Source organism: Carcharodon carcharias, chromosome 14 (assembly GCF_017639515.1).
Source record: "Carcharodon carcharias isolate sCarCar2 chromosome 14, sCarCar2.pri, whole genome shotgun sequence".
Taxonomy (NCBI): domain Eukaryota; kingdom Metazoa; phylum Chordata; class Chondrichthyes; order Lamniformes; family Lamnidae; genus Carcharodon; species Carcharodon carcharias.
Window position 1 is genome coordinate 45,341,331 of NC_054480.1, and position 72,089 is coordinate 45,413,419.

Sequence of the window (72,089 nt, forward strand, 5' to 3'; positions counted from 1 at the left end):
AGTTCATAGGTTTAGGTGGTCTGGAGGCCTTATAACCCTTCCATTTCATGTCCTCACTACTGTTAGCGGAGTGATAGGCTCTGCCACTGTAGGTAAACTTTGTTGAATCGGAGATTGTTCTGCATCTGGGTGTCTTATCATTCTCTTTTTCTGTTCTATGGCATTGAATTGCTCTTTGTCGATTCCTCAATTGTAGTGATAGATGAAGGTTAGTTTATGCCGCTCTTTACGAGGTGAACAAATTCTGGCCTTTGTGCGGCTCGCTGTGACGCACACTGGGATGGAAGATCGCTTTTTCTGTGTGACTTGGCAATAAGCTCAGCTTTGTATTTGGCTGTGTGGTGTGCTGTTGTCAATGGATGGCTGATATTCAGTTCCAGCATCCTTTGTGGCACTGTCATGCTGGCTGGGGATTAGAGTTTATCTCTCCAACTGGCATCAGAGCCAGAGGGTGAGGCTCTTCTTGTTACTGGTTCCTTTCTTGACTGTCATCTACTTGAGGTGTCATGGTAACCATCTGAGTGGTTGGCTGGCCTGACCAATGAGGGGCTTCTGGCACCTTGTACCAAAAGTGGACAACCCTGCTCTGCAAGAAAAGAAGACAATTCAGGGCTGAAGTGCCAGTTGAGAGAATCTTTCTTGTTGGCACTCTCAGGAATTTGCAGATCTGTTTAATTTATAATAGTGGTTGCTTGGCCACCTTCTTCTTTTTGAGGAGATTCAGGGCTGCACAGTCAGGCCGTGAAATCCGTCTTCCGTCTTTATCCTTTTTTTAATCCAATTTTTTTTAAAAAAATCATTATTTAATTTTTTAAAATTTAATTAATTAATTTATTTTTATTCATTCAATTTTTAAATATTTTTAGTATATATTTATATCTTATATATATTTTTAAATTTTTTTTATTCTCCCCCCCCCACAAACAGGGCCATCTGTCACTTGTTTCTATATTTTACTTTCAGAGCGCTGATCCTTGTTCTGCTATTAACGCATTCTGCTATCTTACCTTTATGCCTCTATCTGCTCCTTCTTTAATCTTTAACACTACCATTAACACTCCCATTGTCTTGTGTCCATGACATCTTTGTCAATCTCTCAGTTCCCACCTGTCCCTGACCTTCTATTTTGCTTCACCTTAAACAGTATAAAATCCACATTTCTACTTCTTTTTAGCTCTGAAGAAGAGTCATAAGGACTCAAAATGTTAACTCTGTTTCTCTCTTCAGAGATGCTGCCAGACCTGCTGAGTTTTTCCAGCATTTTATGTTTTCACTACGCAGGCATCTCTGCTCAAGAGAGAAAAAGACTGGTTACAGATGACATACATCAGCTTGAAGATTTGTTTGTTGATGACCAGAAGTCGCATTCTTCCAGGCCCTTCAAGTGGCATGTCCATTGTTCATAGCTGGTCTCTCAACCATGATTCTTTGTCTGATGGGACTGTAACACTGGCTCCCATGTCCAACTTAGTTTGTGAGATACCCATTGACCTAGATGTTCACATTCCAGAACCAAAATCCGGAATCACTGACCTCACCCAAGAAGCATGGTTGTGTGTCCTCTTGGTGTGCTGTCTGGACCTCATGAATCCTCTTAGGATCTTCTGCATGTCTTGATGTTTTGGTTTTGCATTGCTTCACAAAGTGCCCTATTCGGTTACTTTGAAAGCATTGAGCTGAAATTGTAGGATATTGATCACGCCTGTCGGGGGCACTTGTTCCACAGCACTGGTATGGTCGCTCTACTGGTCAGGTAGGATATTGCTTCCCTTGGCCTGGGGTGTCCCTTTTCCTGTGCTGTTTTACAGTGGCTTTTACTTTGTACCAGGGTTTGCTTTCTCCCCTTAATATGGATCTGTGCTGAAAACAGATTTCAGATTGCCTGACAATTGGATAGCTTTATCAAGGGTTAGATTTTCCTTCACTTGAGGCATGTCTGACAGTGCATCGTCCATCATTCCTACAACTATTCTATCCCTGATAGCTCAGATTTCAGGTCACCTTAATCACAGCCTTCAGCCTTTCTATACAGCTCATTAGCAATGAAATCAGCAAGCTCTCCTGGCTGCTGGACACATATATTAAATTTAGCCCTTTCAAGGATTTTGTTACTTCTGAAGTTAAAATAAGCGTTGAATGATTTTAAAATATCTTTAAATTTTACAGATGATTCATTGATTCATTGCATAGCTATTATGTCGTCAGCTATCGGGCCTACTGAATAAAGCAGTGTGTTTACGGTTGTTTATTCATTGATGAGGTGTCTGCATTGCTGGCTAGGCCAGCATTTATTGCCCATCCCTAATTGCCCTTAAGGTGGTGGTGATCTACCTTCTTGAACTGTTGCAGCCCATGTGGTGTTGGTACACTTGACCCAATGACAGTGAAGGAATGGTGATATATTTCCAAGTCAGCGTGGTGAGTGGCTTGGAGAGGAAATTCCAGTTGGTGGTGTTCCCATGTATCTGCTGCCCTTGTTCAGATTCTGTATTTTATTTAGGCCTGAAGCAATCATGTATCAAAGGAATCTCTTTCTCCAAAGTCCCCAATTTTGTGATTGGGCAGGTCCTTGGATAAGTCCAAATGGATCTGGAAGAGTAGATCTCTGATCCATATTTAAAATTTTTAAATTGTAGGTGCAGCTTTAACAGATTTCTGAAAATCCAAGGTGGCGGCACCATATCATCTTTACAAAGGGTTTTCATGCACTTGCCAGTTTTGGCAGCTCCAGCAGTAATGGGGTTCACAATCTCAGTGTTCAAATTTCTTCAACAATGGTGGCCTGGATCGGCTGATTAGAGTCTTCCCTAATTTAGCACAATGTTCTTGGGCCTTAGAAGCTTTGAATCCCAGCTTATGCTCAATCTTTAAAGCTACCTATTTAGTCATCATTAATTTTTAATTAGGTTTTTTCTTTTTTTGGAGTGAGCTTGGCCATCACATGTTCAGGCACTGCCTTGGAATTGGTTTTCTCGGACTGCAATTTAAATGGTGATTTCTGACCACAGTAGTACTTAACTTTTATTAGGACTTGTGTAGTCTAGGAATCTTTCATTTTTAGCCCTCCCTTGCCATGTTTCCAGACTCTGCACACACTGGGTATTGCAGCTGGACTTCCATAGGATTCAACCTTCTGCTGCAGAAAAGAATTTGATTTCTGCCTTCAGCTTCCATGCCTCTCTATGTAGCTTTTCACTGGCAACTTCAATCTGCACCATTGCCTCTTGAGCCTTTTTTCAGGTCAGAATGCTTCTTTGATTTTTCCTTCAATTTCTGGGATTTTAATTTTCTTCTGCAGTGTCTGTGAGATTTTGAGTTGTTCCATTCACTGGCCGGGATTTTCCATTCCCCCGGTGTTGAGTGGACAATGTGTTTCGATTGGTTTCACGACAGCATGAAACCAGTTTGCTATTGTCCGCTCAGCTCGCCGTATTTCCTGCCATCAGGCGTCAGGAACCTCATTGTGATACATAACATATTATAAGGCCAGCCTGCCAGGCACACCCTGCAACCCCCCCCCCGTTAGATCGTCTGCCCACATCTGAGGGAAAACACACTGATGTGTTTCATAACAACACGTAAGCGATGTGCACCTGGCGGGCTTTACTTCAGTTGGGATTCCAAGGTTTGTTTGCCTACCTTGCTTCAGTCCGGACTCGCAGTCATCAGCGCCAGGCTTCACAGACAGCACCACATCACTTTTAGTGGGAGCTCACGGGTAGGTCTCTACCTACCAGATCAGCCATATGTGGGTGGCTTTTCGATGGCTGCAGGGGAAGGTCTTGCTTGGGAAAGGGGGGAAGTGGCCTCAGGCAAGAGAAGAGGCTGCAGGAAGAGAGCTGTACTGGGGAAGGAGGGTACCCAGGGTGTGTGTGGGGGGCACATGTTGATCTGGGCAAGTGGCCTCAAGATAGTGAGGGCTAAGGAGGCAGTCACCAGAGGAGATGAGCCAGATGGAGATGTGAGGGTATGTTTGTGAGAATGGGTGGTGATGTCCCTTGAGCTGGCAATGAGTGAGTTGCCAGTGAATGTGCAATGGGCTTGAGGGTGTGAGTTTAGAGTGATGAGATGGTTGCTGTACACTGGCTGCATGGATGAGATCATTCATCCTCTATCTGCATTGGATGGTCAACCTCATCTGTGCAGCATTGGCATTGATCACCACTGCCACCCCCTGCCATGCTGGATTGGTGATGCCACTGCCCATCCTGTAGCCAGAGTGGGGGTTGATGGTATCACAGCGGGTCTCCACCACGTCCAAATGGCATTCCAGTGACATGTCATTAAACCTGGGGACTTCAGTCTTTTTGCCTTTCGTGGCTATCTTCCCTGCCATAGTTGTGGGCCGGAAGCACTGAGATGTGTGAAAGTGGCTGGGCTTTAGATATGGCGCCCAGCATGATGAAGCAGCAAGGTGATGGGTTGGAGGGTGAATGAGAGCCTGCCCATCATGGAAATGGAGTGTTTCCCAGGAATGCATAAGTAATGTGGTGGGTTTGGGACAATACAGTGTGAAAACCTGCTGTCATGGCCAGCGGGTAACTTCTACACACGGCTCAGTCCTACACTACACTGACCCCTGGGTGCAGGTCATGATTTCTCTTACATCACTGTGTGGGCCGTACTGTACTCAGTCCCATGTTAACTGTTTATGTGCCAGATCCTCATATTGCAGAAAGAGGGAAGAAATAAAGGGTTTTTATTTATATAACTCTTTCATTTTTCTCATGAAAATAACAAAGGAAGTGCTATTCTACAATTTTGAAAGTTGCATGATGCAATGCTAATGGAGTTGTTGGCTAATCACAGCAATCAATCTCTATCAATTAACCAAAAATGACACCAGAAAACAGTGGGGGAACCAAAGGTCCAAAGTCACTATTTTGCTCCCAAGCATATTGCTCTTACATGTCATGTCTCAAATTACTCCTCTAGCTGTATATCATAATGTTATTTTCTGAAAAAAATCTATTTAATATCCATTTGACTGAATCAATATTAGCTGCTTCCACCATCCCCACCTTCAAGTATGTTGTGTCCTCTGGGCCTACTATGTTCCAGGGCACTCCACCAATGATTTACTTTTGTATGTAATCACTGTTATTTTTTTTGACAAACCAGCAAGCCAATTTGCACAGAACAAGGTTCCACAAACACCAAGGAAATAAATGACAAGGGTTGGTAGTGTTGACTGAGAGAGAAATGTTGGCCACAATGTCATTTGAACTTCCTTTCTTCTTTAAAAGTGACAAGATCTTTTACATCCATCTGAACAGGCAGAAGAGGAGATTTAACATCGCACCTGGAAGGCTGCAGCTCGACAATACCTCTCTCCCTCCCTCAGTACCACATTGAAGTACCAACCTAGATTATGTCATTGTCACATTTCAGGATGTTTTCTTTAACAGCAAAAGATTTCAGAGAATAAAGTGATTTTTATATGCTTTTTTAAAAAAGTGTGATGTGTTTACATTAATTTGTTTTTAAAGGCATTGAGTAAAAAGCAGTTAAAATACTATCTACTAGACAAGCTACTAAGATGTCAAGCAAAATGATGTGGCAAGTGTAGCATATTCAGTATTTTTGTAATTTTACACAAGTTGTACAGATTGAGTCCAATCATAAACTGTTGCTCTGTAAGTTAATTGGTGGTGAAATAAAGCAACTTAATTTTCACCTGATCTTGTCTACTTACCAGATAATATTTCAATTCCCCCTTCAAAAAGATTGCAGAGGCATGTGAAAATACACAAATATCCAGTTCAGGTGATTATGGATTCTACTTTGATAATCATAGATTATGTTTGTTATGATCCTCCGAGACCAATAACTTAAAAAAAAGATATTTGCAAAAAACACAAAGAAACTAATGAATAAGATTTTACTTTTTGAAACTTTTACTGTAACAAACAAATCAAAATCAACAAATTTCAAACATTAATTACCAAAAAAATTACTTCAAACAGAAAAATAAGTTTTTCTTTAAACCAACACCACAAATACCACTGGCACCCATGTAGTATCAAGGGCAGTCCCAAAGTTTCTCCTAGCTCTCCAACAGAGTTTCACCTCTCCTCACCATGATTCTTCCAAGGGCCTTTTGCCAACCGCTCAACTCTCTCCGAGTTTCTAGAAATGATTATCACTAGACAAGCATAATTTGACAAGCCTTCTCTTCCATTGGTCAGTCCTGAAAGCACAGGTCCCTAGGGAATCCTTTGTCTGAACCCTTGAATAAACCCTGTTAAACAGCTTAGTTGGCTCTGTTAAAACTACCCTTTTAAAGATTGTTTCTTCTGCTACCAGAGATATTTCTATCAAATAGAAGCTGTTCCTTGGAGAGGTTCACTTCTTCTGCTACATAGTGATCTTTCTATGTATCTTTGTTTCCTGCACACAACCCCAATTGTAACTCAATATTCAGCTACTTGTCTAGTTACATTTGCCTGTGTAAAATTCCACCCAGTGTGTGTGAGTGAGTGTGTGTGTGAGAGAGAGAATGTGTGTGAGAGAGTATGTATTTGTGAGAGTGAGAAAGAGAGTGTGTGTGTGTGTGTATGTGTGTGTGTGTGAGAGAGGGTGTGTGTGTGAGAGAGAGTGTCTAAGGGGCGGGGGGGGCAAAGGCCTGCCATTGAATATAGTGCACAAGCAGATGGGGTGGGGGGTAGGATGAACAAGGGGTGTGGCCACACATTAGAAAAATCTGTTTAAAGTGACCATTCCTCTGCAACTCAGACAGTTCAGGTGCAGCCACATTGATATGATTCAATTTGGGCTTCGAGCTTATCCACCGCTCAAGCAATGTAGAGGCATCAAAGTGCCACCAAGTGCTCCATAGCTTTTCATTTGCTGAGTGTGCAGCTGGTGTGCGGTCACCAGAAACACATCCTGCAGGTGTGCACACAGTTTCCATGGAGTGTTCACGACTCCTACATCCTCAGTCGCTCACACAGCCGTGAAGTCTTCCAGGGTCCACAGAAGATGCAGGGATGGCTAGTCGGGGACAAGGGCTACCTGCAGAGGCCATGGCTGATGACACCCATGCGGCAGCCTCAGACTGCAGCAGAGCAAAGGTATAATGAGGCATGTTTCCTAGGAGTACATAACTAACATGGCGGGTTTGGGACGATACGGTGCGAAAATCTGCCATCATAGCCAGGGGGTAAAATGTCCTTTTACCCATCCACTGCCGCACTTAGTGCAAATCCGGATGATTCCGCTGTGTGGGTGTGTGTGAGAGGGAGAGAAAGTGTGTGTGCATGAGACAGGTAATGAGTGTGAGAGAGACAGTGTGTGTGTGCGTGTCTGTGCATGTGATTGTGTATGTGACAGAGATAAAGTGTGTGTGTGAGAGGGATAGTGAGTGTGAGATAGTGTGTTTTTGTGTGTGCGTGTGTGTGTGAGAGAGAGAGAGAGAAAGTGTGTGTGCATGAGAGGGATGGTGAGTGTAAGAGAGAATGTGTGTTTGTGTATGGGAGAGAGAGAGTGTGTGTAGGAGAGAAAGAGAGAGAGAATGGATGGAATTTTACAACCCCTCCCATCGATGGGACCTTCCATTCCAGCTGAAGCCATTGGAGTTTTGAACAGCCTGCTGCATTTTAAGGCCCCGCCCCTTCATGATGGGGCCGCCATCAGCTACGAGGCCAGTTAAGGTCATTGAAAAGGCGATTAAGGTACATTTTACTTTGACCATGCGATTTCGCACTCGGTACTTGGCATGAGAAAAACGAGCAGGCGGGCAGCCTACATTTTGCAAAACCTCATCCAAGGGTGGGATAAAAAAGGTCAGCAGCATTGCCAGTGTGAGTGGTGAGGCATTTTGGAGATAATTTGCTGTTGGTTGCTTATTGGTACTTGGCCACTTCACCACTGTTCAGAGCTTCATTGTTATCATTCCCAGACTTAATTTCAGGACTTATTGGTGTCTTCAAGGCCCCCGGAGGGTTCAGACCATGTGGATCCTTCCAGATATCAGACAGCCTTCCATTACCCTGGTAATGGGGATTGTGGTCTCCACTGGAAGCACCTCCTCTGAGGAGGAAGAGAGGGGCAGAAGGGAGAGGAGGCTAAGTGTCCCAGTGCAGCTTCCAGGTGAGGGACCTGTGGGAGGAGAGGTGCAGGCACAAGGGATGCAGGGCCAGCAGGAAGTCCAAGGCGGAAGGGGCTGCAGAAGACGCCACTATCCTAGTGCCAGGGTTTACAGGCGGTAATGTGGTTACCTCAATATGTCTGAGGTGCAATGCTGAAGGGGGTTCCGCCTCTCCAGGGAAAGCATGACCTCCATTTGTCAGATGATAAAACCTGAGATCAGCTCCGACGGTGTGGGTGGGCACCCCATGGCTCTGAAGTTCACAGCAGCCCTCAACCTCTATGCCTCTGGATCTTTCTGGGGTCAGGGGGGTATCTGTGTGGAATCCCAATCAGCTGTCCACAGCTGCATCAAGTTGGTGACAGAAGCTCTGTTCAGGCGGGTACTGACCTTTATTCTTTACCATTTGGACAAGGCCAGGCAGGCTGAGCGAACCAGAAGCTTTGGGGTGGTTGTTGGGTTCTCCCATGGCCAGGGTGCCATCGACTGCACACATGTGGCCATCAAGGTGCCAGTGAGTCAGCCAGATGCCTTTGTCAACAGGAAGGGATTACACTCCATGAATGTGTAGATAGCGTGTGACCACAGGATGCAGATTCTGCAAGTCTGTGCAAGGTATCCAGACAGCTCCCATGATGATTGCATGCTGAGACACTCCCAGGCCGAGGCTCTTCAATGCTCCAGCCTGACTGGATGGATGGCTGCTGGGTGACAAGGGCTATCCATTGAAGACGTGGCTTATGAATCCTCTGCACCACCCAAGATCAGAGGCAGCGTTACAATAGGAGTCATGTCTCCACAAGAGTGGTGATAGAGAGAACCATAGGTCTTCTCAAGATGCACTCCTGATGCCTGGACCGTTCAGGGGGAGTACTACAATAGCCCCCAGAGTGGCTGTCACTGATAGTGGTTGCATGCAGTGCTCTCCATAACCTGGCACTGGTAAGGGGGTCCCACTGGAGGAAGAGGATCTTGACGCAGCTCCACAGGCAGAGGATGAATCCAGTAGTGAGTCAGAAGAGGAGGACAGTGAGGAGAACACTGAGGGTGTGGAGGCAGAACTCAGTAACCCCCAGGGAGGTAGGGATGCCTTGATTCAACCCTCCTTCAGCTAGGCTACCAAAGATCTGCTTCCACTTCATGCCAGGGCTGCTGCCTCCATCCTGGATTTCTAAAATGACCCTTTCATTTGCACCCAAAGTCCACTTAATGCCTGTGCAATAAAGTATCCAGCCATTCTCGTCCAGCATTACATACTGGCGTACCCTACACAAGAAAGAAAAGACGTGAAGCAGATTCAGGTCATCAGGACCAAAGCAAAGTTAATGTTATTGTCACATTGAAAGCATAATGACATTACTATTACTGGTGTTGATGTCCACACCAGCAGGCATATAAACCAAATATAAATGAACAGAGAATCGCCCATGAACTGTCCGTCTTGTGCTCATGGTGTCTTTAACTTACTTTTCCAAGTGCTACATCTTGGTGCTCCCCGCCTCGCTGGCATCGGCATTGGAGACAGCCTGCTGACTCTGCTGTCTTGTTGGCCTTGATGACCTTGGCGGTCGTCTTCTGGCTAGTGGAGCCTGTGCTGGTCCTGCCTGAGTGGAAGTGGCCAGTGCCATGGCTGGCATCTCCTCAGTCATCACAACCTCATCAGACGCAAAGGTCACTGGCGGAGGGGCAGAGGAGCTACTGCCATCATCCAGGGCACCCTGAGAGGAGCCCGCAGAGGCAATAAGCAGCTCGTGTGCTAACATAAGGTTGCTCTGGACCTCCCTGCTCACCATTGATGGATGAGCACCTAGCTGGGATACTGGGTGCCTCATCCACCACCACATTGGTACTGACTATGTGAGGTCATTGCCTGTGTGAGGGCTTGCAGGTCTGAGAACTACCTGAGGAACCCCTGATTCTGTTATTGGAGCTGCCTTTCTATTAGATTCGCCCACTCTCTCAATGGAGGAGACAGTGCGCTCAGCCATGAAGGTCAATGCAGTGCTCACACTACGCATGGATTCCTCCACAATGGAGACCATGGCACACAGATCCTAATGGATCTCCACCAGATCCTCTCGCACATCCCACTGGACATCCAGCATTTGCCGCCTAATGGATGACTCCAGAGGCTCATCATCTGCCTTTGACTCAGCATCATCCTGGTCCCCAGCAGTCCAACTGCCAGTGCCCTGGGCACTCCCTTCCTTTGCCTGCTCCTCAAGTGAGTGTGAAATGCCCTCACCAAAGTGCACCCACATTCTAGCCACCAATCTAATGCCCACCGAGGTGCTGGTATCTGTGCTGGTGCCTGGTTCAGACAGTGGTTGTGACGCAGGTGCAAATGAAGCCCAGTGCTCCTCTGGTATCAGGGGTGGGCCTTCATTTTCCAGAGAACGAGTGCGTGCTGGCGATTCTAAAAGGGAGAACAAGGACATGTCATTAGTTAAAGTCATCATACTGTCACTGTGCCTGGCACCCTTGTGAGACAATGGAGACCTGCATCATGGTGTCATCGTCTTACAATGATCAATGGGCTCCCATCAATGAAGAGACTACACTAGAATGGTTGCACAATTCCAAACACTCACCTCAATGCACTGTGTTCCTACCTTCATCTGGCCTCTTCACAGCCGGTTGCATTTGAAGTGTGCCAGATCTTAAACTCAAGGGCTTAAGCTCGACCCTGGTCAGCAGCAGTTAATACCGAATTGATGGCAATGTCAGAGTGAGGGATATGCCAGGCCAGGAGGTTACATGTTGTGGTTGAATGCAATTCTGCCACTGCTGATGACCCACATCACTTCACAGATATCCAGATTTGAATTGCTAGAGCTGTTCTGTGATGAATCTGGAGCAGGGGCAGCACCAGGCATACCTGAAAATATGGTGCCAAATAGTGAAGCTACAATACAAGACTGCATGCATGCTAAACAGTGGAAACAGTATCCTGGTATGATAGAGCTAAGTGATCCCAAAACGTAACAGAAGGTGGTAGTAACACACACATCATGGTGAATTTCCTCAATGTGAAGATGGGGCTTCATCTCCACAAAGGCTTTGCAGTGGTTGCACCTATCAATACTGGCACTGACAAATGCATCTACAACATGCAGATTGGTGAGGACAAGATCAAGTAGATTTTTCCATTTTGTTGATTCTCTCACATAAGAAATGGAATGAACTGCCTGAGAATGTGGTGGAAACTGGTTCAATTGAGGAATTCAAGTGAATATTGGATTATTATCTGGAAAGGAAAAATGTGCCGGGCTAAGGGGAGAAGGCAAGGGAGTGGCACCAGGTGAATTGTTCCTTTGGCGAGCCAGCAGAGGTATAAAGGGCTAAATAGCTTCCTCCTGTGCTGTAACCCTCCCATGATTCTATAAATCAATATGGTCATGGTTGCTCTTCAACCTCAACTTCACTTTCCTGCCTGCTCCCCATGTCTTGATTCCCTGAGAGACCAAAATTTTGCTTATCTCAGCCTTAAATATAATCAATGATGGAGCATCAACAGCCCTCTGGGACAGAGCATTCCAAAGATTCACAACCCTCTGAGTGTTGAAATTTCTCCTCCTCTCAGTCCTAAATGATCAGTCCCTAACCCTGAGGCTCTGGTCCTGTATTCTAACTTCCCCAGACAGGGGAAACAGCCTCTCAGTATTTATCTTGTCAAGCCCCTTCATAATCTTGCATGTTTCAATGAGATCACCTCACATTTTTCTAAGCCCCAGAAAGTATAGACACAATTTATGCAGTCTCTCATCAGAGGACAACTCTTTCATTCCAGAGTCAAATCTAGTGAATATTCGCTGTACCATTTCCAATGCTAGTATATTGCTCCTTAAATATAGAGACCAAAACTGCACACAGCACTCCAGGTGTGCAGGCCCAGTCTGATAGATATGTCCTTCTGGACTCGGCCAGCTTGGTCAATACTGGTGCTATCAATTGATTCCCGGTGATCGACATTGAAGTGCCTCACCCGGAGTGCATTATGTGCCCTTGCTGCCCTCAGTGCTTCTTCCAAGTGGTGCTCAACATGGAAAGAGTATTGATTCACTAGCTGAGGGAGCACCCTAGGTGGTAATCAGCAGGAGGTTTCTTTGCCCCTGTTTGATCTGATGCCATGAGGCTTCATGGGGTCCAAAGTTAATGTTGAGGGCTCCCAGGGCCACTCCCTCCCAACTGTATACCATTATGCTGAGACCCCTGGTGAGTCTGTTCTGTCGTTGGTACAGGACATATCCAGGAATGGTGGTGGAAGAATCTGGGACCTTGGCTGTAAGGTATAATTTGGTGATTATGTCACACTGTTTCTAGCCTGGTCTATGGGACAGTTTTTCCAATTTTGATGCAAGTCCCCAGAAGTTGGTGAGGAGGACTTTGCAATGTCGATTAGGCAGGGGGTACCTTTGTCATTTCTGACACCTAGGTCAATACCAGGTGCTTGATCCAGTTTTCTTATTTGACTTGTCTATAGTGGTTTGATACAATTGGGTGGCTTGCTTGGCCTTTTCAGGGGGAAGTTCAAAGTGAATCATATTATTGTGGTTCTGGAGTCAGAGATTCCCTTCCCTGAATGACATTGGTGAACCAGATGGGTTTTTATAACAATTTGAGAGTTTCATTATTATCATTAATGAGACCAGCATTTTATTCCACATTTATTAGTGAATTGAATTTAAATTCCACCAGCTGTCATGATAGGATTTAAACTCATGTCTTTGGAGCTGAGCCAAATCTGGGCCTCTGGATTACTAGTCCAGTATCATTACCATTATGATACCATCAGCTCATATTTCCTTTGCATCAGCATACACATTAAAATCAAAGGCTACACCAAATTATTCTAGTTATTTATTTTCTATTTTTCCAAATTTAACAAGTTACCCAACCTCTAAAAAAAAACTAATGAGTGCAATTACAACAATCCAACATACAACTTTAAATAAGGTAACAAGCTTCTGCTATAATGAATAAAAATCATGAATCTAGTTCAATAATGTTCAATCATGTGAATCTCCTAAAGCTGATTATTCACCAGTGATAGACACCTCTTGATATATTAATAAATAGAGCAGGAGGAGAATTTGTGGTATGCTGTGCATGCAACTGGAAGACCCAGATTCAAATTAGCTTTATATTGCTATACTCATAGCTAAGTCATCTCAGATGAAGGAATAAAATTGGTCAATTACAAAAAAGGAAAGTGAATGAACCAAGATCAAGTAATAAAACAAGACATTCTTTGGGCTTTCAGAGTTAACACATGCTACCCCAGTTCTCCAGTAATTACTATAAATCGTCATGATTTTGACGATTGTGCTGAAATCTGGTGTTCAAAACATGTGCCTCTTGGAAAATAGTGGGTGCCCAACTCCTGATTTTCTGTCATTCAATGGATAAAAAATCTAGGTGGCAATGATTTTCTAAGATGTATTCTCCGAGAGTGTTGCATCATGGAGTCACCCTGAAGGTTACTCATACAAGTGACATTGTAAGTACTGATATATTTTGCAGAGCATATGGAACATACAGTAAGCTCCTCTGTGACCCTGATACAGAAAGTCTTCTATGAATCTATAAAGGGTATTGAAGTTATCCCTCCTAATTGTCCTATTTTGATCTATCACTAAACAATCAAACCCTAATACAATATTTTAAAATATATACAAACAAAACCACCATTCACTTTGAAAAAAGAAATTGGAAAACCCAATTGAAAAGTTTGCTTCTATTTTGGGAAGTTTCTTTTAGATACCAAAGGCGATTTTGATTTTTAAAAACAAATCACACTGACTGTTTCATCTGCTATTCCTATCAACACTTGAGGTCATCAAGTTCAAGCTGACTAATTTAAAGCAAATCAATCAGCTACAGCTCAAAGGAGGTCCCATTCACCGCATGGCATTAATAAATGCAGGTCTAACTGAAATATTAAAAATCCACATTTTTAGAAAACAGAGATTTATAGGAAAATTGTATTTTATATTTTATGCAAGGGCAATAAAATACGATATCTACAATCAGGTAAATGAAATTGGTCTTCAGAAGAGATCAATGCATTTTCAATACAGCAGGAGGATTGGTATAGGATTTAATGTGGCATGATCAATAGTTTTGTAGAAAGCAGCAAATTAAATTCCAACTACACTCACTATACTGGCAATTGTCGCTTTGGGAGTCATATACTTCTCCCACTCTTTGAGTTCAGATAACCAGTCCCCACAGGACTTGGTATGCTACACATTATTCCCCAGGCAAGATGGTAGTAGGTGATTTATTCTGCTCCTTAACCATGTTCTAAGATCTGTGTGACACAGCCCTGACCACTTGTTCACTAATTCTGTCTCACCCCACTACCAATCAAGTCTCTGCACATCGCCTGCCCAGAAAACCCAAGCGATATCAGAAGTTCGATCACACAGAGAAATGATTCCGTCACAGTGAGTTCTTGCACTGATACATTAAAGAAAACAGTCACTGAAATTTTCCTTTTGGGGACAATGCTTTAGCAGTAAATAATTGATATATAGACTTACTTTAAAAATCAGTGACAAACTCACATAAACAATAATTCTGTCTGCAAAAAGAAGGCTCAAACGGGTGTGGATCAATCAATTAAACATGGTTCTATGGGAGTACACATTTTACAACAATGTTTTTTGGAAATCACAGAGGTGCTATTAATTTTTACAATCATTTGAACAGTGGGAACTGCTTTGGAAGACCTCTGAGTTGATTTTTCTTCAAGTCATTGGGGAAGAAATCCATCCACATTATTTGTGAAATTTTGTACATGTTCTGCTCATGAATCTTTAAAGGTTTATCACAATGAGCACAACTGGAGAGAAGCCTGTTTCCCTCAGTTTATTTAAAATCTACATTTTTGGAGCAAGGCTTTTGAGATCAGGTAACCGTTTAAGCAAAGCGTGGTGATCTATCCCAATACTTGCTACAAGTCCACCATTATTGGAGGGAAAGTCACTGTAATCGATGGCATCTCCTTCAATTGTTGTCATCTGACCTCCCAAAGCTTTCAGTATGGCATCACCAGCACAAATGTCCCACTTCTTAATGAAGGTCACATGGATGTACACATCTGCACTATCAGGTTGCGTGTCTTCTCCAGTATCCAAAAGTGAAAGTACTTTGTATCCTGTTGTGTATTGAAGCAAAAAGTATACATGGTCAAAATAAAATCCCCAATGGAATTTCACCTGAAGAATAAAAAGGTCTGATTAGCTTACGAACGGTCAGTTCAGTGTCACGTGATGCCGAAAAAAGCACATTGTTTGACCTAGAACCAATAGAGCAAGTAAATGTCAGATTATAATTAAAGAGCATTAGAATTCAAAAACACCAGTGAAGCCTGGCCAGAAAAGGCAGAGGTAAGGGAATGTATTAATTTTTGTAAGGATTCCTTGGAATCTAGGTGGAGCATAAGTGGACCTTCTCCGACTGGCAGCTGTATAACGATTTCCAAGCACTAACTTTGTACAAGAGGCCATTCTTGTATCCCTAGCGACATCCAATTCCCATCCCAATGCTTGCTTCCGCCCACTGGGTTTGACGTCCTTCTCATCAGCTTCAGAGGGGAAAGAAAATCTGCAGTATTAAAATGAAGCCCCTGTAGTTAACATGGCTCAGGTCTTACACTGACAAGGCTCACCCACCCTGCACCCAAAGCTGCCACTGGTTAAAACTGGGACTTTTATTCCTGGCCCAAGCAAATTGCTCAGTTGCACACCGTATGTAAATAATAACTACCATGGTAGTTATTTCCATTTGAATATAATCCACTGCAAAATCATGATACTTTATTTTAAATTCACTTATGGGATGTGGGCATTGCTGGAAACACTGACACACGAACATACGATTCAGGAGGAGTAGGCCATTTGGCCCCTTGAGCTTGCTCCACCATTTGATAGGATCATGGCTGATCTGACTGTGGCCTCAACTCTACTGTTTACCCCCTATACCCTTGGACCCCATTGTCAATCAAGAATCTATCTAACTCAACCTTAAAAATATTCAATAACCCAGCCTCCACTGCTCTCTGGGAAGATAATTCCACAGACTAATGGCCCTCTGAAAGAAAAAAGTTCTCATCTCCATCTTAAATGAGACACCCCTTATTTTTAAACTGTGCCTCCTAGTTCTAGTCTCTCCAACAAGGGAAAACATCCTCTCAAGATCTACCATGTCAAGCCCCCTCGGGGGGGGGGTGCAGGATCTTTAGTTCGGCAGGGAACGGACCCTCGGCTGCGATTTAGTGTCAGCTGGCCAATAATGTCCAACCAGCACGGAGAGCATGCTGAGAAGCTCAGCGCTGCAGGGGTGGGGGTGGGAGGAGGGCTAGTGCTGTGGTCAGCGTGGGCGTGGGGGAGTGCGGAATGAAAGCTCCCTGAAAGCAGAGGTTTGCCTCAGGGAGCTGAAGAATTTAAAAGCAATAAAAAACGATTTTAAAATCCCGAAAAAAATAACCCCGCATCAGAATCAGTCGTCTGAACATATGCAAAATGAAAATTCTGTCCACACATTTTTATTTTTTGATTTATTAACGAAAACCTCATATTGTCCTTGGATGAGGTTTCCTGAAAAATGTAAAGGCTACCTGTCCGATTCGCACGCCCGCCAACTGTAACGTTGGACGGGCAATGAAAAATCTCCGTTAATTACAAGTTTAATGGCCTTAATAGGCCTCTTAATTGTCGGCTGGCGCCCTTCCGACTCTCACGTGTGCTTGCCGACCGAAATATCATGTGAGTACACGATGACATCGGGACGCTCGCCTGATGCCATCACGCATTATTTCATGTTCGAGCGGGATGGGCACGTGCTCACACGCCGTGTGAAAAATTCTGTCCAGGATCTTAAATTTTTCAATAAGATCATCTCTCATTTCTCTAAACTCTAATGTATAAAGGCCCAACCTGTCCAACGTAAGATAACCTCTTCACCCCAGGAAACAGTTGAGTGAACCTTCTCTGAACTGCTTTTAATGCAATTATTTCCTTTCTTAAGGAAGGAGACCGAAACTGTACACAGTAATCCAATGTACAATTGTAGCAGAACTTTCCTGCTTTTATATTCCATTCCCCTTTCAATAAACAACAACATTCCATTTGTCTTCTTAATCACTTGCTGTACATGCATACTTTTTGATTCATGTACCACGACACCCAAATCCCTCTGTATTTGCAGAGTTCTGCAATTTCTTTCCATTTAAATAAGATTCTGCAGTTTTATTCTTCCTGACCTTGATTGCCCATCCCTAACTGCTTTTGAGAAAGTGGTAGTGAGTTGTCTTCTTGAACCACTGTGTGTGGTGTAGGTGCACCCACACCGCTCTTAGTGAGGGAATTCCAGGATTTTGACCCAGTGAAGGAACAATGATATATTTCCAAGCGGAATGATGTGTGACTTGGAGGGGAATTTTCACGGAGCGATGGTGCCTTTATCCTTCTAGGTGATAGAGATCACGGTTTGGAAAGTCCTGTCAATGAAGCCTTGGCGAGTTGCTGTACTTGTAGATGATACATACTCCAGTCATGTTGCTAATATGAATCAAAAACAACACATGATGCTTCAAATATTAATGACATAAGTGATGAATCTGTACAGCAGGGAATTATGGCACAGGTGTGGAGCTGTAATTGTACGCAAAGGGAGTGCTCAATCCCCATATGGGACATACCAAACATAAGCAAAATAAAGCGCTTTCCACAAAGAAAGTGGCAAATTGACACATGAATCAGCCTCATATTGTTCAGTTCCTATCTATCAGGTCCACTACACCTCTGGCAGAGGCTTGGCAAAGCAAAATCTGCAAGACATTTCTCTTGATGATGAAACAGTGCTGAGAGAAATAGAACATCTAAATCCATGACACTGACATGTAGTTCCATTTATTTATCCCCTATGTAACCGCAGCCATGGTATTAATATTTTAAAAATAAGTAGCATACGTCTTGAAAATCTTTGCTGCACTCGAGCATCATGGTCAGAATTTTTAGACGGAGTCTGGGCGCACATCCGACCCGATTGGACACAAAATCACGTGAGATGACATCGGGCAAGTGTCCCGATGTCATCTCGCGCTCGCGCAAAATTTCGGTTGGTGGGTGCGTGCAAAAGTCGAAAGCGACAATTAAGAGGCCAATTAGTCTAATTAAAGTTGCAATTGCCTATGATTTCTCGTGGCCTGTCCAACCTTATGGCTGGCGGGCGGGTGAATTGGCCAGGCAGACTTTGCATTTTTCATGAAACCTCATAAAAGGGCGGGGTGAGGTTTCTGTTATTAAATTTAAAAATAATCTATGGTCAGCATTTTCATCATGTATATGTTCAGGTGACTGACCTGTGATGCTTGGACATTTTTTCTTCTGATTTTAAAAACTTTATTTAATTGTTTTGAAGTCTTCAGCTCCCTGAGGCAGCTCTCTGCCTCCAGGGAGCTTTCATTCCTCGCTTGTCTGTGCTTACATTATTGTGCTTATATCAACCCCTGGCCTTCTCCCACACCCCACCCCAGCAGCACTGAGCTTCTCAGCATGCACTTCTCGCTGGCTGGTCATTAGTTGGCCAGCCAGCATGAAATTGCGGTCAGTGGTCCATTCCCTGGCCGATTCCAGGCCCGCCTGCCAACCTAAAAATTCTGCCCCTTAATGCACACCACAATGGTTTTCAAAGCGCAGAGTGGATCATACTTGGCTTTCAAATTTGAGCAAAGAACTAGCCAGCCATTTTCAGTATGATCTGCTAATAGATAGCACTAAAGGAATATTTCCCCATGCTGTGTGCTGCTTGTTAAAAGCCAAATATTAATACCTGTGCAGGGTGGGAGATAATCAAAAAGATATCATTTAACTGGGTCAGTCAAGTAACTAATGCAGGAGGTTTCTGCCCCAGACCAAAGGTGCAGCAGTTATTGACAGAGTCTAACAGCAGGGGGAAAGACAGTCTGGCATCACAAAGGACACAATTACAGCAGCAGGCTTCAACTAACCCAGGCCACATATACTAATTTCGTTACTGGGAACATCAGGATACCAACGAATGAAGACACTCAGACTCAGGGAGATGATGATTAACATCAAACATTGGATTGAAAACAACCTATAGGGTCAGTTTACCATTGCACTGCAACAAATTCATGACTACCCTCAGCTTTTATGCCACAGGGTCCTTCCAGACATGCAAACGTGACTCTCTTTCAGAGCTAAGCTTCTTTAAAAACTTTGCTCCGTTAAGCTGGTAATTAAAGCCTAATATTGCAGGTTTATTTGCTTAAACGTCCCTATCTAACAGCAGAACATATAACCAAAGTTTCATGGTGTTGGTTGCACCATTGGGAACATTAGCATGGCGGTTATGTTACTGGATTATTAATCCAGAGTTCAAATCCCACCACAGCAGCTGGGGAATTTAAATTTGATTCAACAAGTAAATCTGGAATAAAAAGCTAGTGTCCGTAGTGTGGTAGCCATGTAAAAAGTGAATTGATGCAATAGGCCATCTGGTTCACCACTGTCCTTTAGGGAAAGAATCAGCTCTTCTCATGCGATCTGGCTGTATGTGACTCCAGACCCACAACAATGTGGTTAAATCTTAACTGCCCTCTGAAATGTCCGAGCAAGCCAATCAGTTGTATGAAACGCTCATCACGTGGACTGCAGCTGTATAAGAAGATGGCTCACCACCTTCTCAAGGGCAATTAGAGATGGGTAATAAATGTTATTTTTCCAGTGACGTCCACATTCCATGAATGAATTGAAAAAAGCATTGTATAAAAAAAAATCAGTGATTGTTTGCGTCTGCTCATTTGTGTGTTCATCATTAATCCTCTGGGAGGCATTACAAGGAACAGCTATTATTCCGTGTATGTACAAACATTGTGAACTGCACATGAAGTTATAACTCTAAGAGGCGATCAAACATGCAACAGGTCTTTGATGGAAAAGGCTGTGTCCTGAGGGAAATAGGCTATGGTGCAACAATGACCAATGATCCCTATGTAGGCCAGACCAGGTAAGGAAGGCAGATTTCTTTCCCTAAAGGACAAGAGTAAACCAGATGGGTTTTTACAACAATCAATAACAGTTTCACAAGCTCCCGTTTGCGGCGGGTGTCATAGCGGGCAGGAGCAGAAAACATCAGGAGATCACAAAAATCGGTTTCTCGTCGTCGTAAAACAAGTTTGCAATTGTCTGCCCCACTCGTCAATGGTGGGCCATGTTTCCCACTGCCGCATGTTGGGGACCTAAGTTCTATACTTCAGCATCTCAATAAGCCCTGCTCACCAGAATCATTCCCCCATGCTGGATCCTGAGCTCACGTCAGTGTGATTGCATGTTGACGTGTTTCACAATGATGCTTCTGGTGACCGGCATTTTGCTCAGGACCTTGAGATTTGTATGCCTACCTCGCTTCAGCACTCGTGGTCATAAGTGCCAAGCTTCACAGGCAGCACCACATCATTTTACGGGGGCTCCCAGGCAGGTCTCCACCTACCAGACTAGCGGGAAGGTGGGGGTGGCTTTTCAATGGCTGCAGGGCTAGGGCTTTCTTGGGGAAGGGGTGTATTGCAGGGTGTATGTGGGGACACATGTTGTTCTGTGCAAATGGCCTCAAGATGGTGAGGGCTGAGGAGGCAGTCTCCAAAGGAGATAAGGCCAGATGGAGAGGTGAGAGTGTGTGTGAGAAAGTGAGTGATGATTTCTCTTGAGTTGGCAGTGAGTGAGATGCCAGTGAATGTATGATGGCCTTATGAGTTTTTCTTTATTCATTCACAGGAGGTGGGTGTCACTGGCTCGGCCAGTATTTATTCCCCATCCCTAAGTCCCTTGAAAAGGTGGTGGTGTGCTGCCTTCTTGAACCGCTGCAGTCCATGTAGTGTAGGCACACCCACAGTGCTGTTAGAGAGGGAGTTCCAGGATTTTGACCCAGCGACAGTGAAGGAAGGGCGATATATTTCCAAATCAGGATGGTGAGTGGCTTGGAGGGGAACTTCCAGGTGGTCCCATGTGTCAGCTGCCCTTGTCCTTCCAGAAGGTAGTGACCATGTGCTTGGAAGGTTCTGTCTAAGCAGGCTTGGTGAGTTCCTGCAGTGTATCTTGTAGATGGTACACACTGCTGCTACTGTGCATCGGTGGTGGAGGGAGTGAATGTTTGTCAATGGGGTGCCAATCAAATAGGCTGCTTTGTCCTATATGGTGTCAAGCTTGTTGGAACTGCACTCACCCTGGCTAGTGGAGAGTTTTCCATCACATTCCTGACTTGTGCAATGTAGACGGTGGACAGGATTTGGGGAGTCAGGAAGTGAATTGCTCACCACAGGATTCCTATGCTCTGACCTGCTCTTGTAGCTACAGTATTTACATGGCTAGTCCAGTTCAGTTTCTGGTCAGTGGTAACCCCCAGGAGGTTGATAGTGGGGGATTCTGCGATGGTGATGCCAATGATTGCCGAGGGGCGATGGTTAGGTTCTCTCTTGTTGGAGATGGTCATTGCCTGGCACTTTTGTGGCGAGAATGTTACTTGCCACTTGTCAACCCAAGTTTGGATATTGTCCATGTCTTGCTGCATTTGAACATGGACTGCTTCATTGATGGAGGAATCGTGCTGAACATTGTGCAAAAATCAGTGAACACCCCGACTTATCACCTTATGATGGAAGGAAGATCACTGATGAAGCAGTTGAAGATGTTTAGGCCTAGAACACTAGCCTGAGGAACTCCTGCACTGAAGTCCTCGAACTGAAATAATTGACCTCCGACAACCACAACCATCTTCCTTTGTGCTAGGCATGACTCCAATCAGCATAGACATTTCCCCCTGATTCCCAGTGACGCCAGTTTTGCTAGCGGTCCTTGATGCCATATTCGTCAAATGCTGCCTTGATGTCAAGGGCAGTCACTCTCACCTCACCTTGGGAGCTCAGCTCTTCTGTCCATGTTTGAACCAAGGCTGTAATGAGGTCAGGAGCTGAGTGGCCCTGGGGTAACCCAAACTGAGCGCCAGTGAGCAGACCATTGCTAAGCAAGTGCCACTTGATAGCACTGTTCGTGAATCCTTCCAGCACTTTACTGAGTGTGTGAGTTTAGAGTGATGAGATGGTTGCCTTACCCTGGCAGCACTGATTAGATCATTTATCCTCTTTCTGCATTGGATGGCCAACTTCTTCTGTGCAGCATTGGCACTGACCAAAACTGTCACCACCTCCCAAGCCGGAGTGGTGAAATTGCTGGACCTCTTGCAGCCAGAAGGGGGGTAGAGGACATCACAGCGGGCCTCCAAAAGGCATTCTAGTGATGGGTCACTGAACTCTTCTTGGCTTTCAGGGCCATGTCTTCACTGGAGCAGTCCTGGGCTGCAAGCATTGAGAACTGTGTGGCCGGCTGCAGTTTAGATATGGCAGCTGGAATGAGGAAATGTTGAGGTAATGGCGTGGCAGGTGATTCAGAGGCCGCCCGGCAGCGACACGGCATGTTTCATGTGGCTGCATAAGTAATGAGGCGGGAGGTAGACAATAAGGTGCAAGGATGTCTTTTTTCACGCTTGCCACCGCACTTAGTGCAATTCAGGGAAAATTCCAGCCTTGGGCATCATTACTGAAACTAGTTTATAAGTTGAATTTAAATTCTACCAGCTGCTGTGGTGGGATTTGACCCCATGTCAGAAAGCATTCGCCTGGGCTTCTGGATGACTAGTCTAGTGACATTACCACGACAACATCATCTCCCCTGGGTTAGGATAGGCTTACACTATCCCGCAGAGAAGGTGCGCAAAATGAGAAGCTTTGCTGTTGTCTTTGTTGATAGGCAGCTAAGGGCAGGATAACCTTGCACAGCAGGAGACCACCAGCTTTTGCAGACAGACAGAATGGTGAGTAAGGAGTTTGTCGCCCACGTCATTCAAATGAGCTCCGCTGTTTGGTTGCTGTGGCTTGAGCTATTTTCATGCGTCGGCCTCACTAGAATGCAGCTGGAAGGCTGTGGGTGCCAAACACACACTTCATTGAAGCTCACGAGCCCATCATGGAGGAACTCAAGCCCAGGCCTGCAGTAAGTTATGGGTATATTTGCAGAGCAGGAGGAGTGCTGCTGCTTCTCCTGGAACACAAATAATAAGTCAGAAAAAAAAAGAGGTTTGGAGCCTTTTAGTGGAGTGGCCATAAATAGTCCCTTTAAGGACAACTATATAGGCCACTCACTGGGCGAAATTTTACTGCAGCGGGATTTTACGTTCCCGCTGAAGCCAACGAGATTTAGAATGTCTCGCCGCATTTTACAGCCTCATCCCTGCTGAAACGGGACTGTAAAATTCTGCCCTCTGTCTGACACATTGTAATTTTGAAGTATTCTGCACTCCAGTCAGGGTTCTGACACTGGGGGTCCCAATTTGCATATTTAGACAGCCTCACACCTGAAGCAGGCAGACAAGCTCTGCATGGTTACAGGCTCGTGTGAGAGCTCCATCAAGGTGGTCAAGTGCCCCACCCTCCCTGGTTTTCCTCCAGCCTGCCAATATTTTCAGGTAATAAATGGGCAGGTGGCAATTAAAAATTGTTTCCATTTCATTCCATTGAGCATATTCAGAATTGTGGAGTTGTTTGATTTTTATGTATATTTGTTGCAAAGAGCTCGTTAGGTTCTTTACTTGTAGACAACTGGCTTTTGAAATTCATGAGTACAAAAAGGGACTGCCAAACAGAAATGCTGTTTTGCGCAGCAGTGTGTATGGTTTATATGTTTAACAGGTTTATCACTGTATTTCTCCTTTATCTTCTGTCGGTTATTGATTTTCATTACTACTCTGTATTCCTCACACTGATGGAATATCATTGGTAGCTTTAAGCATAAGACTGCAGCTTTGGTGGACACTTTGTCTTCAATGCATGCTACCATATTGTGATGGGTGAGATGACCCATAGAAAATCGGCCTGCACTACATTCTCACTACCTTCAAGACATTTAATGGCAAAAAACCGTGCTGTTAAAAAGAATGTAAAATTTGTCATTCTATAAAAACGGAACTCAACAACTGGATTTCCAACTTCTTCACTACTTGTGCGAATTCAGTAGATAAGCAAATGCTTGGGATGTGTTACGGATGTGTTGTGGCTGATTTACCACCTCCCATCCTCCACCAATCTGACAAAAGAAATTCCACATTCCTAACCTGCACTTTACCCCTGTTTTATTTGTAGGTTGGAAATAACACAGAAAAAATATATTTAGCCCATTTTTTGACAGAAGGGACAAATGTGCCCCAGTGAAGCTAGCTAGAGCAGGATATGGTTCCAATTGCATCATTAATGAACATTATGAGTACACATTAGATGCAGTTACATCACCATTCAGCAATTCAAAGGCAGCATCAGGTTTTAAAGCTTGTATTGACAAAGATTCCAAGCCATGCTATCATGAAGACAAGAAGGATTGGATTTTCCTCCACAATCTCATCCCAAAATAGGAAGGACAGTGGTGGAAAATTAGGTCTTAAAATCCCTACTTGGACCAGCCCTAGCCACAAGCTCACCAGCTTCTCCTTTGCTCTCAATATATGTATACGCTGATGCTGAGGCAAGCCCCGTCAACATGCCCAATTTCTCTACTCGCTGCTATCTTTGTCTTCCCTAGAAACCACCAGAAGGATGACAATAGTGCCCAGGATGATGGAGGATGATAGCCTAATAATGAATTTCCCTCCTTTCTTCCTTTGGGCCTGCTTAGCTTCTAAAGTATCAGTCCAGCCTGAGGTCTTCAGTCAAAGTAGTATTATAGTCTTTGGGGTTTTTCTGACCACTTCCCTTGTATTGCTGTAGTGATTGTCCCACTGCAGCACTACCTCAATTTGCGCCTCCTCTACAGTAGGCTTCATTTTGAAGGAAGAAATATCAACTGGAGCTGGAGGTAAAATTGGCCTGGGGGGTCACAGGCCACAAGCGTCTTACCCTAACCATATGTGAGTGGATTTTGGAAAATCCAGCCCCAACTATAATGCAATATTTTTTTCCCATCTGGATTAAGATTTTTGTTTTAAAAAGAGCCAATTTTTGTATTCGCCTTCATAAGTAATATTAACATTGTCGACAATATTAGTGAACTGATTCATGAATGGGACAAAGAGAATCAATCAATCTAGATTTGCTAAATGGGAGGACCCACCTGCTCCGCCTGCAGGGATAATGGTAGTGTCATTTCCAAAAGCTCCTTTGCAGTAAGACTTCACTGCTCCTGCGTGGGATCTGGAGACAATTACTGTAGGTGTCTTTTCCTTGTAGGCTTTCCGTGGATGAATGTTTGATGCACCATCAACCATAGCCCAAGCTACAAGATGAAAGGTAGAAGGAAAACATTGTTTTGGATGTCAGGCAAGGAATGCTAAAAGCCAACAACTCTTAATCATAGTTTTCTTAATAAAACAGATTTAATACACTGCAATCCTCTTTCTATACTAATCCCAGTTTGTTAATCATTGATTAATTGTGTTAAATTGTATGCAGATGGTGGGCATTACCAGGGGATTCATTCACTTGAGCGCCTTATGAGCATACACTGACTAAAACTCTGGTTGTTGGATTAAGAGGTACATACATATAATGTGTACCTCTGTAAATAAATATAAAAGTGTGTAATGATTAACTCCAGTTCTATCCTTTATATCTTTCTAGATATTAAAGATATCAAAGGATATGGGGATAGTGCAAGAAAATGGCGTTGAGGTAAAAGATCAACTATGAGCTAGTTGAATGGTGCAGCAAGTTGGAGAAGCTGAATGATGCACTCGTGCTCCTATTTCCTATGTTCCTATCCTTCACCGACTGGCTTTCTGGATTGGAACACCATTATCTCCAATGTTTGAGCAAATAATTGGGAACCAAATCCATACCTCGAACCTGAGATGATTTTTTCAACCCTCTGGCCAGGATTTTACGGTTGGCCTGTGGGGGCGGGCCTGACACACTGGCACGTAAAATGACGCGTGATGATGTCACGAAGTCATTGCACTGTCTCATGATGTTTCGTTTGGCGGGCACGCGCCAGAGTCGGCTGCGCACTCGCTGATAATTAAAAGCCTATTAAGGCATTTAAGGAGCTAATTAATTTCAAATTTACGCTGCCTGTCCAACTTAGCAGTTGGTGGGCAGGGGAAAAGGCCAAGTGGCCTTTACGTTTTTTAGGAAACCTCATCCTCGAGCAGGATGAGATTTCCTAAAGCTTTTCCAAATTGAATAAAAACTTTTTTTGAAAAATAAAAACATGTCCCATCTCATGTGACACAGCATTTATATGTTTTTTTAAACTGCTTCAATCTCGCTGAGGTGAAAGAGCGCTGGACCCGACTCTCCCTCCTCCCCCCACCTGCACAGGTAGTCCTCAGTGCTACAGCTCGCGTATTACGCTGGGTGGGTCTTAATTGGCCCGCCCGTGTAAAATGGCGCTGAGGAGCCAATCACGGGCAGTGGTCGGCTCTGCGACCGCCCCCGCCCACTCCCACTCCCGCTGAGCTGGCTTGACGCAGGAAAAATTCAGGCCTCTGAGTACTTGGTTTGGCTGTTAACCAGTAAAAATCCCACACAGTGAGATGGGTGACGAATGCTGCAAATGTTGACATTTCACACAGCAATTTTGCCATTGCTCTCTCCAAAATGTCCTGCATTTCTAATTTGAATAGATCACTGTGATTATAGTGCTAAGTCAGAAGGTACAGCCACAGATAATTGTGCTTTCTGTTACACCAGAAACAATACCTGGTACCTTCGTTTAGGGCTGATATTTTAACAATGGTTTACAATTATTCATAATGGTAATTTTAGCAGTTTTCTTTTTACCAACTATGCCGAAGTATTTTGGGTTCATTTATGTATTTTCCACATTTATGCATAAAAGATTGGACAACACTTGCTAAACAATCTTGATTGTTCTAAGAATGACACTGAAAACCAATTTAAGATTATCAGAATTATCTGGAAAAACTCAGCAGGTCTGGCAGCATGGAGTTTTTCCAGGTAATTCTGTTTTTGTTTTGGATTTCCAGCATCCGCAGTTTTTTGTTTTTAAGATTATCAGTCAGGCTTGCAGTGTGGGTCACTTGCGCATGCTAGAAGCCACATTTTTCATACACACAGGGCCCTGTCCTTTGCAAACAGAAGGAGCATGTCCACACGTTGCAACTTTCTCAACTAAACAAAAGCGGGGGCAGGACTGGAGTTCAGCCGGGGTTCGTGCATACGCAATTCACAGAGGCAGCTAGTCATTCAAATCACCAACTGCCTCCAGTGAAGTGGGATTTTGCAAGAACAGGAGTGTGGAATCCGGAGTGTGCAGATTAGAACAAGCAAGAGGAGGTCTGAACTTGGTGGATTCTTATGAATAGCCAGAGCACCCCTTTGGAGAGGTAAGGTACACCTTTCGATAGGGTGCTGGGACACCTTTCGGAGGGGAAAGGCAACCTTTGTGAGAGTTAAGGCACCCTTTGGGATTGTTAAAAGTGAATGTGATTTTGCACTTTTTATGCACAAACTCACTGGAACTGTCAATCTGTAAAAGAGCTGTCATGCTGTCAAGGAACTGTACAGCAGTCAAGGAACTGTCCAGCTGTGAAGGAACTGTTAAGGGACTGTCCAGCTGTCAAGGAAATGTTAAGGGGCCGTCCAGCTTTCAAATCGGTCAAAGCTATCCAGAAAATGTCAAACTTTTCAAAGCCACACAGGAGGTGCCAAACTTGTCAAAGCTATACAGGAAGTGTCAAAGCTGTTCAGGAACTAGGTGAGTTGGCATGGATGGGGTAAGGGAAAATGATGGTGGGTGGGGAGCATGGGTTAGCATGAGTTGGCATGGGGTGGCTAGAGGGGAACTAAGTTAGCATAGGAGGCATGGAGGCCATGGGCGGTGGGTGGGGGGCATGCATTGGCATGGAATGGGCATAGGGAGTGTGTGGAAGGGTGAGGGGGTGAGGGCTGAGGACTGGAGGGATAATTTTTTAAAATTACTTTTAATTATTTCAACGCAGTCCCGGAGCACAGAGGCAGGCCTTGCGCCCAGCCCTCCTTAGCACCTGGCAGCCTGTGGGATTCATGCCAGGGTTGCCCCAACTTGTTCTTTTAAACCCCTCCTCCCCTGACCAAAAATCCCACCTGTGAGTGGCCATTTTTAAAGGTTGAGGTCATCAAGCCGGGAAATCTACCCACTCATCAAATTTGACCCAGGGATGAAAATCTGGGCCTAGTTGTTTATTAAATGGAAGAAACTCAGAATTGCTTCTTGCTTTACAGTCTAAATGATGCTTTGCAACCAAATTTTAATATTTGTGTGTAATAATAGCCAAATTGAATTGTAGCTAAGCTGATCTAACTTACAGACACTTTGTTCCTTTCCTTCTGCAAAACACCACTGAAGTATCTAACAGTTTTTTAATCACCACACTCATCTGTTCAGCCTATTTTTAATTATTTAAATAAAATGGCTGACATTAGTCTATTAACACTTGCAATTTAAAACAGAAGTTACAAAAGGTTAGGGCTAGTTCTGCTTTTACTCATTCGCTCCTCTGCTTTAGTTATGATTGCCAAGTTTGATAAATCTGTACAATTCCTATCTTTCAACATGACATCCTGATATTTTCATCAAACTAATAACCTACCACCTGTATTTCATTCAAATCAGACTATGCAAATATCACTGCCTGTGGCATTGATGCAAAGCATTCCACTTTATGGGGGAGTGGGTGGAGGGATCAGATGAAAGAAATAACAATGGGAATCTGCCAAAACACTGTTGTCTTCACAATCATTGCCTGAAGAAAGAAAACCTTGGACTGAAGCAGGTTGGGGCTCCAATTAGTTCCACGCCTTTTCCAAGCTTGAGCAAAAATCAAACAAATTTTATACATTAATTGATCCGCAAACCTGGCCTTCCATACAGAAACACAATATTTTAGTTTAGCTATGTGGGAAGAGTTGAGATGTACATCATCTAACTTCATAACTTTAGGAGTGGATATTACTTGTAACAGCTTTTTGCAGCATCCTCCAGTCCAGTTTATTTGCACAAGTGATTGAACCACTGTTTCAATGTTTGCTCAATTAGTGACATTCGGGCCCCTCAGTCGGAAGATTGTGGGTTCATGTCCCACTTAAGCATAAAAATCTAGGCTGACCTTGCAATGCACTGCTGACAGAGTGCTACACTGTTGGAGGTGCCGTCTTTCAGATGATATATTAAACTGAAGCCTCATCTGCTCTGTCAAGTGGAGGTAAAAGATCCCGTGGTCATTATTTTGAAGAACAGCAGGAGAGTTCTCCCTGGTGACATGATCAATATTTATACCTCAATCAACTTCACTGAAATAAGGTTATCATTATCACATTGCTATTTCTGGGAGTTAACTGTGCAAATTGGCTGCCATATTTCTTGCTTTAGAACAGTCACTAAGACTTCAAAAAGTTCTTCAACATCCTGAGGTCATGAATGGTGCTATATATAAAAAGAATTCATGCTCTTTAAAGGGGCCTATTTACAAGGAGAATTAACAGCTTTGACTAATTCACAGAGTGAATGATACTTTCAGTCACTGTGTGGAACATAGTGGTTCAATAAGATTTTCGATAACCTCTTTGACAGAAATATATAGTTCAAGGTTCAGCTTGCCTATTATTCATTTCCATTAAAGCTAATTTGAGCACCGGGAATATGGTAACTCAACAACTGCATCTGTTTCCATGGAGACCACTTTCAGCTTCATTACCACTTTGAGGGCCATAAAATTCTTGTCAGTAATTGTCTAACAAACAGGGTTTCCGACATTAATCAGAAAGTTGTCAACTGCTATACATACACGCATACTATAACACACTGATATTTTGCATTTTGTGCCTGTCAAGTGTATTTAAAGATGCTACATTTCCTCCTATTTATCACGTTTTCTCTGATTTGACCATTTATGGTTTTGTGCACCATAATTTGTACAAATGTCAGTATGCAATTGCTACTTCATGCCATTTTTGGTACTTATTTATTCCCAAAAGGTCTTTCAATTAAACAAACTTGAGAAGTAGCATATTAACAGTTCCTGTCAGCCAACACCTAATGTGCACAGTGACCTTTCCAGGGCCACTGGGATATGTGTGAAGAGGGCAAACAACTATGGGAAGAATTTTCGAGTCGGCGAGTGATGTGCGGTGACGTCGGGCAGGCATCTCGACGTCACTGCGCGTCATTTAGGTTTTCTATTAAGGCCATTAAGAAAGTAATTAAAGTAGTTAGGAATGCTGCCCGTCCAACCTTAAGGTTGTTATCAGGCGAAGAGCCCAGGCGGCCTTCGCATTTTTCAAGAAACCTCATTCACGCGTGGGATGTGGTTTCATGAAGGGTTTATTAATTAAATAAAACATTTTCAAACATTTGATAAACATGTCCCAGTTCATGTGAAGCTGAAACATGAGGGGACACATCTAAATAATTTTTCTCTGTTGTTAATAAAAACTTTCATTCTGAACTTAATCTTCCTGAAGCAGCTCCGTGCCTCAGAGAGATTTGTGCGCTCTTTCTGTGCGCACACCTGCAAGAGCGCAGGCCCTGACTCAGGAAATCCGCCCCCCCACCACCGCCCCCCACCCCCCCCCCCCCCCCCCCCCCCCCCCGCCGGCCTGCACAGGGAGCGGGTCACACGCATCACCCTGGGTGGGCCTTAATTAGCCCACCCACTTGAAATGGCAGCACAGCCCCGATTGGGGGTGCCGATCAGGTCCGTGCCCGCCCCCGCACCACACCACCTCCCCGACGGGGGGAAATTTCTGCCCTATGTACCTCCTTCACCAATCAGACTGAAGAATCATTAACGAACAATGCAGAGTCTAAACCAGGATGTGTCAGTTAGAATTGTGAATGTAAGATCAAATCCGCCATAAAAAGTGAAATAAAGAGAAGAAAGATTGGATAGAGAGAGATAAAAAGGGACAGGACAAAAACATAAAAAAATTTATTTTAAAATCTCTAACAATAGTTACAAGCTGAAGAAATGATACTCCACACTTGCAGAAATTAACTTTCAGTGCCAGAGAAGTTGTTTGGCAGTGATTAACACTGATAATGTTATTCAAAGGATCCTTATATAGGGAATGACAAGCCCTAACATTTTGTAGTGACTTTAGTCTGCATCTACAATGTCAGGATAGAAACTTCACCTGTTCAATACACTTGGAGGAATGTCTTTGAGATGCTGTGTTCGGGAAGCTTATGGGGAGGCAGAGCATTTCGGACAGCAATTTCTGGACTTTAATTTTTAATACATTTACGCTCACCGGAACTTGCTCTCTGATTTATACATAAAAGTGAGGAAGGTTAACCTCTCTGTTACTGTTATAGCAAAATCTGGCCAATTACCTTTTTATTAACATGGCAATGCAATGGTTTGAGAGTCTTTCTTTCAACAAGCCCCGATGAGCGAACACATCATTTGAAGGCAATCACAGAATCCATTTAATGTCAATAAGTTAATAGGGATGGGAAAACAAAAGCACGCAGTGAAAATGATGAAGGCAACATCGTCATTTGGTAAGAGGCAGAATACGACCCACACTCTTTGCCGATGACGTGGGGCTAAAGCATTTCACCTGCAGAAATCGACATGCGGTAAATGTGCCTAACCTGCCAAGAGAAAGAGGCAGTTTAACTGGAGTGCGAAGGCCAAAAGGGGAATCACAACTGGTACAGGTTGCACGAGGCACCTGAAGGCGGTGTAACACCGATTCAGGAATGGATTCCGCGAAGAGACCACCCCATAGGCCAGACGTTCCACAATGGCTTCCTCCAGCACTGCATGAACTACCAGTGTATCTACACAACAAATAAAGTTATGGTTCGGAAAAAAAAAACAGAAGCTTGAACAGCTTAACTGAAGGTTAGGGGATGAATGGTGTTGAAGCAGGGGGAAGAGATTGGGCCACATAGGAGAGGGGGAGACTGGATGCCAGGGCTGGAATCACACGGTCATGCCTCATAGCTTGTCAGAGAAAGAGCAGGGAAGCATTCCATGGGCGGGCGGAGCATGGCCAATTAAGGCCCGCCCAGCGCATTTCCGACTCCTGTGGATAGCGGGATTGTGCGGGCTGCGACGGGCGTGCACAGACCGCCAGGTCCAATGGCGACCCGGCAGTCTGTTTAAAGGAAGGCCTGGCAGCCTTTTATAGGCTGTTCACAATAGCCAGGTTGGGGTCACACTGCAGGGAGTCTGCTGAGCAGGGCAGGCTGGAGGGGAGGGCAGGGCTGCAGGCCAGGCTGCAGGATCTGCCACAGGAGCAAGGCAGGCTGCAGGGTAGGCCAGTGGGGGGCCAATGTACTCGAGGAGGTGGCAGCACAGCGGGAGGGGTATGTCTCCCAGGATGGGAGGAGGAGGCCCCCCCACATGACCAAATGTGCCTGGGAGGAGCTGGTGGAGGTGGTGAGATCCCATGACGTGGTGCAGTGCACCTGGATCCAGTGCCGTAAGCACTTCAATAATTTGTTGTGCTCTGGAAGGGTGAGTACCATGCTGGCATTGGGCAGTTAACCCAGCAGGCAGCCTTAGCTTTTGAGGGCACCCCCACCCCCATCACCCCCACCCTCATCACCCCCCCCCCCCCCCCCCCCAAAACATCTTACTGTTGTGACTCCATTGAAACATATTGGGCACTTATTGTACGCTGGATGGACAAACAGATAGTGCCCAAGTTTAGATCAGCCTGAGTGGTTCATGAGGAAATGGGTTCTCCCCTGCACCACTTGTTGCCCTTAGTTGCACATGACTAGTCTGGGGGCAACCTGCAGGAGATGTAGCTAGGCGCTTACTCAGAACTTCAACACATGTCCTATTCACGGTGATGAGATTGTGGAAAGGTCTCGTGGCCAAGAGCCATCTGCTGCCCTCGACATTGCACGTAGTTGCGCCTCCTTGCTATGGGAGCAAAGACTGTGTGTTTCCTAAAGTGATGGACGCAGAATGTGTCCAAGGTGGCCGCCGGGGAGGTTGGGAGCAGGCGCACTATCTTTGTGTGAGGGATCAGCAGTAGCATGGACAGGAGGCATTGGAGGCCTGAAATGGGCCACTGTGGTTGGAGTGCAGCGTGCGTGTGCAGAGTCCATGTGCGATTAGCCGCAATGAATGGTCTTCTCTGTTCTTCAGGAGAAAAATGCTCACAATGTCTATGAGCATTTGTGCACTGGAGGTGGTCAGGCCCAGCTCATGATTTTAAGCTGTTTCGAGCAGGAAGCCCTGCAGCTTGATAGGTGCCATGCACCCAGGTCCACTGGTGTCGGTGAGGCTGGGGTGGAATGGCCAGGTAATTGAGGTCAACAGTGAGATCTGCAATGTCTTCCCAACATCCACAGCACAGATGATTGTTCGATTTGTTATTGTAGCAACATCGCTCATTCACAGACTGATAGAGTCAGAGGTGTGGGCCATACACAAAGGTCCCTCAGCCCTTCAAAGGTGCGTGTGTCAAGCACCTTCCAAAGTTGCCTTATCCCATTTCCGAGTACTATCCCCATAGCCTTGTAGCCATGGCATCGCAACTGCACATCCAAATACTTATTACATGTTAGGAGAGTTTCTGCATCCACCACCCTTTCAGGCAGCGCTTCCCATATTCCCAACACCCTCTCTATGCAAAAGTTGTTCATCGCATCACCTGTCAATCTCATGCCCCTTACCTTAAATCAATGCCACCAGGTTACTCATCCCTCCGCCAAGGGGAAAGTTCCTTTCTGTCAACCTTATCTATGCCCCTCAATATTATAAACCTCAATAATGTCACCCCTCAATCTCCTCTGCGCCGGGGAAATATCCCCAGTCTGCTATGTCTCCTCATAAGTCAAACTCTCCAGCTCAGCCAGCATCCTGGTCAATGACCTCTGCACTCTTTCCACTCCAATCACATCCCTCCCATGAAGCACATTTCAGAACTGCACGCAGAACCATAACTGTGGCCTAGGCAGTGTTTTCTGCACTTTTGCAACATGACCTCCCTGTTCCTATATTCTATTCCTCGGATAATAAAGGCAAGTGTGGCATTTACCTTCTTAAACGCCTTATGTACCTGTCCCACTACCTTAACTGGCCTGTCGACAGGCCCAGCAAGGTCCTGCTGATCATCCTTACTTTCCACGGTCCTACCATTCTTTGGGTATTCCCATACCTTGTTTCTCCTGCCCATGTGCATCACCTCACACTTATCCACATAATATTCCGTTTGGCATTCCTTAGGCCATCTGACCAGCCCGTCTTTATCCGCCTGTAATGTCTGGGGCTCCTCCTGACTATTTGCCACCTCACCAATATTTGTCTCCATAGGTTCTGGAAGGTTGAGTGCATAATGAGCCGGGGGAAAGAGATGAAGTGTGTCACTGTGTGCACGCTAATTGATCCACTGTCCTTGTTATTAATTTCAGCATTATCAGAGCCCTTCCGCCAGGAGGAACTGCAGATGCCCCTCTCACACCTGAGGGCCCTCAACTGTCACCTGTGTCACACCATTTCTGCGAGGCAGGCACCAGCGTAGTTACTAGCACCACGGTGGGCATTGCAACATCAGCTGGTGTCCCAGGGCACTTCACAATTGCTGGAGGAGCTGGCAAAGACAGAGAGTGTCGATAGCGCCAGCAGTCGGAGGACTGCAGGGGACCAGGCACATGCTCAGTCAGTCAGTGATGATGTGCCTCTGGAGTCGTCCGCGACGCAGCAGCTGCAGGAAATGTGGCCAGGTGTGCGGAAGCAACTGGGAGCATTGCATGAGACTATGCTTCGCTTGGTGTCCGTGGTGGAGGAGTCCACGCAGGGCATCACTGATACAATGAGTCTCATGGCAGAGCGTCATGCTTCCTCCATGGAGAGAGTGGTGACTCTTGTGGAGAGGCGTCTCCAGGAGAACAAGTAGGTTCTCCTGGGGTTACGCTCGGACCTGCAAGCCCTCATCACGCCGGTGGCCACAGGTGGTCATTGCCAATGTGGGAGATGGTGTGGGCTTCAAGCTTCCCAACTCGGTGCCCATCCATCGACGGTGAGCAGGGAGGTCTGGGATGACCTCACAACGGCGCAGCAGCTGCCTGTCGTATCTGCGGGCTCCTCTCATGGCGCTCCGGATGAGGGTAACAGCTCCTCCCAGTGACCGCTTCACCAGATGAGGCTGCGATGACTGGGGAGATGTCAACTGTGGACCTGGCAGCTCCCTCCCAGGAGAAGCCAGCACAGGCTCCACAGGCCAGAGGATGGCCACCAAGGTCAGCGAGGCCAACAGGACAGCAGAGTCAGCAGGCTGTCTCAGATGCTACTCCGAGCGATGGGGCGGCACCAAGACGCAGCACCCGGAAATGGAAACGTAAGGCACATTAGGCACACCATGGGTTTCTTACTGGTGCTTTTGTGTTGGCCCTATTTAAGGGACTTATTATTTGTTTATGCTTGAAAAACGTTTTGTTTTGATTTTGTGTGACCTTCTGATGGTGAAAATTAAAACCAGATATGTTTCCATGGCTGAGGGTGGCTCCTTTGTTCTGAATTTGTATGTTTTACATACATGGCATGAGTGTTGAGTGGACGTTGAGGTTTATGTCCAAAGCCCTTAGTTGCGGTTGATGGCCTGGTAGATTTAGCACTTAAGTGCCAAGTATGGAAGCCCCAGGCAAGGCTGGTCCTCCAGATCCATTTGTGTGCAGCGAGCTGAAGGTTCATTGGATTAATGTCTCCCGGGTGTCCCTGCCTCCTTGGTGTAGTCCCAGGTCAGTGTTTAGCCCCTCGTCATTTCCCTGTGCTTCCTCATCCTCAGAATCAGTGGTGGATTCATCGTATGCAGCCGCATCCACTGCATCAACGTCTTCATCGTCCACAGCGTCCCCCCTTTCCAGCGCAAGATTGTGGAGAGCACAGCGTGCTACCACTATCACCGAGATACAATCTGGGGGTACTGGAGTGCGCCCCCTGAGTGGTCCAGGCATTGGAAGCGCATCTTGAGAAGCTCTCTCCACCACAGCCCTTGTGGAGGCGTGGCTCCTATTGTACTGCTGCTCAGCTTCTGATATTGGGTGGCAGAGAAGCGTCATGAGACAACTTCTGAGGGGATAGCCCTTGTCACCCAGCAGCCATCCATCAAGCCGAGCCAGAGCACCTGGGAGTGTCTGAGGAGGAAGGTGTCATGGGAGCTGCCTGGGTACCTTGCACAGAGTTGCAGAATCAACATCCTGTGATCACGCACTATCTGCATGTTCATGGAGTGGAAGCCCTTCCTGTTGACGAAGGCACCAGGCTCACCTGCTGGCACCTTGATGGCCACATGTGTGCAGCCTATTGCACCCTGGACTCAGGGGAAGCCAGCAATGGCTACGAAGCCTCTGGCTCGCTGTGTCTGGCTTGTCTGGTCGCAGCGGAAGTGGATGAAGGTCAATGCACACTTTTAAAGAGCGTCCGTGACTGGCTTGACACAAGTGTGCATAACTGATTGGGAGACACCACAAAGATCACCCACTGAGCCCTGGAAGGAGCCAGAGGCATAGAAGTTGAGGGCAACTGTGACCGTCAGAGCCACTGGCATGGGTGTCCGCCCACACAGTTAGGAGAGATCTCAGGGCCAATCATCTGACAGATATAGTTGACTGTCTTCCTTGACAGTCGGAGACTCCTTCGGCACGGCACCTCAGTCATACTGAGGTAGCTGCTTCGCCGCCTGTATACTCTGGCAGCAGGATAGTGGTGTCTTCTGTGGCCCCTTCCACCTTGGACTACCTCTTGGCCCTGCGCCCCTTGTGCGTGTGCCGGTACTCCCAAAGATGGCTCCCCAGGAGGCTGAATGTGCACTCCTGGCCTCCTCCTTATTCTAGCCCTCCTTTGCTCCTCAGAGGAGCTGCCTCCAGTGAACATGTCAGAACCCACACCCAGGCTAAAGGGAGGCCTCTGGAAAGCTGCAGGCTCGATAAAGGTTACTGACTGCAGAGTACTGACCTGAAGGTTCAAAGTAAACAGGAAGCTGCTGGAATTCGTTCTGAACTGCTACAGATCACACAGGCAAGTTTAAAAAACTTTGTCCAATAAATACTCACAGAACAGATTAACAACCCCACTGAACACTCTTATCCCGCCCATGGATGAGTTTGATTAAAAAGTCTCTTACCCGCCTGCCCGCAATGGGTAAGCCCGTGCGCCAACCCAAAGATCGCACGAATGCCTGAAAATCGCAGTCGAGTGACGATTTAAGGGCCTTAACTAGCCTGTTAATTAATGGCGGGTGTGTGTCGAACTTCATCGCGCACCCGCCCAGTGAAATATCGTTATGGCGAGCGGTGATGTCAGGACGCTCCGCCCAGTGTCACCGCGCATCATTTTACTCGCTGATGTGCGGGGCCTGCACCCCCCCCCCGCACATCAAGCAGAAAATTCTGCCCCATGTTCTCTTAATATGGATATGGCGGGAGAACTGCTCTTCCCAGCTCCACATTCAGGCAAGCATGGGTGTTTTCCTGCCAGTTAGCAGACATTGTGCTGAGTGAGGGCAGTACATGGTGGGTAGAGCACTGGGATATTCAAAGGTTGGAAATTTCCCTTTAAATGTTCTCAATGTATGTTCCTAATGCCAGATCAACTAGATATTTAATAGGTGGTACACTAATGGACGTATATATGCATTGACTTTCTGCCCGTAACACTGGAGGATTAAGAGGTAATTTAACACCCACAAAATGGATGCCACATAGCTGAATTTATATGCTCATGTACCATTGGTAAGAAAATAATCTCCATTGATTTAATGGTAGTGGGGCTATGGTAATTAAATTCTCATTGTTTTTACAGGATAGAGTGGTGCAAGAGTTGTAGGACATTGTATGTAATGTCATAATTTCCTGCAGTTTCTTTACTAGGATAATGCCGTAAGCTGTAGGTGTACCACAGCTCAGGCGCATATTTCAAGAAATTCAAGGTGCCAAAGTTTGAGGGCAGGGACCTCCTAATTACTGTTTTCCAATATTTTAATGTATAGGCAGTATGGTGCCTACTGAAGTTCTTTAAAATAATTTTAACTGGCTGAATTGTGGATCTGCTACCCTTGAAATCTCCCGATTTTCATTACCATTGAAAACCACTGATGAACGAGCAGTTGCTATAATGGGAACCCAATCTGTAACAGTGGTTTTAGGCTCAGTCAGCAATTTGCAAATTTACCCCTTCACCCTCTAGAACTCTGAAAATGCACATGGGCATTCTACAAAGCAGTGAGATGCCTGCTTGCAGAAGGTAATGCGTCTAGCTCAACAAGTTTGAATTTTTTGAAGTATCTATTCAATACTTTTAAAAAACTTTTAAATACTTTAAATATAAGTGCATTACTGGGACACTGTTGTGGACTATTCCTTTGAGCATAATCCACACCAAGTCCCAGTGACTTTTCTCCTTGCTGATCTGCACTTGGTTCTTGGCCCCCTAAGATCTCCAATTTAAAATTCTCATCTGTGTTTGAAATTGTTTCATGGCCTCATCCTTCCCTATTTCTGTAACCTCCTTCAGCCCTACACCCACACCCATCACCCCCACAAAAATATCTTGACTCTGTGCAATCACTCTTCATTTTTAATCATTCCTAACCATTCATTGCAAACAAGCAAAATGTTATGCACCTTGTAAACATAAAAGTCTCTTCATAAACCATGGTGTTAACATTGGCCCTTAGCTTATGTACGGCTGCTATTAATTCAATACTGTTATGAATATCCTCTCTGTCCCTACATCAGAGAAAAGCAATTTTGTACAAATCTTTCATTCAAGGCTAAGTAATGCAGAAAGCAAATGCAAGGCCCAAGGAAACATTTTAATACAAAACTTATTGGTAACAGAAAATTAATCTACAAACTAACTTCCTCAACCTAATAGTTAAAAAAAACTTACAGAAAAATAACTATTCTGTTAAGTCAAAAATGATTTAAAGGAGATAAACTTTGGTGCTAAATTCATTCCTTTCATGATATAAATCAGTTTATTGTACTGAATACTTGTAAACTTCTTCAGATGTATTAAAATAATTAGGTCAAATGATGAAAAGAATAACATCTCCAAATGAAATTAGTTCCTATTTAAGCAACTTTTGACCCGACTTTCTATAAAACAGAAAGTTGCTGACTAGAAAATGGGCTGAGTCCTCTTTGGGAGTTATATCAAAATGATGTTTCTCTTAGAATTTAATGGGCTTCAACTGACTTGCCTCTCCTTACATTTTTGGGCTTTCAGACATGGTGTACTAGCTTTGGGACTTGTCATATAGGAATGGGAGGAAGGGTGTGTTCGGAGAGTGAAGGGGAAAAAATAAATTATGTTGTCTTAAGGGTTGCTCTGTAAGACTAGCCCTTAAGTAGATTATTACTTGTTGGACAAAAAAGGTAAATAAATATTCCTTTAATAGGACTTTAGTGCTATTTCAAGATAATAATCATGTGCATGCTCAGGAGGGTGTAGAGGAATGAAAGCAGGAGATATCCCTCTATTACATCCCCTCCTCAATTTTACTGTAATTGTTACAAATTTCAGAATTTCTAGGGGAGGGCCCCCTCATACCCAGGGCCAGGATTTTACAGCCCCACCATGGCGTGACCCCCGCCCCCTGCCCCAGGCAGATGCGGTGAGTCATTTAAATCACCATTCAGTTCAGCAGGACCGTAATATCTGGCTGGGTGGGAGAGGCCATAAAATCCTGGCCCAGCTCTTTAAACATGGTGTGTCTCTGGTCATTGAAATGTAAATTGACTTGAACCTTGATTATTTTTATTTAAGCAATGCAAAATCCCAGGTTCTGAAGTGGCATGGTATGCATCTTAGCCTCTGACCAATGACCCGACCAAATTAGAGTTATGAGGAGAAAAATAGGGATGGCTACTGAACTGTAGGATCTGCAGTGCCCAAATTAATTCATAATAATTCAAATGACGTTTCTCTTAGCGACTTTCTTTAGATCAGCAGCATTAATTACTTTTATATCGGCAACTTACCTGTGTATTTTGAAAAGGGTTTATGTATGACACCAATAACTGGCTTTCCGTCTACAGCCACACACACCATAGTGGTTACAAAGTGATTCAGGTCCTCTATAAAACAGAAAAGGTATGTGCAAATCTGTAAACTGGAAACATCAAAAGTAGCATAAAACTGAAGTGAATGCATTTCATCTTTACATGGTTTTCTATTTACTTTAGCAAAATATAGCATTTTTGACGGTTAAGAAAATGTAAGTGTCTGAGTTAATGACAATTTCTTTAAACTTAAAATTATTGGAGCTTATCAAGGTGTCTTGTCTAATTAATTCCTACATACGTCAAAATTATGATTCCTAGTGAAATTTTTCTAAAATTAAACACAATTTGTCAAAAAAAATTTTGAAGCAGACTTTCTAAAATTCCAGTAGGTTTAGCAAGTTAATTATGCAAACCAACTGGGAATCTTCTATTGTGTGTTTTGTTCAATAAATGAAAGAATTCAATGAATGTGAAACAACATTACGGGAGCACCTTCATCACTCAGATTGCAGCGGTTCGAGAAGATGATGAATGATCACCTTAATCCAGAGCATTTAGAGATAGGCAATGAATGTCGGCCCTGCCAGCGATACTCACATCCCAATAATAAATTAAAAAATAATTGTGCTCATGTGAAAAGGGGTCATTTTTACTAGGCGTAACTCAACACAGACATCAACAATGAAACCAATGAATTTGTTTTTTAAAGGTCCTTTTTGAGCATAAAGCAAGGGATTGGTTCATTGCAATTTAACTTCTTCAAGGCAGACTTTCAAGGTTAGTTAATAGGTGTTTGTTTATTTGAAACTGACGTTAAAAGGAATACACATTAGTGACTTCCACACGTTGCATCTGTTGCAAGCAGGATTGACAACATTCAGAGCGTTCACAGAAACAAACCACATCCGAAATGGCCTTCTTATTCTGTGGGGAAGAAGGTTCTTATGCTTTTAAACCATAGCACTAAAACAGCCCTGTATCTATGAAAGACTATTACTGATTCAACGGGGAAAGGTCGCTGTCCAAGACCTTTCTGCCATAGTGCACCGAGGGGCTGGGAATTGTACAGACCTCTTGGGCTGTAGGACTCACAATGAATATTATAATTGTATTATTGTATTAATGTATTATAACTGTATTGAAGCACCTCAGAATGCAACATGATGTATGTTGATAACTCCAATATAACTGCACTGTCTGACTGTCTGTAATGGCATATTGAAATACCTGTAATATTCATTGATTGTATTGAAGCACCTCATGATCCATGTGTAAAAGTTGAATACGATTGCAATTTAGGAATGTTCTTTCAGATAGTTTATGAATAAAGTATATTTTCCAAAGAAAAAATTACTGATTCAGTACCATTATGTATGTGCTTATGTGACAGCATAAGAATTATACACAATAAGGTTGTTCAGTGATAAAATTTGATATTTCATTAATTCTTTTGTTTTTTAAGGAACCAAAATGGTTAAATAAGATGCAAATAACTGAGATATATTTTAAGGAAAAGTTCTCCTGACTGACTACCTTCACTTAAAAAGAATCAAATCCTAAGGGTGGAGGCACTCTCTTCATTGTTTCATTGAGTCACCCCCCCATTTGATTATTTCATAGTAGTTTTAATCTGCTGATGAGAATGCCTGTTTTACATTGGTCTCTCTCAAACTAGGAGTATGGTTTAACAAGGCAGTGTTATTGATTAACTAAAAGTGAAGAAGTAATCTATGTGCAATAATACTGATAAGTTTATCTTACATATACACAAAAGGGGATTTCTTGGAAATGTAATACAGTAGGGAGAAGTACAGCAATATTTCTTTCCATTTATACCATTTAGAGATTTCAGTCAGGATAAAGCAGTGACTCACATCTCTGAGGAGGGAACATCTCAACAGCTTTTTGCCCCACTTTCCATTTAACTGACATCTATGATGAGTTTAGACAGTGAAAAGCTGCACCAAATAGAAATTAGCATCCTCTCCATTTATACCTGTTACCAGTGTCTCCTCTCCCCTGTTAAAGCTCATGTACTCTCCTGGGTTTAGACCCATAGACATCAGCCATCCTTTACTTTGTCCAGCTGTTCTACTGCTTATGTGAGTATCAGAAAACTACTCAACTGCCAGGGGCCTTGCAGTTGAACCTGATTCTGCTCTTATCCAATGTGCACACAGAGTTTATTGGCTATCAACCAGGGCCAAATCTCCTGGCCAATTTTCCCCTCCAACCCAGTGGCTAATTCCAATATCCCCAACTGCTCCCGTGGCTGACAATTTACTCTGAACAGGGCTGTGATGAAATTGTGGACTTTTCTGGTCTGCATAGTTCAAATTGAAGTGGACATTAAGTTCATATCTTACACACAGCAATAGTAGACAGCCAAATAACAATGTCCCTCATTGAAAACGCTTCAGTTGGAACTATATTACCATATAACTTTCCTCATAACTCATGCTAACTTGTTAGTGACTTTTTGATGCAGCATTTTGGCACAATGCAAAAGAACTGCCAATGTCATTAATGTTCAGGTTAAGATGTAAGCAACATCCTTCATAAGAACTTCACAGGTTTGATGCCAGGTAAAAGTGAAAACAATAGGACTGATTTTCCACTCTTTAAGCCCATTGAGTACCTAACAGACAGAGTGGCCTTCAGGCGTGCTGTACTTTTAGAAAATAATATTTCTCCTCCCTTGAGCCATTTCCCTTGGAACTCTGGGCCCAGGACTCCCTCCTGCAATAGCGGGCCTGGCATTGGAGATTGAGGACTTTCTGATAAATCATTTAATAGTACAGGACAGGAGGCCATTTGGCCCATCAAGACTGTGTCGGCTCTTTCAAAGATCAATCCAATTCACCCTACTCCCAGCTCTTTCCACATAATCCTGCAATATTTGCCCCTACAAGTATTTATCAAATCCTCTGTTGAAAGTTATGTTTGAATCTATATTCATCACTCTATCACAGAAGTGCATTCCAAATCTTAACTATTTATGCATAAAAAAGATTTCCATCTGGTCGTTTTTTTTTTAAAGTTGGGCATGGGCATCGCTGACAAGGGCAGCATTTATTGCCCATTCCTTATTGTTCTTGAGAAAGCGTTAGGAGCCACCTACTTGAACTGTTGAAGTCCGTGTGTGGCGTAGGGAAACACACATTATTGTGAGGTAGGTAGTTCCAGGTTTTTGACTGAGTGACAGCGAAGGAACAATGATATATTTCCAAGCCTGGATGCTATGATTTAGAGGGGAACTTGCAGGTGGTGGTGTTCCATGCATTTGCTGTCCTTTTTTTTTAGGCGATACAGGTCGGAGTCTTGGAAGGTGCTGTTGAAGGAGAATTGGCGAATGACTGCAGTGCATCTTATAGAAGACATACTGCAGCCATGATGTGCTGGTGATGGAGGGAATGAATGTTTAAGGTGGTGGATGGGATACCGATCAAGTGGGCTGCTTTATCCTGGATTGTGTTGAGAATTTTGAGTGCTGTGGGAGCTGCACTTATCCAAGCAAATGGAGAGTACACCATCATACACCTGACATGTGCCTCTGGTTCTGTTAAAGGAAATCAGCAGCCTTGATTGCATCCAAACATGCAGGGGAATTCTAAAAAGTGTGAGGAAGATTCATCTTCCCATGTTTGGCCTGCTCACAGTACCTTTGCAGACCCTCAAGAAGCCGAAGGTAATGCAATGAGCACGGAGACCAAATGGAATGAATCCCGAGTTTTTCTTCTTCTCGGTGAATGGAGAATGTTGATGCCACAGGTGCAAGATGATGGAAAGTTTACTCTACTATCTCTTAAGTTTAATTCCTACATGACATGAGAGATTGGGATAACTGTGATTTTCTTTTCAATAATTGTTAACAATTTTAGTTTAAACAGTTACCTGTAACCTGATCTTAAACATGCAAGGTGATACAGTAATTCTAGTGCTACCACAGCATGTGTCAAGGGATGGCGAATAGTGCTCACCTGTGTATTCCCGGGTTGCATCCAATGGATCAATCCATACCATTACACTTTTTGTAGATACCATCCTAGCCTTGCCAATGCTTTCCTGGATTAAATTAGGGATTTCATAATTCCAGGTGAGGCTCTTGTTTACTTTGGAGTTATCATGCTCCTCTGAAATCAACTAGCAACAAAAACTAAGTTAGTAAAATAGAATTGAAACCCAGCTCAAGGAACATTTTTATTATGCGACTGGATTTAAGTATTTTGCAAAACACTTTTTCAGTCCATTGTTGGGATGAATTCTTTTTTGGGATGAATTCTTTTCTATTACAGCTAATAGGAGTAAACAAAGCAGATCAGAATCAGTCTCACCAGTGACAGGCAAAGACCATCTCCAACAAGAGAGAATCTAACCGTCGTCCCTTGACATTCAATGCCATTAGTATCACTGAATCCCCCACTATCAACATCCTGGGGGATACCATTGACCAGGAGCTGAACTGGACCAGCCATATAAATACTATGGCTACAATATCAGGTCAGAGACTTGGAATTCTGCTGTGAGTAATTCATCTCCTGACTCACCAAATCTTGTCCACCATCTGCAAAGGCAATAGTCAGGAGTATGAAACAAAACAAAAAATGCTGGAAAAACTCAGCAGGTCTAACAGCATCTGTGGAGAGAAAAACAGAGTTAACGCTTCAAATCCATATGACTCTTCTTCAGAGCCACACAGACTTGAAACGTTAACTGTTTTTCTCTCCACAGATGCTGTTAGACCTGCTGAGATTTCCCAGCATTTTCTGTTTTTGTTTCAGATTTCTAGCATCCACAGTATTTTGCTTTTATAATAGTCAGGAGTATGAGGGAATACTCCCCAGTTGTGTGGACGTGTGCAGCTCCAATACTTAAAAAGCCCAATGTCATCCAGGACAATGCAGTGCACTTAATTGCACCCCAGCCAACACCTTGAACATTCACTCCCTCCACCACCAGTGCACATTAGCGGCAGCTTGTATCATCTACAAGATGCACTGCAGCAATTCACCAAGCCACCTTTGACAGCACCTACCAAACTGAGAGCTCTACTACCTAGAAGCACAAGGGCAGCAAACAAATGGGAACAGCACCACCTACAAGTTCCCCTCCAAACCACATACCATCCTGACTTGGAAGGAAAGGTGATACAGTTCACTGTCACTGGGTTAAAAACCTGGAACTCTTTTCCTAAAAACATGGTGGTTGCATATAAACCAGAAGGACTGCAGCAGTTCAAGTCGGCAGCTCACCATTACCTTCTGAAGGGCAATTAGCAGTGGGCAACAAATGCAGGCCTGGCCAGTGACATTCACATCCCATGAAAGAATTTTTAAAAAAGAACTGAGCTTCCAATTTTTCATCTTCATGCAATCAAAGTCCAATATTTCTGCTTTCTATTACTCTAAGCCTAAGGGGGAAAACAGCAGCAACAGACAAACATGAATAAATTCTTTGGGGTAAAGTGCTACAATGCAAGTACAGCTGAAGATGTCTTGGACCTCACTGCATCACATCTCCAAATAAAGGATAGGGAACTGCACACTGCATGTAACTGCAATAACGTTGGCTGGGGTTTTCTGGCCCCGCAGTGCTGGGACCTGTCACAGGGGATGCAGCAAGCCAACCAAAGGTCCTTTGATTTTCGGCAGGACCAGGAAATCCTGGCCTTCATTTCTAACTGCAAAAAGAATCAACACCCAGACCCGTTCCAAGAGAAAAAAATTAAATTAGAACTAAAAGTCAGAAGTTAAAGCCCTACAACATTGGTTGGGAAAGTAAAATTGCTCACAAAATAGACTATTTCAATGCTGTTGAATTTTTCAGATATGTCTCCTAATGTCCTTAGAATGACAGCCAGCCAAAACCTCAATAGGGAACAAGGAAAATACCTTGGTTCAAAATGTTATACTAAAATAACATGCAGCTTATGCATGAGCATTTCCAGCATCTGAATATTTATGAACATTCCTTTGGAAAGGGTTGACTTGCACGCATTTTGATAAATTGAAGTTTGATCTAAATTAAGTACCAGATTTTTTTTGCGGGGGGGGGGAACATGTGACTTGCGGAAGAGTGGATTGTACCTGCATGCCTGCCCTTCAAACAATTCTATTTACAGCCTTTATGTTAAACTGCAAGTTGCATGCACCAGCTGAATATCCTGGGGCAGCTCGCTGTCAAACGAGGATTACAATTTCTGGCCCCTGCATTGCTGGAACAACACTCAGAGAGGTACTGAGAGTTGAGCAACAAATGTGTGACAGAGCGGGCTGGTCAGGAGCGGGCAATGGAGAAATCCTGTATTGCCTGACTCCACATTCATGTAAGTATATTGTTTAAACAGACCTGTTTAGTGGTGGTCAGCAGTAGCACCCAAAAGGACCACTGGTTTGGCCGCACATAGACATTTTCCTGAATCCAGCTGGTGCCATCAAACAGGCATTAGACTCCTCATTTGCAGATGCAAAGGAAATAATGCCTATTTCAGTCATGGGCCCAGAAAGACTCATTGATACCTATACCAGAATGTGTGGGTGCATGCTAGCCACATACTGGATTCTTCTGCACCCTTTTTATGCCCATAAAAGTGGTGCAGCAACATTGAATTTCTAGGCCAAAGTATCTACAAAGGTTGCACCAAGGAATAACTCGGAAATCCAATAATCAATCCTGATCTCCTAGCAAGTGGAGGGTCCAGGCTATGGGCAGGGTTTTCCCCTTGTCGGACGGGCAGCCACGAGACTGACCACTGTACGTGATTGGGCTCTGACTGTGATTTCAACGCTGGCTGGCCAGCCTGAAAGGCAAGCTGAAACGCTCAGCACTGCCGGGGTGGGGGTGGGAGGAGCATGAGCCCTGAAGTGCGCGCATGCGCGGGGGAGCGCGCACTGAAAGCTCAGTAAAAGCCTTAGGGAGCTGAAGAATTTTAAATACATAAATAAACTTTTTACAAATGATATAAACATGTCCCCACACATAACTCAGTAACATGAAGAGGGACATGTAAAATAGGATGTTAAAAATTTTTGCTGTTTTTTTAGTAACCGTTGGAAATCTCATCCTGCCCATGGATGAGGTTTCGTGAAAAATGCAAAGGCCGCCTGGTCTATTCGCTCGCCCAGCGAGAAATGCAACTTAATTAATTGCTTAAGGGCCTTAATAGGCCTCTTATTTGTTGGTGAATGTGCTGCTGCCTCTCGTGTGCGCCCGCTGACTAAAAAATCCTTTTAAGGAAGGTTTACTGCAAATCTATCTAATATGTAAACTCCATCCATTACATATGACAATGAAACATAGTGCAAATCTGGGACAACTCCGCCCTAAGTCCGGTACTGGGCAGGTAAAACGATGCAATGGCAGTTCCTCACGCCGTATTGTCCCAAATCCGCAGCATTTATTATGCATTCCCGGGAACGCGCCATTTCGATGGTGGGCAGGCTCTCATTCGCCCGCCACGTCATCATCTCACCACTTCATCATGCTGGGCGTCATATTTAAAGTGCAGCTGCATGCACACCTCTCAGTGCTTCCAGCCCATGACTGCTGCATGGAAGACAAGCTGGCCCCGAAAGGCAAAATGACTGCAGCCCCCTAGTTTAGTGACACATCCCTCAAGCACCTTTTGAATGCCATGGAAGCCCACCGTGATGTCCTCTACCCCCACTCTGGCCACAGGATGGGCAGCTACGTCACCAATCCAGCATGGGAGACGGTGGCAGCGGTGGTCAGTGCCAATGCCCTGCAGAAGGGGACAGCCACCCAGTGCCGCTACAGGATGAATGGTGTCATCTGTTCCACCAGGGTAACTCACTCTTTTCATCACTCTCAACTCACACACTCACAAACCCATCACACATCCACAGGGATCTCACACCTCAAGGAAAACCACCACTAACTCTCCCACACACCCTCACATCTCCATCATACCCTCACCAGTTTGCATCCTCATCCTGCCATGCCTCCGCCCACCAAACATTCCACGCAGTGCCATGTGTCCAGCTCACACTCTCTCCATTTGTTCCCACGCAGGAGAAGCTGGCTCACATTAGCAGGGAGAGGTCCCAGACGGGTGGTGGAGTGGCCCACATTAGGCTCCTCACTCACTTTGAATTGTGTGCCATTGTACTGACTGCTGAGGACATGATCCGTGCCTGTGGTGACGGGGAACTCGGCGATGAACACCCTCATGAGGATCATCCCTCTCTCAACGCAAATGTGAGTGCTCTCTCTCCTGTGAGATTCTGCTGACATGCACTAATTCTCTCTACTTTGGTTCACAGGGAGCTCTGCCAAGTGACCGACAACCTCAGCCAGCCAATTCCTCAGCTCCATCCACATCCTCACCTCCAGCAAAGATGTCACCTCCTCCATTGAAGATCTGGAAATAAGCAGCCTGGAAGACCCATCGCAGCGCTTACCCACACCCTCCATCAGGGCAGAGACACACACCTTGGTGGGACCTATATCTAGAGTAGGCTCGGATTCACAATCTGGTGGTCACTGCATGAACACGTCTCTGCAGTAGGAGGAGGCAGATTCGGCCGGGCTCCCTAGCACTGCTGGGGAAGAGGGTCCAATGAGGTCCGAATCAGATGGCGAACCTCTGGATTCGGCCTTCCAACTCATCCTGCAGAGTCAGGTGGAGGAACATCACTCAGAGCTGTTGGAAGCCCTCAAGAGTGGCACGCGAGTTGGAAGGGTGCATCCTCCTGCTCTCTGATGAAGTGGTGCCCATATGTGCACGTATGGAGGTCTCCATGGGGAGGATGGTGGGGGCCATGGAGACCCTGGTCCAACAGAATACGGAGATGTGTGTAGACCTGCGCTCCATCATGGGAGCCATGGGTGAGTTCCTGCAGTGGCAACGCAAGAGGGAAACGGAGCACCTCGGCATCCCTCCAGGTGCTCCTACCCCTCAAGGAGTCAGGCTGAGGCCACTGTGCACCCATAAGAATATAACAAATAAGGACAGGAGTAGACCACTTGGCCCCTCGAGCCTGCTCCACTATTCAATAAGATCGTGGCTGATCTTCTTGTGTTTCGATTTCCACATTCCCATCTGACCCCTCTAGCCCCTTTGATTCCCTTGCCTAACAACAATCTATCTACCTCTGCCTTAAAAATATTCAATGACCCCGCCTCCACCAACTTCTGAGGCAGAGAATTCTAAAGTCGCACAACACTGAAAAAAATTTTCTCTTCATCTTTGTCCTAAAAGGGTGACCCCTAATTTTAAAACAGTGACCCCTTGTTTTGGACTCACCCACAAGAGGAAACATTCTTTCAATGTCCACCTTGTCAAAGCTGTTCAGGATCTTATATACTTCAATCAAATCACCCCTCACTCTTCTAAACTCCAATGGAAACAAGTGCAGTCTGTCCAACCTTTCCTCATAAGGCAATCCACTCATTCCAGGTATCAATCTAGTAAACCTCCTTTGAATTGCCTCCAATGCATTTACATCCTTCCTATATAAGGAGACCAAAATTGCACACAGTATTTGAGGTGTGGTCTCACCAATGCCCTGTATAACTGAAGCTTAACATCCTTACTTTTACTTCCAATAAAATCCTCTCGTAATAAAGGATAGCATTCCATTAGCCTTCCTAATTGCTTGTTGTACCTGCATACTAACTTTTTGTGACTAGTGTACTGGACCCCCTAGATCCTCTGCACCTCAGAACTATGCAGCCTTTCTGCATTTAAGTAATACTCTGCTTTTTTGTTTTTCCTGCCAAAGTGAACAGCTTCACATTTTCCCACATTAAACTCCATTTGCCAGATCTTTGCCCATTCACTCAACCTATCTGTATCCATCTGCAACCTCCTCATGTCCTCTTCACAATATACTTTCCTACTTTCTTTGTGTCACACGAAGGGAGGGGGAGCGGCAGTTGGACACCCCTGGGTGATTCCACTCAGGAATGTCAGAGGCTGTCCTCTCCCTCTAAGTCCCCTTTATCTGTGACCCCCTCAACCTCGTCCTCTGTCTCTGCAGAGGGAGCAGCTGGCCCATGAGTGATTCTGGCGGGAGAAGTGTGTGTGTGGCAGGACCTTTTGGAGCTTTGTGCAGGCAGTCTCCCACGTACCCGGATCCTATTCATATCACACTAATCTCACTGTGCTGAGCATTTTCAATGCTGCCTGCTGGGGTTCGCTTTCAGCTGTCCATCTGAGCTGACCTGCTTCTCAACCCGCCCACTGATCACACTCTCAAGCAGCACCTGATCTCGCCCAACATGACTATCGTTTCACTTTGGATTTAGACAGCATGATCTGGATTCAGTGTTTCTTATGCTCCCCAGTCATTTCCCCTGCCCCAGTCACCCATTTCCTTTCCTCCATCATATTTGATTTCGCCCCCCCCCCCCCCACCCACTGGCATCACCTTTCACCTCCCCTCTGTTACCTACCTGCCACAACCCTTTTCCTTCGGGGATGTCCAGCTGAATGTGCACATACCCTTCCTTCCCGAAAATCCCACCCCCATCCACATTCATCTGTCCCACCTTCTTCTTCCCACCCCCAGGGTCCATGTCTGCCTCCAGGTCCCCATCAACTACCCTCGCCGTCCCTTCTATCATTGCCGTCGAACACTCACCTCCCATCCTACCAGCTCACTCTGCCCTTGGTCATTTTCACCATTCTCTCACCCTCAGTTCGCTCCCCAGGAGGCAGTCATGGACTCATCAGAATCCTCCCTTGCACATTCACCTGGACATCCCCTTTCCTCTGCACCTCTTCCCCCCTTGGAACCCCTTCTCTCACCCAGGACTCTCTCCCCCCACCACCCTGCCCCACTGGATTCCACACCCACTTAGCCCTTCCCCCTTCCTGACTCCTTCAGACACCGTTACTTCTTCTTCCACCCTTACTCCCTCCCCTCACCGCACTCCTTCTTCCCTCAGACTCCCTCCCCTCCTCGCACTACTTCCCCCCTCCAAGCTCCTTCCCTTACATCTTCTACCCCCACTTACACCTACCTCCCCAGTTGCTATCTTTCCTGTTACCCGCTCCTCCCCTGTACTCCCTCGCCCCCTCCTAACCTCCCCCCCGGCACCTTCATTCCAAACCTCCCAACTTCACCCCATCTTGACACCTTCATTCCGAGCCTCCCAACATCACCCATCCTGACACCTTTATTCCCCCCTTTCCCAACCTCACCCCATCCTGATACCGCTTCCTCTCCCAGTCATCCTAGACTTCCTCTCCCACCCCCCGGTACATCTTCCTCTCCCAAACTCAGCTGGACCTTCCTCTCCCCAGCTTCGACCATCATCTGTTGTGAGCAGATCCTCAATGGTGACTTTCCACCTTCTGTGAGCTGCTTTGCAGCAGAGCCACGTCCATGAGAATCCACCCAGCATGCCAAAGATGTTCCTCCAGTGTGCCGTTGGTGTCGGGCTCCAGCATGTTCTGTTCCTCGGATGTCCGCGACGTGAGCAAGGCCCTGGATGTAAGTACGGACTTGTCAGGACGTGCTCTACACCAGTGTGCAATCACACCGACATGGATGGATGATCCAGCGGGGCGCAGGGGGTGTGGTTCCGGTGGGCTGGCCTTGTCATGATATGCAGATGTATTATAATGAGGTTCCCAACGTTCAATGGCGGGGAACGTGGCTCACCATCGACAGGCTCAGCGGACGCTCGCAAACCTTTCTGGCCTTCTCACGCTGACGAGCATGCCCGACACCAGCAGGCATGGAAAATACCGCAATTTCTAAACATTTCCCTTTCTGAAATATTTTATGCCTCTCTGGTTTAGCTTTCTTCCTTCTAATAAAGAAAGCACCTTGAGGCAAAGGTGACTTGAAAAGGTCTCACTGATTAAAATTGCCAGCAGCAGTTTATTGCTGCTAAATGAACAGATTTGAAATTTACCATGCTCCCACAGTGACTGATTAGATGGCACACCCACAGTGTGTGAAATACGAGTCTTTTAAGTTAACTGACTACAGACAACATGGTGCCACTAGCAAGTTCAGGCAACAAGCCTCCTTTTATTGCCTTTGTTTCACTCAGGACAGATCTGCAGCTGAAACTTGCTGGTAGCAGCTTGTTTTCCATGCGAGCAGCCAATGAAAGCGGTGAATTCACTGTAGGCTACAACATAGGTTCAAATGAAATAGGTTTTGAAATTTCCTGCACTTTGGGGAGTTGTAGTGACTGACTAACCCTGTTGCCAATAAAGAAAAGACAATTATCTCAAACTGCAGGTGCAATATTAATACTGAAGGATCAGACCATAAAGCAGATATCAATGAAGTTGACCACTTAGCCAAGCCTAGCTCATCTGCCAACAACTAATTAAAGAGAAGCTTTAGTTTCTTAAATGCAGACTTGTACTTCCCAGAAATCCCTTCCATCTATTGAGCAATCTTTGTGAAGATCTTTTTGACATGAGTCTTAAATATTGTTTCTACTAAGTTGAACCTTTGTCTCCTTGTCCTGCAGTCATTATTTAACTAGTTGTAGTGTTCTGACTTTGTTCTGATATTGTACACTAACTAAAAGCAACTGTACTTCTAGTTGCTTTTCAAGGCCAAGAAGTCAGTTCTTTCAGTCTTTCCTCCCAACTTTGTCCTAATATTAAAAACCAGCCTTATAATTCTTCTCCAACTGCTTCTAGGACTGCACTGTTTCTCTTATGTCTCATGATCATAACAGACCCAAGTTTACTCTGACTGGTACATTTTGCAGTTCAAGCATGATATCCTTTGTTCTGTACTTTCCTGAAATAACTACATGATTGCATATTGGATTTGCTGTATTAGCTGTTGCTCTGCAGTATGCAGATATGTTAAGCATATTGGATTTGCTGTATTAGCTGTTGCTCTGCAGTATGCAGATATGTTAAGCATTGAATCCAATGTGCTCAGGTCTTTCAACTCCCCTAAGTTGCCCCACATCGTTCAGCAATTCTGTAACAGGGATCTAGAACAAAATGGAAATCCATGTTTGAGTAAGGTAGAACCTGGTAATAAAAATAGCAAGAAAATGGAAATATTTTTAACGAGTGTGCAAAAGGAAATTAACTTTAAAAAGCCAGAATACATTAAATTAAAAAGAAAAGTTGTGTTTATTTGGCATCATATTTTAAAGTTTATTTACATAATATAGAGTAACAATGGTGTAAAGTTGTTTCAATTCATACATTGTATGTGGAGAGCTCCAAAATATTAGACAAGGAAACGGAAAGAAAGCTCTCCAAACCTCATTGGATTCAAGATACTCTTACAATACAAATTTCATATCAATGTTCAGGGAAAGTGGCATCGTAACTCTGTACTAGGAAACAATGGTTCTAACCATTCTCGGAGAGGGATTTCACAACATTGAGTTTGACAATGTGTGGTATTACACTGTAATGTCAAACTAGTTTTTAAACATGTCGGGCACTTTATAAACTTATATCGAGTTCTTTACTAACATTTTATGAAAGCAAGCTGCCCAGTTGATCTCTCAAAACATTAAAATGTCACCATCAGGGAGCCACAACCATACGTGCTCAAAGCACTCTCCTCAAAGCCAGTGTGTTCAACAGGCAAACAAAAAATAGGGTCCTGCTAGTTCCAATTGCGAATGGCACTGCCTGGGAGTGTAGTCTCACTGTAGAACAGCCACTCCAGGAGCAGTGCCTATATTAAGGTTAAGACAAAAGGGAATTATAGTACGACCTCCCAAATCAACCAAATCCCAAATATACGACAACCTCCCAACCCAAATCAAAGGACACCCACAGTGACTTTGGGGAAAGAGTATCCGCTTCATGTAGTTATATCCTTGAAAACCTCTTCTTTATGTTTTTGTTTTCCTTGCCCTACATCCCCATCTCCTAGTTGCAGCAATCACATCTCTAGGTGACTGGTACTTGGTTCACAGTACCTAGCTCAAGCTGCAATTCTGTAGTTTAAAACTTAATGTTTTGAAGAGCAGTGACCACATTTTATGAACACTAAAACAAACTGTAAGAGTTTAAAACTTCAGAGGAACCCCTGCACATATTTTCAAACAAGGAGGTTGACACCACAGTGCATTTATACATCAGGCTAGATCAAAGTAGGATTGCCAACTACATTTGGACATATTCCTGGGTGAGTCAGCACATGAACTCCCACCTCCAACTGTCTCAGTCAGTCTTACCCTCCCCCTTATTAATATTTTTATAAATAATAAACAAAAGTGTTCAAAGAAAATGAAATAAAAGTTTTTTCATGTCTCCAGTTGGTGGCAGCAGCAACGTTCAGGAGATTTAACTCCAACACTGGAGACTCCAGGACAATAGTGAAAGGTTGGCAACCTTAGGAGGAAAGACAGTCCCTTTCACAATCTTAGGAATGTCCCAAAGCACTATACAATAAATTGAAGCACTTTTGAAGTGTAGTCATTTCAAAGGTAGGAAATGCAGCAGCAAATCTGCACAAAGCAAGCTCCCAGAAATAGCAATATAACAACCAGATAATCTGATATTTTTAAGGTTGTTGATTGATGAATCAATATTCACTAGGACACTGGAGATAACACCCCTGCTCATCTTTCAAATAGTGTTATGGAATCTTTTACGTACACCTGAGAGAACAGGCAGGGTTCAGTTCATCCAAAAGACTGCACTTCTAACAATGCAGCACTCCCTCAGTACTGACTTCCCTCTAGTGCAGCATTCCCTCAGTACTGACCCTCCAATGGTGCAGATTCCCTCAGTACTGCCCCTCCGACAGTGCAACACTCCCTCAGTACTGACCCTCTGACGTGCAACATTCCCTCAGTACTGACCCCAGACAGTGCAATACTCCCTCAGTACTGATCCTCTGACAGTGCAGCACTCCCTCAGTACTGACCCTACAACAATGCAATGCTCCCTCAGTACTGACCCCCACAACAGTGCAGCACTCCCTCAGTACTGACCATCGGACAACGCAGCACTTCCTCAGTACTGACCCTCCGACAGTGCAGCGGTCCTTCAGTAGTGACCCTCCGACAGGGCAGCACTCCCTCAGTACTGCACTGAAGTGTCAGTCTCGGTTGTTGAGCTCAGGTCCTGAGAGGTCAGGATGCTCCCTACTGTGCCCGGGCTGTCATGGGCAAGTCAGGTCAAATCCGACCTCCTGAGTTGGAGTGCGGCTGTGCAAAAGGCGCGCACTTTGTTACCTTGATGCCTGGGAAGGCGTTGCTGAACAAACTGCTCATCTTCCCATGCGACAGCAAATCGCCGGTCGTCACCAGCTCCTCGGCGCCTTCCTTGGTTTTCCCTTTGGATCTCTGGCCGAGCGAGTCCGACTCCCTCACCGCTCTCACCGCTTTGCCTCCTTCCTCCGCCGCGATGATGGCCAGAGACAGGAGCTGGCGGAGATCGACCCGGCTTCCCGCGTTTCTCACAGACCTGGAGCACTGGTAATAGATCATGCCGCTGAGCAGCAAGATGCAGAGCAGCACCCGGCTCCGGGACACTCTCACCCCTATGGGAGCCATGTCCCTCTCCTGCTGCTGCTGCCCGGACCTCACAATCTCCCTAAGCCGCCCTCTTCATTCCTCTCCTCAACCCGACAGCCAACCGAGCGAGTTCCCTTAGAAAACGGATGCGGAAGTAAATCAGGAATAAAGTACTGGAGGCAATGTTCTTCTTTCTTCATCTGGTCCTGGCTCGTCAACATTTATAGAGCACCTTTAAGACAGAGAAATGCCCAGGTGGCTTCACTCTGACCAAGTCAAGAAGGTGACATTTGGAGGGATGACAAGACACTTGGTGAAAGGAGTGGGTTTGAAGCCTGGTCTTAATGGGAGAAGGAGAGGTGGCATGCAAGCGGGAGGACCTCCTTGTGGTTCTGATCCAGGGGATGGCCATGGTGGCTATCCACAAGTTTAACATAGCAATTGGAGATGTTTCCTCTGGCTATCAGCCTCTTCTGCCACTTCCATGGCAGGGTGGACCCTGGAGAAGGAGCACACACTGTCCCCAGATATGCTTGAAGCCTTTCCGCAACCAGTGGGTATTTGTTGCTGGAAACAATATTATGGTTTAATTTATTAAGTTTTGAGCAATTTAGTATTTGTGCCCTAAAAAAAAGGGACACTTTTTGTTAGATAATTTTCATTTGGGTTATTCACACAGAGAACCCAGTGTCTCCTTATTCATCCAATCAAAAGGAGGAGAGAGATTTGGAGAGGGAATTCTGGAAAGTGGGACCTCTGCAACCATCTTATGACAGGGCTGAAGGAGAAAGGGGTTGAGCAAGTTAGAATGGCCAGAAGAGAAGGACGCTTGAACAGCATATTAGGGTTGGAGAAGCTTGCAGAGGTAGCAAGGGGGAAGTCATGGAGGGATTTTAAAAACAAGAATAATTATTTTAAATTTGAGGCACTGCAAGGTTGGGAGCCAGGGTAGGTCATTAAGCATGTTAGTGATGGGAAAAGGATATAGACATATCAGATTATCTAGAGTTTATGGAAGAGATAGGATGGGACTTCATCCAGGAAAGGATTGACCCTTGAGGTGACAAAGGCATTTCACAGAATCATAAAATGATACAGTACAGAAGGAGGCCATTCAGCCCATCATGTCCATGCCAATTCTTTGGTAGCATGATCTAATTAGCCCCACTCCCATGCTCTTTCCCCAAAGCCCTATAAAAACATCCCTTACTGCATTTATACAATTTTCTTTAGAAAGTTACTATTTCGATCACCCTTACAGGCAGTATGTTCATCAAAGAATTTGACCAAGTTAGTCAAACACAATTTGCTTTTAACAAATTCATGCTGACTTTCAATTATTAACCCAAACTTTTCCATTTGCCAATTAATTTTATCTTGATTATTGTCTCTAAAAGTTTCTCCACTATTGACATGAGGCTGATTGGTCTATCGTTGTCGAGTTTTTCACTGTCACCTTTTTTTAAACAGATGTGCAACATTTGCAATTCTCCAGTCTTCTGGCAAGATCCCCTTTCCAGGAAGGATTGATCAATTATGGCCAGATCTTCCATAATTTCAACCCTCACTTCCCTCCCATTCAAACTGGATGATTTATCTACCTTGAGGACTGCCAACCTTTTTAAGTGCCTCATCTTTATCTCTTTTGTCATATTCAATATTGCTGCTGCCTGCTCTTTTGCTACTACATTGACAATACCCTCTTCTCTACTGAAAATAGACTCATTCAGTACCTCAGCCATGCTCTCTATCTTCAGAAAAAGACCTCCTTTTTGGTCCCTAATTCGTCTTGTCCTTTGGTTATCTTTACTTATATCTTTATAAAAGACTTTTAGGTTTCCTTTTATGTTAGCTGCTAATCTATTCTCATACTCTCACCGTGCCCCTCTTTTTCTTCTGCACTTGTCACCTTCATCTTGCTTCTCTGCTGTATTACAAGCCTCATATTTTTCATGAGACTGCAATTTCTGTCTCATTTTAACCTCTATCTTTTCAGTTACCTGAAGAGCTCTAGCTTTGGATGCCCTTCCTTTATACCTCATGGGAACATGTCTACACTCTTCCTAAACCATCTCCTCTTTGAAGGCCTTGCATTGTCCAATGACTGTTTTGTCTACCAATTTTTAATTCCAATCCAGCTGGGTCAGATCCTTTTTCAACTCATTGAAGTTAGCCTTCCTTCAGTTAAGTATTGTCACACTTGAACGTCCTATGTCCTTTGCCATAACTCGTCTAAACCTGATGACATTATGTTATCATCACTGGTCCCGAAATGCTCCTCCATTGAAACATGTTTCACCTGCCCCAGCTTTTTCCCCAGAAATCGATTCAGCACTGCTTTCTTCCTCATTGGGTTGATTAGGAAAGTTCTCGTTCACATTTTGGGAATACCTTCCTCTCTTCTCCCTTTAGACTGTTAGTATTCTAGTCTATATTAGGATTGTTATAGGCCCCTCATTATCACTGCTCTGTTATTTCTTGCATTTTTTTTTGTAGTTTGCCTCAAATGTGCTTCTCCTACTTGGTGGCCTATAGATCTGACAAAATGTTAATACTGCATCCTATGAAGTTGTGCAAACTACATATGCTGAGATTGCAGAATCTGTATTCAGCTAACCAAGTCATAGCTCTAAATAAAATATCAAGTCTGAGGCCAGACTTTTCACAGAAACTTTTCATGCATACTTAAGCTGGATAGTATGTGTTATATTTACCACTGTAACACTTAATGTTTACTTAGATGCAAGTCCCTAAGACTTTTTGTGAATGAAGTTTCTGAAATCATTCAGGAACTAGTCTATTTAATTCCAACATAAATCTGAGATTCTGGCTAATCTCTTTGTATCCCCAGGAGAGAGCAGCAGCAACTTGAAAACAGGGTTTCATAATGCCAACCCTACTCAAACTCATTAGACAGCATGCAGAGCTAGCCAGTGAGAAGGTTGGCGGTGAGGCATTGCAGACGTATGGCTATTTGTTTGGAATGAGAGGCTATGGACAACATTTTTAAGGGCATTGCAGGCAGGATGATATGGCAAAGTGGACCATATTCAACTCACAGAGTGGAGACCCCTGATAGAAGTGAAAATATGTGTAATGGTGGAAGGCTTTTTGATCCCATGACTGACAGATGTGCAACTGAATTATACGACTTTCCTTTGCGAATGTAATATTTCTGCTGATAATCAGAAAGAAACATTTTTATGAATGGAGTTTGGTCCAGTTTCTTTTTATTATTCTGCATGAAGCAGAACAATAAAACTCAGAAATGTTTAAGGGCGGAGTCATGATCATTATGTTTGTGGCATCATTAGTCACTTTAAGGAAGCAGAGAGAGACCATACATTACTTATTAAAATGCAATCTTGGGAGGTGCACAGAATGGTGGTAGTTTGATTCTTTTTCATCTAGCTCTAGTTGTAGTTTGTATAAGCTTTTTTAAAAGTCTCAAGGAGTTGTTTTGTATGTCATGTGCTTCTGAACACTTCAGCACAATGACAAGGAGCAAGTCGCTAGGTCACAGCTGACTCATTGATAGCAAAAGCAAACACAACTGCTTGCCAAACTTTTACAAACAGTCACAGAATTACCTGGAAAAACTCAGCAGGTCTGGCAGCATCGGCGGAGAAGAAAAGACAGTCCTCTGGAAAGTTGTTTGCTTAGTTTATTATTTCACATATACATGGAAGCAATCATATTTCTGATGTACCTGAGATAACAAGCATGTCCACTTGCTGCTTTATATCCTCACTGCAATGAAAACCCATATTTTAATAATATTTTGTTGATAATTCTAAATGACCCAGCCTTACTCGGCCAGTGCTGCTTCTGCAGGCTCAGGCACTACCTAATAAATAAGTAGGCCAGTACTAAATGCTAATTTCCAGTTTTCCTTATAAAGCCACTCCCTCACATGCTCATAAATGCTGTCAGTGGGCCAGCTTCCTGATGCAAGAGGACACCATGGGCAGAATTTTGCCGTCGGCGAGCAGGGGGCGGCGCCCGCTCGCCGACACGTAAAATGACATGAGATGATGTTGGGCAGAACCCCCGACGTCATCTGGCCCATTTAAATTTTCAGGAAGGCGGTGGCGCAGGAAAATCAGCTGTATGCCCGCCGACCTGTCAATGGCCACTTGAGGCCATTGACAGGATCGATTATACAATTAAAGGACCTGCCCGTTCAACCTTAAGATTGGCGGGCAGGCCAGGAACCCCGGCAGCAAATAGATAAAACATGAAACCTTATCTACCGGCGGGATGAGGTTTCATGAAGGGTTTTAAAAAGTTTAATAAAGTTATTATGTTAATTATGAACATGTCCCATCTCATGTGACATTGTCACATGAGGGGGACATGTTAGGGAATTTTATTTTTCTATTTTTAATCTTTTTTAAAGTGTAAACTATCTCCCTGAGGCTGCATAGCGCTTCCCACTGGGCATCACTCTGGACGGGCCTTAATTGGCCACATAAAATGGCGGCGGGGCCCGCTTCTCCGGCGGGGATCAGCTCCCTGCCCATCGGAGATTGGACCGGGCCCGCCTGCCCGGCAGGCAGAAAGTTCTGCCCCATGGATGGATTCAGGTCTACTTGGGGAGGGAGGAGGGATCTAAACCAAGGACAAAAGCATTATTTCAGACAGCTCTAAGCTAAATGTCTCATTTGTGATTCTGTGATTTGTACCATAGAAAAGATCGGACTTTACCTTCCAAAGTATGGGGTTCCAAAGATGATGAGAATGCCTGATAAGAATTTGAAATCACACTCCATTTCCACTTGTTTCTTTCTAGGTTAAAGGTAAAAATGTAACTGGACTATCCACTTATTTGTAGATGGAACTGCAACTTGGCTTAGTTTGTAGCATTCTTGTGTTAGGATCCTGAAAATTGTGGGTTGATACACATAATCTGAGCTGACATTCCAATGCAATTCTGAGTGAGTGCTGCACTGTCAGCAATGCCATCCATAATATTAAAATGAGGTCCTGTTTGCTTGCTCACTAAAAATCCCATGATAATTTTCAAAAAGCTGTTCTCTTCGGGTTCTAGCAAAAATTCCTCTTGTAATCATTAACATTGGAAGGGACAGATAAATTGGTCCATAAGTAATTATTTTGCTCTACCAGTTACTATTTTGAAGTCAGGTCCACATATCAGTGCTTGTCGAAAAAAATCTCAGAACATAGAAACTAGGAGCAGGAGTAGGCCATTCTACCCTTCGAGCCTGCTCCGCCATTCAATATGACCATGGCTGATCCTCTATTTCAATGCCATATTCCTGCTTTCTCTCCATACCCTTTGATGCCCCTAATATCCAAAAATTTATCAATTTCTTTCTTGACTATGCTCAGCGACCCGGCCTCCACAGCCTTCTGTGGTAGAGAATTCCACAGGTTGACCACCCTCTGAGTGAAGAAATTGTTCCTCATCTCAGTTCTAAATGGCCTACCCCATACCTTGAGACTGTGGCCTCTGGTTCTAGACTCCCCAACCAGGGGAAACATCCTCTCTGCATCCAGTCTGTCTAGCTCTGTTAAAATTTTATATGTTTCAATCAGATCCCCTCTCATTCTTCTAAACTCTAGTGAATGCAGGCCCAGTTGAACCAATCTCTCCTCATACGACAGTCCTGCCATTCCCTGCATCAGCCTAGTGAACCTTTGCTGCACTCCTTCTATGGCAAGTATATCCTTTCTTAGGTAGGGAGACCAAAACCGCACGCAATACTCCAGGTGTGGTCTCACCAAGGCCTTTTATAACTGCAGTAAGACATTCCTATTTCTGAACTCAAATCCTCTTGCCATGAAGGCCAACGTACCTTGTTACTTGCTGCACCTGCCTGTTTACTTTCATTGACTGGTGTAAAGGACACCCAAATTCCTTTGTACATCCACATTTCCTAATATATCACCATTTAAATAATACTCTGCCTTTCTGCTTTTCACACTGAAGTATAACTTCACATTTATCCACGTTATATTGCATCTGCCATGTGTTTGCCCACACACACAACTTGTCTAAATCACCCTGAAGCCTCCTCACAACTCACAACCCTGCCTAGTTTTGTGTCGTCAGCAAACCTGGAAATGTTGCATTTGGTTTCCTCATTCAAGTCATTTATATATATCATGAATAGCTGGGGCCCAAACTCTGACCCCTGTGGTACACCACTGCCTGCCACCCGGAAAAAGACCCATTTATTCCCACTCTGTTTCCGGTCTGTCAACCAATTCTCAACTCATGCCAGTATATTACCCCCAATCCCATGTGCTTTATTTTTGCCCACTAGCCTCTTATGTGGGACCTTAACAAAAGCCTTCTTGAAATCCAAATACACCACATCCACTGGTTCTCCCTTATCTATTCTACCAGTTACATCCTCAAAAACTCCAGTAGATTAGTTAAGCATGATTTCCCTTTCATTAAGTCATGCTGACTTTGTCTAATCCTGTTAATGCTTTCCAAGCATTCTGTTAGCATTTTCCCCACTACTGATGTTAGACTAATTGGGCTGTAGTTCTCTGTTTTTTCTCTCCCTCCTTTTTTAAATAGTGGGGTTGCATTTGCCACCCTCCACTCTGTAGGAACTGCTCCAGAGTCTATAGAATTTTGGAAGATGACGATCAATGCATCCAATATTTCCAGGGCCACCTCCTTTAGTACCCTAGGGTGTAGATTACAAGGCCCTAGGAATTTTCAACCTTTAACCCCATTAATTTCTCTAGCACCATTTTTTTTTACTAATACTGATATTCTTCAATTCCTCCCCCTCACTAGGCCCTTGGTTCCCAAACGTTACTGGGAAATTATTTCTATCCTTTTTTCTTCTGCCATTTCTTTGGTCCCCATTATAATTTCTTTTGTTTCTGACTGTAAAGGACCTATGTTTGTCTTTGCTAATCTTTTTCTCTTCACATGTTTATAGAAGCTTATAGAACAGAATGGACCTGTTTTCCCTGAGCAGTTGTCTACCAGAGTCCTGTTGCTAATGAAAATGATGGAAGTTGCTGCATAACATAGGTGAAAATTCTCACAGAAGAACCATTAGCCCCTGCTGTATGCAGCAACTGAAGCACTTTAATATATGGCAGTGCTCAGGTAGGAGTAGAAGCTGAAGAGAAATGCAAGTAAGGGATGACAATGGCACTGAAGGAAAACATGGAAGAGGAATTGGATGCAAATAAAGAAAAAAGTGAAGATCAATGAAAAAAGAAGGAAGTTAATGGCAATGACATGGAAATGGAAAGTGGGAAATGAATGGCAGAGGGTAGAGGGAAGAAATTATGACAAGGTAAAAGGGAAGAGGCAAATGATAGCAACAAAAGGGAGAGGGAGGCCAGGAGAAGCTGAGACCAGCCCTTTGGAATAGGGGAGGATGGCAAGAGATGGTGGAGAACTTTAGTATGAACTGGGGAGCCAGGGGGAAATAAAGAGAGACAGTATAACCTTTGGTGGTATTGAGATGGGGAGTGGGGGCGGGTTGCTGGGGAGGTGCCAGCTTGAACTGAAGAGGGGTTGGAGAGATAAAGGGTATTCAGTTGATTTGGAGTGGGAGACCAACAGGGAGAAAAGTAACAACTTGAGTAGAGGATAAAGATGGAAGACGAGTATCAGATTTGAACTGGATTGGAGGAGGAAAGAACACTTATTGGAGAGGACAAGAATTCCAGGATGAATTGAAGATGAAAAGGAAGTGTCAGTAACAGAAATATCAATCTGAAAGATGGAGAATGGGAATGCAATTTTTCTGTTAATTTGAGTGCAAAGGAAAGTTTGGGGGATGCGATAGTCTGCGCAGTCTTTTAAAAATTCAAATGCACTGCTTTTTGCCTTACTTTTTGATAAAAGTATGACAATTGTGAAATATATTAGAATGTCTCATTTAAAATATAAAATTCAAAAATTTCCCCAGATCTCTCTAGAAATTCATTAACAAAATTGTGCTTTCAACAGTTATTATTTCCTCCTTCAATCTTTTCTGTACTTATATATTTTTCCCTCATATATATCTAAATAGTGTTAGGTTTACAACTACTACAACAACTTACATTTATATAGCACCTTTGATAAAATGTCCCAATGTGCTTTACGAGCATAATCAAATAAAAATTTGACACTGAGCTACATAAGGAGGTTTTAGGCCAGTTGACTAAAAGCTTGGTCAGGCGTCTTAAAGGGGGAAAGAGAATTAAAGAGGTGGAGAGATTTTGGCAAGAAATTCCATAAGTTAGGGCTTAGAAAACTGAATGGCCACCAATGGTATGGCGATTAAAATCAGGAAGTATCAAGAAGCCAGAACTGGCAGACCACAGAAATCTCTGGGGGTGGGACGGAGGATAACTAAGGCTGGAGGAGATCACAGGAGGCCCTCCAGCTGGAGAGGAGCTACAATTTGCTGCTTCAGGTAAGATAGAGAAAGGAAACCTCAAATCTAGAGGTGCCTTCTCAGCAACTTTTAAAACACCTACATTTATAAAAAAATGCCCTGTGGCTGCAACTTTATCAAATGCCTTTTGGAAGTCCATGTACACAACATCTTTCATTAATATAAATGAAGAAAAGCAGCGGTCTAGTACTGACCCCCTGGAGAACCCCAATCTATATCCTCCTCAAGTCTGAAAAACAACTGTTGACCACTACTCTCTATTTCCTGTCATGCAGCTAACTTTGTATCTGTGCTGCTACTGCCCCTTTTATTTCATGGGCATCAGCTTTGCTGGCAACTCTATTATGTGGCACTTTATCAAATGCCTTTTGGAAGTCCACGTACATAACATCAACCACATTACCTTCATCAACCCTTTTTGTTATGTGATCAAAAAATAGAATCAAATTAGTTACACATGATTTTCCTTTAACAAATCCTTGCTGACTTTCTTTAATTAATCCACATTTATTCAAGTGACTTAATTTTATCCCAGATTATATCATTTTTCAAAGCTTTCCCACAACCAAGGTCAAACTGACTGGCATGTAATTGTTGGTTTTACCCTTACACCCTTTTGAACAAGGATGTAATATTTGCAATTCCCTAGTCCCCTGGCACGACTTCTGTATCTAAGAAGGCGTAGAAGGTTAGTGCCAGTAATTATTGGAAGATTATGGCCAGTGCCTCCACAATTTTCACTCTTAATTTGCTCAGTATCCTTGGCTGCATTACGTCCAGTTCTGGTGACTTATCAAATTAAAGAACAGCCAGCCTTTCTTACACTTTTTATTATTTTTATCAATGGAGCATTGTTGCTGGTTCTGCAGCAGTTCCCGCGACAAATGCTGTCATCAGTAGACACAATGGTCTACCATAATGCATTTTGCTGTGTTTACCAGTGTTGGCCCAATACTCAGCCAAAAAGGTAAGATGAATGCTCATCAATAAAATACTGGATTTTAACTAGAACTACAAAAAACTAATTAGCAGTATTGCTACTACAATATTGCTTTATTCAGCAAAGACTGTCAGTATAACTATAATTGAACCATTAATTCCTTTCAATTTAGTCTTGCTTGTCTGATAATTAACATATTTCTGCTGTACACAAGTCTGAATTTCTTTTGAAAGAGTTGCTGTAGAGTTATTTTTGAAGTCTAAATGTGTACCCTGGCAAGGGAGCTCTGTGTAATAGAAACAATTTCACTGTACATGGTCTTCATGTTTGCTTGGCTCAATTTTGATGCATGCAGCTGTTGGTAGCCTTGAAACCAACCAATTGTGCAAACTGCTGAATTAGATTATCGCACTAATGTTTTAATTACTTTTCATGATTTTGCCCCAGCTTAGTTAATCAATTCAAGAAAACAAATTGCAGACGTTTTGAATTTTACAGACTTAATTTAATATTTCATGTTCTGTTTTAAGAACAAGTTGGTTCCCTTCAGGATGATAGATGTGATATAGTGAAAGAGGTTAATGGCACTGTAATAGGCAGAGCTAAAGGCAGCTAAGATCATTGAGTATTGCTAGATAACATCCAGAAGTAATTAGATGGAGCTGGAAGCTGCCATAAGACAGACAGTCAATTTACCATATTAATGTGTTAATCACTCAGTTTCTAACTACCTTTTACCTGGCACATGAATGCAAAATTACAGTAAATTCCAAACTGCCGAGACAACAGTATTTCAGTAATTTATAAACAGCTACTACAAAAATAACTTTTGTTGCACTACAATCGCTGGCTGAGGAAGCCGGCTAGAGAAGAGGAAGTGGGGAAGGGGAATGACAACTGGCTGGAACTTCCTGCTTAATATCATTAAAGCCCGGCCCTGAGACTACAGGGCAGTTAGCTGTTGGGATCCAGGGAGGCTGAGGTTGTAGAAGTAGTATGGGCCATGGAAGACTTTTTAAATGAGAGTGAAGATCTTGAAATCAATGCACCAGTATAAAGGAGGTGAGGCCTGTGAGGAGAGTGTTGTAGGATCTGATGGAGATGATGAAGTATGGACAAGTAGTTCAGGAGTTGAGGTGAGGATGGCAGCAGGCAATATTAGTATGGGAGTGGATATAAATAGTTTTGGTGATGGATTGGATGTGGGATTTGAAGCTTGACTTGGGGTCAAACAGGATACCAAAATTGTAGTACTGTAGTTTGGATTGAATACGTAAACAAACTGATTGCAAACATTTTGCAATCCTGAAGCAGTTCATCCAGTCATATTGGGTGTTTACTGATTGGAAAGTGCTTTAAAATAAAACAGTAATTCATATACTGAAATCAAAGCCTGAATTTATCCAGGCTTTGCCTTCAGATCTTCAGCACTGCAAGTGTTCTAGTGCATAATGCCATCACACACTCAATCACAAAGGACTCTTATTCACCTTCAACTCATGCAATTACATTTTAAATTACAGCATTATGAAGTGTAAAGCTACAGATCGTGGGCTAGTGAGGAAATATTGATCACAGTATTGATCACAGTAATGTATAAATCATACTCCTGGGTCTACAGTCATGAAAATCTTCAGAAACATGTGACTTGTCCATCCATTGTATTTTCTGATAGCATTTCATCTTCATTCCCCTTAAATTCAAGTAACTAATTTCCTTTACACCTAAGATTTAATATTAACTTCAAGATTTGGGAGCAACATTATGAATGTCGTCAGGGTTATATGGACCAGTGGTGCCAATTTAAGTGTAATTCCTTTAGAACAATTCGGTGCAAATTGATCGGATAAACTAGTTTTTTGCCAAAAACAATGCGTGATTCAGTCAACCTGGAAACCATCCCTGTAGCCCTAAAGATAATCATTACGCAAATCATTTCATAGAAACAAAAGCCTCCATAATCCACTTTTACAGAAGATGTCTGTGCGGTGAACAATTGTGCAATTCCGGGTTTCCAGAGACTAATAGTCTTAGCCCACCTGCTCTCAGATTATTTGTAAATGTCTTACTTTAATTGTCAACTTTTTCTGTACAGATTATCCTTTAAAAATATACATTTCTAATAAATATAAATCAAGCAATTTTTGTATATATACCATAGGTTCTCTAGTTTAGCCTTTAATTGGAAAGTTCTAGTTTTTGATTTTGTATCTAACTTTCACGAAGAAAATTACTCCTCCATTAGTACTTACAGCAATAAATGTTAATTACAATACTGACCAATAACACTTTCTTGTAAAGTAGGATGAATACCCATTCTGAATATTTTGCAACTGTCAAATATCAATTAAAGCTCATTACACCATTGCACTGTAAATTTGACCAAGCTTAATTTCTCATTGGGCATTCAAGTAATATTTTGATAAAGATTTTTTTAAGCAGTCATATTCGGAAGCATTATATCCTTCCAGATGTGAGACTAAAAATGGCCTGAGCTGTAATTGTTCAGAGCAGTGATATGCTGGTTCAATTTCCATGCAGCACTGAACATCTTACCTCAGGCTCTTTGATATGGGTAGCCCCAGAATGGCCAGACAAGAAAATGTTGGAGATCCTGAGGCACTTCTGTATATCATTTAGCCATTAGTTCAGAGCAGTAGCATAACCATCATCTCAGCCCTCATTTTTTTTGGGTCCCATGAAGGTTAGGGTATTAAATAAAATAGGAGACTTCATTTTTTTTCATAAGTTGTCAGCAAGCATTAAATACAGCAATGGCTTTTGGTACTCGTCTACTTCTAAGTGAGATAATATGAGCTGTATTTTTATAGGTTATTCTGTAGTGGCTGTAGAAGTTGCAATATCTATAATGCCAGGACCTCTATTCAAACTAATGTTATTGATGGTTTGATTTATTTATTGTACAGCTTATATAACATATTAACATTGAAATGTTTACAAAATTATAGCACACAGCACAATAAGCAGTCGATGGATACACAATCAAACATTGAATAATTGAACATCGCAGTGACCAGACAGGGCGCATACTCTAGTTCGGGCTGAATCAGAGGTTTGTAAAGGTTCAGCATAACTCAAAGCCTCTATTTAAAAAGTCCAAGATCCCATACGCTTTGCTAAACATTCTCTCCATATGTCCTACTACCTTCAAATGCACATCCATCGCCAAATCCCTCTGCTCCAGCGCTCTTTAGAATTGTACCATTAAGTCTGTATTGCTTCTCCCTAGCCCTTCTGCCAAAATGCATCACCTCTGTATTAAATTACATCTGCTACTTGTCTGTCTATTCTGCTAGCCTATCTATGTTTTGTTGCAGGTGATTCATATCATCCTCACTATTTTCCCCACCCCTCCAAGTTTGGTACTATTGGCAATTTTTGACATTCTATTCTGTATTCCAAGACCCAAGTAATTTATATAGAACAAAAAGAACAGTGGTCCTAGTGCTGACCCTTGGAGAATACCACTGCCTACCACCTTCCAGCCTGAAAACAACCATCTACCATGACACATGACTTTCTGTCCTCAAGCCAATTTTTTTATCCAATTGGACACTAATCCTTCTGTTTCATAAGCCTAAATTTTGTTAATCAGCCTTTTATGTGGCACCTTGTGCTTTCTTCAAATCCATATAGATAACACCTACTGCATTTTCATCATCAACCTTCTCTGTTACTTCATCAAAAAATTCAACAAGACTATCAAGCACAATCTTAATTGAATCAAAGCTCTCCAAGTGCCTGGTGATATTTTCCCCTGATTTATGGACTCCAAAACCTTACCCACCACTTTTGTTAAATCAACTGGTCTGTAGTTGCTAGGACTGACCTTTCTTTAATAAGGGTTTCTCAATCTGTCACCCTCCAATTCTCTGGCACCACCCCCATATCTGGGAGGCAAGAGTGAAGATTCCGCTATCTCCAGCCCCGTTTCTTTTAGCAACCTGGGATGCACGCCATCAGACCAGGAGACTTATCCACTTTAAGCATAGCCAGCCTTTCCAGCGCCTCCTCCTTTTCAATTTTCACTCTATCCATTGCCTCCATTATACCCTATCTACCGATAATTTGTCAGAATTATCTTCCTAAGTAAATGCTGATATAAAGAACTTATTACGTATTTTAGCCTTGCGCTACACTTCTAAGCATATATCACCCTCTTTGTCCCTAATAGGATACACTCCACCTCTTACTACACACTTACTATTTGCATGCTGATAGAAGATTTTTGGGTTCCCTTTTACGTTGATTGCCATTCTGCTCTCACACTCTCTCTTTGCCTGAGTTATTTTCCTTTTCACCTCCCTTCTCACCCTATTGTATTTGACTTGATTCTCAGTTGAAGAATTCATCTGACATGCATCATCCACCCTCCTTTTTTGTTTCATCATAATCTCTTCCTTAAAGATCACCCATTATGGTTCCATTGTGGTTCTTCCTGTCAGCCTCTGGTTCCATTTTACTCTGACGAGATACCTTCTCATCGGACTGAAATTAGCCCCCTTCCAACTTAGGAGTTCTGTATTAGATTGTTCCTTACTATTCCCTATTACTAATCTGTAGCTTATAAGATGATGATTACTTTTATCCAAATGTTCCCCCACAGACACTTGGTCCACTTGTCCCACCTTTTCCAACACCAGATCCAGCAATGCCTCCTTTCTAATTGGGCCGAGAATATACTGATCAAGGAAGTTCTCCTGAACACCTTTCAGAAATTCCTCCTTACCATTTCCTCTAACATTATCCCAATCGATATTTGGGTAATTCAAGTCCCCCAATATCACTACTCTATAGTTTTTGCATATCCCTGTGATTTCCCGCAACTTTGTTCTTCTATCTCTCACTATTTTCAGGCTTGTAGAATGCCCCAACTAGCATGTTCTTACATTTTTTGCATCTCCACCTCTAACCAAATGGATTCTGCCCTTGCCCCCTCAAGGGCAACTCCTCTATCCAACATGACAATGTCTTCCTTAATCAATGCTGCCACTCCACCTCCCTTTTCTCCTTCTCTATGTTTTCTGAACACTCTATATCCTTTTATATTCAGCACCTAGTCATCATCATTTTTAAGTCATGTTTCCATTATTTGCATTACATCATATTCCCACGCTGTTATTTGTACTTGTAGATCACCAGCCTTATCAACCACATTTTGTGTGTTTACATGCATTCATTGTAAATCTGTCTTTGTATTCCTAATAGTCCTTCTTAGTCCGGTCCTATTTAATATGGTACTACTTCATTCACCGCTACTGTCCAACACTCTCACTTTATGTATCTAATTCTGCTTTTCTACTCCTATATGCTGGTGCCCATCCCCCTGCCAATTTAGTGTTAAACCTTCCCAACCACAATAGTGAACCTCCCCACATGGACATTCCTGTTGAGATACAACCCATCCATTTTGAATAGGTGCTTTCTGCCTCAGAGCTGCTCCCCTGCCCTAAGAATCTGAAGTCCTTCCTCCTGCACAATACTTCAAGCCACTGTTTCATTCTCCAGACTCGAAGCATCCACTCTGTTTTTCTCTCTCCACAGGTGCTGCTGGACCTGCTGATTTTTTTCCAGTGTAATAGCACCCTCTTGTTGCTATTTGTGTATGTATATATATATAGTAAAACTGGAATAAACTAGTTTTTTTGTTGGGCACTTTGAACTCCATGTTCTGCACACTATTTCATTCCTGTCCGGCAAAGATATCACAATATGGCATTGAGGTGGGATTGTGAATGTCCCTAGAAGAACAAATTTGGGTTGGAGAAGCTTCCAACAAACCAATAGAGGAACTGTGCTTTTTTTTTTGCTGAGAAATAGTTTTAAAAATCCAGCCTTAGTGAAAAGATTTTTTGTACATTAGGGTGGACTGGCCTTTGACGATGGTTACATCAATAGGTATCATTGGGTGACTGGGAGAGTATAGACGTGACTGAAAGATTTTTGATGTGTATGTGGAGCAGCGAGGGTTTTTAAAAAATTCATTCATGGGATGCGGGCTTCGCTGGCAGGGCCAGAATTTATTTCTTATCCCTAGTTGCCCTTGAGAAGGTGGTGGTGACCTGCCTCCTTGAACCGCTGCAGTCCATGTGGTGTAGGTACACCTACAGTGCTGTTAGGAAGGGAGTCCAGAATTTTGACACAGCGACAGTGAAGGGATGGCGATATATTTCCAAGTCAGGATGGTGCGTGACTTGGAGGAGAACTTCCAGGTGGTGGTGTTCCATCTACCTGCTGCCCTTGTGTTTCTAGGTGGTAGAAGCCATGGGCTTGGAAGATGCTGTCTAAGGAGCCTTGCTGGATTCCTGCAGTGCACCTTGTAGATGATACACACTGCTGCTACTGTGCCTCAGTGGTGGAGGGAGTGAATGTTTGTGGATGTGGAGCCAATTAAGCAGGCAGCTTTGTGCTGGATGGCATCAAGCTTTTAAGTGTTGTGGGAGTTGCACTCATTCGGGCAAGTGGGGAGTATTCAATCACATTCCTGACTTGTGCCTTGTTATTGGTGGACAGGTTTTGGGGAGTCAGGAGGTGAGTTACTCATTGCTGTTTCCTAGCCTTTGACCTGCTCTTGTAGCCATAGTATTTATATGGCTAGTCCAGTTCAGTTTCTGGTCATTGGTAACACCCAGGATGTTGATAGTGGGGGATTCAGTGATGGTAATGCCATTGAACATTAAGGGGTGATGTTTAGATTCTCTCTTGTTGGTGATGGTCATTGCCTGACACTTCTGTGGCGCAAATGTTACTTGCCGCTCGTCAGCCCAAGCCTGGATATTGTCCAGGTCTTGCTGCATTTGGACATGGACTGCTTCGTATCTGAGGAGTCGCAAACAGTGTTGAACATTGTGCAATCATCAGCAAACATCCCCACTTCTGACCTTATGATGAAAGGAAGGTCATTGATGAAGCAACTGGAGATGGTTGGGCCGAGGACACTACCCTGAAGAGACCCTCAGCCTTGGAGCTGAAATGACTAACCTCCAACAACCACAACCATCTTCCTTTATGGCTCCAACCAGTAGAGAGTTTTGCCACTGATTCCCATTGATTCCAGTTTTGCTAGGACTCCTTGATGCCACTCTCGGTCAAATGCTACCTTCTTGCCAAGGGCAGTCACTCTCACCTCACCTTGAGAGTTCAGCTCTTTTGTCCTTGTTTGAACCAAGGCTGCAATG

At 43.9% G+C, this 72,089-nt stretch overlaps 1 protein-coding gene and 1 pseudogene across 1 annotated transcript; one reads left to right on the forward strand and one right to left on the reverse strand.

Moving 5' to 3' along the window:
- Window positions 1-12,936: 12,936 nt before the first annotated feature.
- LOC121287649 (Golgi-resident adenosine 3',5'-bisphosphate 3'-phosphatase-like) lies at window positions 12,937-55,701 on the reverse strand. Its single transcript, XM_041205605.1, has 5 exons — window positions 55,282-55,701; window positions 44,109-44,271; window positions 40,105-40,200; window positions 25,270-25,431; window positions 12,937-15,251 (listed from the first exon to the last, which is right to left on the reverse strand). Exons 1-5 carry the CDS (start codon window positions 55,600-55,602, stop codon window positions 14,974-14,976), a joined length of 1,020 nt encoding a protein of 339 aa, XP_041061539.1. The 5' UTR covers window positions 55,603-55,701; the 3' UTR covers window positions 12,937-14,973.
- On the forward strand, window positions 31,635-31,928 carry LOC121287650 (annotated as a pseudogene).
- Window positions 55,702-72,089: the final 16,388 nt, after the last annotated feature.

Bases quoted from the DNA above. Each gene is read 5' to 3' on its own strand.
- LOC121287649 (XM_041205605.1), bottom strand. From the start codon at position 55,602: ATGGCTCCCATAGGGGTGAGAGTGTCCCGGAGCCGGGTGCTGCTCTGC. The intron at 25,432-40,104 runs GTAAGTTGCCGA...TTCATCTTGTAG, and splicing joins ACCCTTTTCAAAATACACAG to CTTGGGCTATGGTTGATGGT. The intron at 15,252-25,269 runs GTGGGTCCTCCC...AATACACAACAG, and splicing joins TATCCCTGCAGGCGGAGCAG to GATACAAAGTACTTTCACTT.